The 59,738-nt window shown below is 44.9% G+C and overlaps 2 protein-coding genes across 2 annotated transcripts; both read left to right on the top strand.

Annotated features, from left to right (window-relative positions):
* The first annotated feature begins 16,470 nt into the window (after positions 1–16,470).
* LOC127006695 (uncharacterized) lies at positions 16,471–38,678 on the top strand. Its single transcript, XM_050876902.1, has 7 exons — positions 16,471–16,676; positions 19,308–19,549; positions 21,162–21,285; positions 22,638–22,961; positions 34,614–34,885; positions 36,989–37,151; positions 38,368–38,678. Exons 1-7 carry the CDS (start codon positions 16,548–16,550, stop codon positions 38,536–38,538), a joined length of 1,425 nt encoding a protein of 474 aa, XP_050732859.1. The 5' UTR covers positions 16,471–16,547; the 3' UTR covers positions 38,539–38,678.
* A 338-nt stretch (positions 38,679–39,016) lies between these two features.
* On the top strand, positions 39,017–49,303 carry LOC127006842 (uncharacterized). The gene is made up of 4 exons (XM_050877196.1): positions 39,017–39,081; positions 41,028–41,214; positions 45,766–45,918; positions 48,560–49,303. The coding sequence occupies exons 1-4, from the start codon at positions 39,017–39,019 to the stop codon at positions 48,701–48,703; spliced, it is 549 nt and encodes a 182-aa protein (XP_050733153.1). The 3' UTR covers positions 48,704–49,303.
* The last annotated feature ends 10,435 nt before the right edge of the window (positions 49,304–59,738 follow it).

Genomic DNA, 59,738 nt, shown 5'->3' with positions numbered 1-59,738 from the left:
GGCGTTAGAAGATTTATATTAGTTTGCGGATGAGTATCAGATTCGTTGCTCCTCGCTGCGATGTGTTACGTAAATGGAATGTTTCCTTTGTGTTTGTTGGCCATCACGATGCAAATTTATGGGTGTTCGTAAATTGGTCGGCGTGCGTGGCGATCTGGAAAAAATAAGGTTTGCAGAAAGCGTATGTACGAAAACCCGGAATATTCGGATTTAGTTCGATATATGAGAACAATTTCCGGTGTGTCTGTTTGTATGTCTCTCTGTATGTGTGTTGTAGTTATTTATTGATACAACGTTTTATTTTTTCATTATTTACTCTCATTTATTCTTTCCTATGTACAAAAACCATGCCCGGATATTTGAATTTGGTTCGATATGAGTGCAATTTTCTGTGTGTCTGTTTGTATGTCTCTGTATATGCGTGTTGTAGTTATTTATTGATACAACGTTCTATTTTTTGCATTATTTACTTTCATTTATTCTTCCCTATATACGAAAACCATGTCTGGATATTTAAAATTAGTTCAATATATGGATACAATCTCCTGTGTGTTTGTTTGTATGTCTATATGTGTGCTGTAGTAATTTAGTGATACCACGTTCCCATTTTTTCATTACTTTCATTCATTCATTCAGTCTTACCCCCCATTCCCTTTCTTCATCTATCTATCTATCTATTTATCTATCTCCCATTCGTGATTCTTATTTTTCTGTGTCTTCGTCTCTTTCAACACGTCACCTCACCACTTTTCTACGGGGATATCCATGATCCTGTTTTCCATTTATTCTCTCTCTCTCTCTCTCTCTTTCAGGCCGGGATCATATTTTTGAGTTCCGTAACACTGCCAAGACGAAACGCAGCGCAGCAAACAGCGGAGCAAACACTAAATTCTTCTTAGGGCTTAACAGTGCTCGAGTGGGGAACGCAAACTGGCGCAAACATGTGGGTGAGTAATGGTGGTGGTGGTGGTGGTGGTAGTGGTGGTGGTGGTGGTGGTGGTGGAAGCAGAGGTGATGGTGGTGGTAGTGGTGGTGGTGGTGGTGGTAGCTGTAACTGACAGGTGTTTGAAATTATAGTGTTTTTGTTGTTGGTGGTGGAGATTGTGGTGACGGTGGAGGTGGGGAATGGATTACATATGATGGTGGTGGTGTTGGATGGACTGAAGGCAGGGGTGATGGTGAGGTGGTTGGTGCTGGTGGTAGTTGTGGTGAGGTGGTTGAGATAAAACTGTTGTTGTTGTCGGTGGTGGTATTGGTGGTAATGGTGATGGTGGCGGTAATAATAGATTATACATGGTGGTGACGGTGGTGGTGGAGGAAAGCGGTCTCGTCGTTAGTGGTGGTCGTGGTGGTGGTGATGATGGTGCAGTTGTCGTTGTTTGTGGAGAGTAGTCTTGTTTTTGCTGTTGTTGGTGGTCTTTGAAGCTCCGCCTCCTTCGGATAAAACAAATCCAACAGGGAAAAACTCCAGAGTCCCCGAGGGTGTAGCACAGTTATGACGGGGTAAAGCCTGCTAAAGACGCACCCCACTGTTAAGGGCGATGGAGCGAGGCGGCACAAAGGCCAGGCCGAGGCAGGGCACGGCTCGAGGCTGGCCGGCGGAGGGGGAGCGAGCCAGGGCAGGGTTCGAGGCTGGCCGGCTGGAGGGGGAGCAAGGCCGGGCTGATAGATGCACCCCGCCGGAGGGAGCACACAAAACGGCGTCGAATAAAGCAATCAATGAAGCGATGCCATAAATCCCGGATTCCTGGATACCTGCACGGAATGGCGGCGTAATCAAGGTTTATGACGAGCCAAGTGTTCCCGCCGCGTCCTGTGTGTGTCTGTTTGTGTGTGCGTCCGTGTGGCCAAGGCAGCTGCACCGCACAACAATAAAAAAAAAAAAGAAAATCCATCAAACCCTGTGATTGATGCGCCACGGGCCGGGCTTTGCGGAGTTAGGGGCGCGGAAAGAAGAGCATGAGGAACAAAGTGAAAAGTAGAAGAAAGTCGAGGGGATGAAGGGACAGCGGAGGAAAATGTGCGGCCGGCAGCAGAGGGGAGCAGCAGGAGGCTCGCCAGGCACAGCAGGGCAGCAGCGGCGCCCTGTCACATCCACGCCGCTGCGCCCTCCTCTTTTTCATAACGTTTTTCCTCCGTGACCGGGATGCTGCTGAGGCCTGTCTTGACGCTGCTCGTGGTGGCTGGTGCTGCTGCGGCGACCCCGGCGAGGCCCTCCACCACCGCCACCAGGCACCACCACCACCACCACCACCATCAGGAGAGGGAGGATGCGGTGGACCAGACCCTCGACAAGCCGCCCATCGTCCCCCAGCAGGACATCCCCACCCCCCAGTTGGTCGCCCTCGCCCTCCTGCCGGTGGTGGTCGTCATTGTGGGCGTGTCGGTGTGTTGGTATTGTACGACCACGACCTCTTCACCGGACTCCGACCACTCGCCCCTGACAGATAGAGAACCGTCCCCTGCCACGCCGCTCTCCCCTTCCCCTCACCCTACCTCCCCCGGTCAGTCTCCCCCTCCCTCCAACCACGTCTCTCACACCTCCTCTTCCTCTTCTTCCTCCTCCTCCTCCTCCTCCTCCTCCACCGTCTCAGCCAGGGAGGTGAGAGAGTCGCAGTTCGTCCCTATCTGCACCTACCTGACACCCCGCTCCCCCGACGCCCCCAGACACTCACTGCGGGACCCCTTTCACCTGTCCATCCTGTCACGCTCCCCACAGCCATAGAGCCCCTGTCAGTGCCCGCTGCGCCCTTCGTCTGCATAAGCCACCCCCGCTACTACTTATATATCTTTCTCTTCCACTCAAACCGTCCTTCTTTTCTATGTTTTACCCCTATACCCTTATCCTTCTTCCCCTGTCCCATCCCTTGCATTATCCATCCCTCCAACCCTTTCCGTACCCTTTACCCTGTCCCCTTGCTATGCCTCCCTGTCCTTACGTACCTTTCCCCTTTTCCATCCTTACTTTTATACCCTTATTTCTCTTCTATCCTTTATCTCCCTGACCACTTATCCTTCTTCCCCTGTCATATTCCTTGCATTATCCATCCCTCCATCCCTTTCCATACCCTTGACCCTGTACTCCTAGCCCCTTTTCACCCCTTTTAAATCTTCCTAACCATTCACCCCCTTCCATTATGTTACTTTTCTGCCTCTGCTCTTTGCCTATCCCCATACCCTTCTTTCCCTTCACTATCCACCCTCCCAACACTTTCCATACCATTTACGTTGTACTCTTGGCCTCTCTCCCCCCCTTTCACCTTTCTAACCTTCACCCTCTTCCATCACGTTACTCTTCCTCCCCTTCTCCCTTATAGAACACCGTCATCATCATCCACCAGTTACATCGTCCTTCCTGCACTTGACTTTCCCGCCTCTGCCGCTCTGCCATCCCCCCTGCCCCTACCTCCTCCTTCTCCCAGTCACCTTACCCTTCTTCCCCTTCTTCAACACCATACAACACCATCATCATCGTCCACCACTTACATCTGTCCTTCCTCCACTTGACTTCCCCGACCTTGCTACCCTGCCACCCTTCCTCTGCCTTCCTCTGGTTCCCGCGGCGAGGCAGGAAGCTGTAGCGATGATGTGAGGGCTCAGGTATTCCATTTGCTTTTTTTGCCTCTTAAACTAACCTCGATATTGCGTCTTTTCCTCGAATTTGCTGTAAGACGTTTCCCGATGTGAGGTAGAGAGGAGGAGGAGGAGGAGGAGGAGGAGGCGAAAAGAGGCAACCCAAAACTGCAAAAAGGGAGAGGGAACGAGACAGGGCCAAGTGAAGGGATCAACATGGCCCTTCCTTTTCCCTTCCTACGCCAATATAACGCCTCCCTTTGACCTTCCCTCCCTCCCTCCCCTTCACCCATGTCCCCTCCTCCCCCCCGCGGTACTGTAGGGTCTGTTTTTGGCGTCCTCGCGGGTTACAGGAAGCATTTGGTCAGCTAAGTGAAGGTTTTCCCGACGAGGCAGCGTTACAAAAGGTCCCGCTAAGACTCCTCTCCTTGACTAGTTGTTTACGATGTTGTTACTCGAGGCAGTGGGTGGAGGGAAGTGCTTCTCTCTCTCTCTCTCTCTCTCTCTCTCTCTCTCTCTCTCTCTCTCTCTCTCTCTCTCTCTCTCGCTTGAATGCCGGAGGGAAAGAAGGAGCCTCTCTCTCTCTCTCTCTCTCTCTCTCTCTCTCTCTCTCTCTCTCTCTCTCTCTCTCTCTCTCTCTCGTCCCTCGCTTCTTTCATCTCCTCCTCCTCCTCCTCTTCTTCTTCTTCTTCTTCTTCTTCTTCTTCTTCTTCTTCTTCCATGCCCTCTAGTGTCCTACGTCTTCTTCCTATCTTTTTCCTCTTTCTTATCCTCTCCTTTTTTCTCTCCTCCTCCTCCTCTTCTTCCTCATTGTCCTCTCCCTGCCCTACGTCTTCTTCTGTCTTCCTCCTCTTCCTCATCCACGTCTTCCTTATTCTCGCCTTGTCTTCTGTCCTCTTTTCCTTCCTCTTCCTCCTCCTCCTCCTCCTCCTCCTCCTCCTCGTCTACCCGCCCTTGTAGCTGAAAACTTTATGGAAAAACTATACACACTTTTTCGCTATCTTTTTTTTCGCTCTCTCTTATCCGTGATTTCGTTAAAGGCGAGCGGGGAGTTGCGTTCCATCCGGGTTCACTCCGTTATAAGCTACGTGTTCGCTATAATCTCTTCCCTCTCCCTCTCTTCTCTCCTCTTCTTCCTCTCTTCGCTATTTCCTTAACTCCTAAATCCACTCCTCGCTTTCCCTTACCGTTCCCTATATCGCAATTTCCTTATTCTCTCTCTCTCTCTCTCTCTCTCTCTCTCTCTCTCTCTCTCTCTCTCTCTCTCTCTCTCTCTCTCTCTCTCTCTCTAACATATCTCTCTCTCTCCCTTTCTCGTGTATAGCAGCAGCAGAAGCGTTGGTGGTGGTGGTGGCATGGGGGGTGCGCGGCGGTGGTGGTGTGCCGGCCAGATGGTGGTGATGGTGGCGGTGGTGGAGATGGTGGTGGTGGTGGAGGGTCGACAGCTGGGCCCCGCGTCGCCTTACTCTCCTCAAGTTAGGTGAGTGCGCATTGAGACAGGTGCATGCCGGGTAGTGATTGCAGGTGATGTTGTTTTCTTTCTCTTTTATCTCCTTTTTTCTGTGCAGGTGTAGTGATTTCTCTCTCTCTCTCTCTCTCTCTTTTGAGGTGTTTTTCTCTTTCTTTTTCTTTCTTTTGCAGGTGTTTTTCTCTCTTTCTTTTTCTTTCTTCGCTGGTGTGATTTTTCTCTTTCTTTTTCTTTCTTTGCAGGTGTTTTTCTCTCTTTTTCCCACTTTTTGTTTGTCTTTGTTTCTCCTCATTTTCTTTTCCGTCTTACTTTTCTTGTGGTGCGTTTGGTCTGTTTTTCGTATTTTTGTCTTATATTTTTTTCTTTCTCGTCTCCTTCTTTGTTATATTTTTTTCTTCTATTTCCGTTATATAACTTTTTCGTCTTCTTATTTTTAGTCACTGTCTTATATATATATTTTTCTTTTTCGCCTCCTTCTTTGTTATATTTTCTTCTTTTTTCTTACATTTCCATTATATATATTTTTTTCTTTTTCTTAGACTTCTTCTTTTTCTTCTTCCTCGTCCTCCTCCTCATTTTCTTCTTCTTCTTCTTCTTCACATTTCCGGTTTATCTCTTGTTCTGCTTATACATTTGTGACCGTTTATCTTCTCTCTCTCTCTCTCTCTCTCTCTCGTCTGTTTTTCCTTCTTCCATGATTCATACTGTTTCTATTTTTGTCTCTTCGTCTGTTTCTTGTTCTTATCTCCTTCAGCTTGCTCCTTCCCCCTCCCTCTCCCCCTTTCTTTCTCCCTCCCTCCCTCCTTCCCTCATTCACTTTAGTCTGGTCTTCCTTCTTCCATGATTCATATTTTTATTTATTTCTGTGGCTCCGTGTTTTTTCTTCCCTATCTCCTCTTTCAACTTCACCCTCCCTCTCTCTCTCTCTCTCTCTCTCTCTCTCTCTCTCTCTCTCTCTCTCTCTCTCTCTCTCTCTCTCTCTCTCTCTCTCTCTATTTACTTCTCTCTCTTTCACTTTCCATCTAGTCTAGGCTTCCTCTTTTCCATGATTCATTTTGTTTCTTTTTCTGTGACCTCTCTTTCTTTTTCCCTAACTCCTCTTTTGCCTCCTTCCCCTTTGTCCTTCCTTTTACCCTCTCACTCTCCTTCTCTCCCTTTCCATTTCACTCCCTCTCCCTCCCCTCCTCTTCCTTTGGATTATTCGCTTCTCCTCCTTTGCTCTCTCTCTCTCTCTCTCTCTCTCTCCCTATAGTTTGCTCGCTAGCTTTCTCACTCTCCCTCCCTCTTTCTCCTCTCCCTTTGGCTTGCTCTTTCCCTCCCTCTCTCGTCTGCTCCCTCTCTTCCTCTCCCTCGCTCCATCTCTCTCTCCCTATAGCTTGCTCGCTCGCTCTCTCCCTCTCTCTCTCTCCCTCCTTCTCCCTGTCTCTCCCTCCCTTTGGCTTGCTCGCTTTCCCTCCTTGTTTTGCTCCCTCTCTCCCTTTCCCTCCCTCCATCTCTCTCTCCCTATAGCTTGCTCCCTCGCTCTCTCACTCTTCCTCCCTCCATCTCTCCCTCCCTCTGACTCGCTCGCTCCCTCCCTCACTATTCCTCCCTATCCCTCACGCTTTCCCTCCATCTCTCTCCCTCCCTCTGACTCGCTCGTTCCCTCCCTCACTATCCCTCCCTATCCTTCACTCTTTCCCTCCATCTCTCTCCTTTCCTCCGACTCGCTCGCTCCCTCCCTCACTATTCCTCCCTATCCCTCACTCTTTCCCTGTATCTCTCTCCCTCCCTCTGACTTGGTCGCTCGCTCCCTCCGTCGCCGCCAAATCCCTCTCTCCGCCGCTCCTCGCTGGGACAAGTTAGACTGGTAAATGGCCGCCTCGGTGAAGTTCTCTTAGGAAGCGAGGCGTGTGAGGTGATGGTCCCCCCCCCCCCTCCCCCGCCCCCCTGCGACTAATACGGAGGAATGGAGAAGTGGAGGAAGGAGGGAGGAAGAACAAGGAATAAGGGAAGAGAAAGAGGAAGAGGGATGAGGGAAGAATGGAAGAGCAGGAGGAAGATGGATGAAATATGGAGAGAGTTTGAGGACATTAAGGAAGAAGAATTAGGGAGAAATGGAGGAAGAGGAGAAGGAATGAGGGAGGAATGGAGATGGAGGAGGACTTGGGAGGATAGAAGGAGGTAATGTAGAGAGAGTGAAGAAATTACGATGGAAGAAAAGAGGAAGAAGGAAGAGATGGAGAAGGAATGGAAGAGGCCTGGAGATCAAAGACGGTATAAAGAAGGAAAGAGGAAACAGGAATGAGAGAGAAATGGATGAAGAGGGATGTGAAAGGCATAAAAACTGAGGACATTAGGCGAAAAGGAAAGGGGAAGGAGGGAAAAGAGGGAGGAAGAGTTTGAGAACATAAGTACAGAAGAAAGTGGAATGAGGAAAGAAAAGAAAGACCCACAACAGGAGATGAGGAAGGAATGTAAGGAAAGAAAGAAGACTGACAAATGGAATGATGGTAATGGAATGGAGGAGAATAGAGGAAGAAGGCTAAGAAAGGAGAAATGAGGAATAAGAGAGAGAGAGAGTTGGAACAGGAGATGAGGAAGGAATGTAAGAAGGAAAGAAAGATTGACAAATGGAATGATGGTAAAGGAATGGAAGAGAATAGAGGAAGAAGACTAAGAAAGGAGAAAAATGAAAATAAGAGAGAGTTGGAAGAGTAAATAATGATAATGAAGAACGAAATAGGGGATGGGTAGAAGGAATGTTATAGGACTAAAAGGAAGAGAACAAAAGCATACCTCTACAACTTAAATTAATCGTAGAATGAAAGAATGAGGAAGAAGAGGAATAATACGGAAATTAGTCAGATTGGAGAGACAGAGATGTGGAAGGAGGACGCCGTGAGAGATTCCCTGTGATTCAAATAGAGATAAAAAGGTGGAATATGAAGGGACTTAACGATGCTAATTTGAAAGGAGGAATTAAGTGATTATGAGAGCCGGAAAGACAGTGGTTTGAAGACACGGAGAAATGGCGGGAAAAAAAGAGAAACGGAGGGAGGAAGGAATGGAAGGATGGGAATTAAAAGAGGAAGGAAAAGAGTGAGAAAAGGAATGATAGGAGTGAGACAGAAGTATGAGGGAAGTGGAGAAAGGGAAAAATAAGGTGAGAAAAGGATGGAGGGTGAGAAACGAAAGGAGAGAACGGTAGGAGAGACGGATGAGGGAGATAGACGGATTAGAAGAGTGAAGGAAGGAAACAAGAAGAAGGGAAGAAAGGAGGGAGCGAGAGGAGAAGGACAGAAGATGAAGAGAGGGAGGAAGAAAAAATGAAGGAAAGAACGATAGGAGAAGGATAACAGAATGAGAGAGATGGTTGAGATGGATGAAAAGAGTAAAGGAAACAGAAAGAGGAAAGGAAATGAGGAAGGAACAAAGAAACACAAAAAAAATGAACAGAGGAAGGATGAAAGTGATGAAGAGAGGGAGGATGAGAGTGAGAGGACGAGGAAGAAGAAAGGAAGAATAGAAACGATGATAGAAGGATATAAGGATGAGAGAAACGTAGATGTCAAGAGAGAGAGAGAGAGAGAGAGAGAGAGAGAGAGAGAGAGAGAGAGAGAGAGAGAGAGAGAGAGAGAGAGAGAAAGTGAATGAGTAAGTAAGAGGGAGAGAGGGAGGGATGATGGAGGGAAAGAGAGATGGAGAGAGATAGAGGAGTGAGGATTTCAGTATTCGTGGATGCTGTGACGTGTGTGAAATCGTGTGCGCTCTGCTATGGGTCTGTCGTACACACACACACACACACACACACACACCTTTAAGACGTCTGCCCACTGAGTCCTTTTGTATACAAGGAAGATTAATTTGAGAGAGAGAGAGAGAGAGAGAGAGAGAGAGAGAGAGAGAGAGAGAGAGAGAGATAAAGGGGACAAACAGACTTAGCTTGCTGTCTTGCCTGATGAAGGGAGGGAGGGAGGGAGGGAAAGGAAGAAAGTAAATAGGAAGCAAGGAGAGAGAAGCAGGAAACCATGGAGAAAAGTAAGAGATTTGAGGGAAGGGAGGGAAGGAAAGAAAGTGAGAGAAGAGATTATGAAGGGAGAACCGGAAGGAGGAAAAGTAGAAAGCTAATGAAAGGAAAAAAAACGAAGGAGTAAATAAAGGAAGCGAAAGGGAGAGAGGGATGGAAAGGAAGATAGTCAGAGGGAAGGAAAGGAGGGAGGAAAAGTAGGAAGCCAATGGGAGGGGAAAAGGGGGAGGAAAAAGAGTAAATATATGAAATGTATGAGGGAGGGAGAGAAAAAAAGCAAAAGATTCAGGAGGAAGGAAGGAAACATAGAAACATGGAAACATGGAAATGCAGGCAACAGAAAGCCTACTGGCTCATTAAGAGATTGCCTGCTTTGGTGAATTAATCTGCTCGACAGCCACTTGGGGCCTGGGGAGCAGATGTAAGCTCCTCGATATTCAGTTTACTCCTGACGCAACGAAATGACGGCCGATTCGATATTTGAAGGAGTTGATGGTATTCGCATTTACTACTTCTGAGGGAAGATTGTTCCAGTGGCGGATGACTCGGTTTGAAAAGAAACTCCTTCCAATATCTGTGTTAAATCGACTCGACTGAATGGGTAAACCGTTAATTCTAGTTCTTGAATTGGTTTGCAGTTCAAATAATTTGGAGTAATTGACGTTATTGAATTTTTTCAGGTACTTGAAGACTTGAATCATATCCCCTCGTAGGCGTCTTTTCTCCAGTGGGAGGGAAATAAAGAAAGAGGGAGGAAGGGAGGGAAAAAAAGCCAATGGGAGGGAAAAGAGGGAAGAAGAGAGGGAAAAATAAGAGATGCAAGAGGGAGGGAGAGAAAGCAAAAGATTCCGGGAGAGGAAGGGAGATAAATAAAGAGGGAGGAAGGGGATGGAAGGGAAGGGGGGAAGAAAAGGAGTAAAAACAAGAGGTACGAGAGGTAGGGAGAGAAAGTAAAAGATTCAGAGAGGAAGGAAGCGAGGGAGGGAGGGAGGGAGAGCATGAGATTCAGAAGGAAGAAAGGAAGAGAAAGAAGGCAAAAGATTGAGGAGGGAGGAAGGAAGAGAGGAGGGAGGCAGGCATGAGATTCAGAAGGAAGGAAGGAAGGGAAAGAAAGCAAAAGATTCAGGAGGGAGGAAGGAAGTGAGGGAGGGAGGGAGGCAGGGAGGGAGGGAAAGAAAGAGGGAGGGAGGGAAGCAGGCAGGGAGAGCATGAGATTCAGGAGGGAGGGAGGGAGAGAGGGAGGGAGGGAGGGAGGGCGGGAGGGCAGGAGGTCGGGCGGAGGTAAGAATACAGAGGATAATACGAAGGTAAATTCCATTATGGTGTATATCTCGCGGCGTGTTTGGGAGCGAGGGAGAGGGGACAGGGGGGGGGGGGCAAGGGAGGGGAGCAGAAGGGGGCTTTGGACAACTTTACCCTTAAGGCACCTTGCGACAGGGGCTCAGGGGGGGCACAGGGGGGGCTTCAGGGGCGGCGGCGGCGGCAGCGGCGGGGCGTGCACCAGGCGGGGTGAGGACGCGACCGGCTAACATCGTTACTGCCACACTTCCCCTCCTCTCCCTTGCTCTCCCTTACTCCCTCTCTCCCTCTCTCTCTCCCTCAATTCCTCACTCACACCACCACCTCCACTCCACGGCTCTTCCTCTGTGCCTGTATTATTATTGCTGTGTGTCTGCCTGTATCTATTTCTGTCTGTCGGTCTGTATCGCGGGGTCTCTGTCTGCTTCTGTCTCTCGTAACCCAGATCCAGTACTCTCTCTCTCTCTCTCTCTCTCTCTCTCTCTCTCTCTCTCTCTCTCTCTCTCAGCAGTAATATGGTTAAGGTCAGACCATCCAGTTTAAACTCTAAGATTTATAGGAAGCGTATGTATGTAATTTCACTCTGCCGCTCTCTCTCTCTCTCTCCCACATAAAATCGTTAGTATCACAAACACACACACACACACACACACACACACACACACGGGCACACACACGCAGCCAAAAGCCTCATTGGTAAGTCAAGGGACACAGGGACACCCGGCCGCACATTCTCCTCCACACATTTTCATTATTCACTAGTTCCCCCTTAAAAATTTCGTATGAGTTTTAGTTTTTTATGATTTTCCGATGAGCGTCTATTCCTGTACCATGATCCCTTTTACCGCAGCGTGAAGGATCGCTTTGATATATCGTGATAAAGTAAGGCGAATGCGGAGAGAGAGGGAGTGACAAAAATACACCCAAAACAGGATTAACTAGCTTCTGCGCTCACAAGGGAACCGAAACCCTACTGAGAACATGGTGAAAGCCTGGCCCAAGGGATCTCTCTCTCTCTCTCTCTCTCTCTCTCTCTCTCTCTCTCTCTCTCTCTCTCTCTCTCTCTCTCTCAGGAGTAATATGGTTAAGGTCAGACCATCCAGTTTAAACTCTAAGATTTATAGGATACGTATGTATGTAATTTCACTCTGCCGCTCTCTCTCTCTCTCTCCCACATAAAATCGTTAGTATCACAAACACACACACACACACACACACACACACACACACACACACACACACACGGGCACACACACGCAGCCAAAAGCCTCATTGGTAAGTCAAGGGACACAGGGACACCCGGCCGCACATTCTCCTCCACACATTTTCATTATTCACTAGTTCCCCCTTAAAAATTTCGTATGAGTTTTAGTTTTTTATGATTTTCCGATGAGCGTCTATTCCTGTACCATGATCCCTTTTACCGCAGCGTGAAGGATCGCTTTGGTATATCGCGATAAAGTAAGGCGAATGCGGAGAGAGAGGGAGTGACAAAAATACACCCAAAACAGGATTAACTAGCTTCTGCGCTCACAAGGGAACCGAAACCCTACTGAGAACATGGTGAAAGCCTGGCCCAAGGGATCTCTCTCTCTCTCTCTCTCTCTCTCTCTCTCTCTCTCTCTCTCTCTCTCTCTCTCTCTCTCTCTCTCTCTCTCTCTCTCTCTCTCTCTCTCTCTCCTCTGTATGGTAATTCTCTCACGCCGTCACATCCCCGCCTCGCTGCCCTTCGTCCTGTCTCACTCAGCTCTCTCCCTTACATTTTCTCCCTCATTTCAAGGCTTACTGGAGGTCACACAGGCTTTTCGATTGACCTTTGACCTCTGTGCACTGAAGTCTATTTTCATCTGACTCGCCACGACTTTACTCCGGGCTGAAAATGAGACGAAGAGAAGAGTAAATCGTAATTGAGCTGGACTTCGATGCGTCATTCAATTCTCTTGCTTTTCCTTTCTGGGTTATTTTTGCTCCTCTCTTCCTGCATCCTACTCAATTTCATTCCTTTCTTCCTTTCCCTCCCTTTCTCCTTTCTTCCTTTCCCTCCCTTTCTCCTTTCTTCCTTTCCCTTTCTCCTTCCCTCCCTTCCCTGAAATCTCTAAACTTTTCTTCCTGCTTTTCTGCTTTTCTCTTTCTGCTTCCTACGTCCTTACTTTTCTTCCTTTCCCACCTTCCATTATTCCTTTTCCTTCCGTTTTTACCTTCATAACCTCTTACTCTATTTCCTTCCCTTCAATCAAATTTTTTCCTTTCTTTTCTACTTTTCTGCTTTTCAATTCCTGCTTCCTACTTATTTTTCTTCCTTTCCTGCCTTCCCTCCCTTCCTCGCTCACGCAATACAACTTTGAAGCAGAAAATGATACGGCCGCAGTGTTTCCCGAACTCGCCGCCAGAGGGAAGAGAAGTCGGGGAAGAGCTGGACCGGTTCTCGACAGCGATAAATATTATGGTGTTGGAATAATTTATAATGTCTCATACGGCGTCTGTCTCGACCTCGGAGTGTGAAGTCGGCTCAGAGTTATAATTTCTTTCTTTTCTTTTCCTTTCTTTTTTTTTGTTTTGTTATGGAGGTAGTGGCGCTAGGGTTTGAATCATTCGCCTTTTTTCTTTTCTTCTTTCATTATTTTTTTCTATGTGGATATAAGTGGCGATAGAGGATTTGATTCATTCACCTTTTCTCTTTTTTTTTTTTTTTGCTATGTAAATTTAAGTGGCGATAGAGGATTTGAGTAATTCGCCTTTTCTCTTTTTTTTATTATTATTTTTTGCTGTTTTTTCCACAAAAAGTTCTCGAACACCTGGGCACGATGGGTGTGAAAATTAATCGATCGTGGCTGGTCGCCTCTGAATGACTGGTACCCCGGATTGTGATGACGCATCTGAATCCATTACTGTATATGATACGTTTCGATCCTGTGTTGATTTGATGGTCGCAGTAAGTCATACGTACTCACGTTAGTCTCCGCGGAGACCCTAAAAGACCGGCGCAAAGTCATTATTATCCTTCACACTGAAGGCCTCAGTTATCGCCAAACAGTACGGGGGATTGGTGTGTCCATCTCTACCATATCACTATGGGCCAGCAGACATGTGGAAGGCTCCACTAGTGACACGCCTCGAAGCAGACTTTAACAGTAAAATCGGCGCAGGCGGTGCATCACTCATTATTAAATAAACACCTCCCATCCTTATATATGTTATACCTAACCAGTCTATCGCAGAAAGTGGTTTACGTATTAATTTTGGCAGATATATTAAATTTACATACTTTTACTGGCAGTTATACTCAAACTACCACCTGGAATTATCATTCCCTCATTTGAATAGGAATGACGTCAGTCACAGCATTTAAACTGACTGATAGTCCTCAAGCGGAATGGATTACAAAATTATCTTATTCACTCGGTGGTACTGAATTAGCACCAGAATGACGTAAATCAACAGACGAAAAAACACCCTTGGGACGAGGAATTATCGCCGCAACCAATGATTATGCTGCGGTTACATGAGACATATTAATTTCATTGAGATCAAGCGACTAGGCTGATCAATACTGAGCCATTGGCAACTCACTCCTTCACACAGAGCAGGTATACACAGGGCTACCACCCGTTCTACACAGCTTTTTTCGTCCGCGTATCTCAGAATGCATGGTGCTTAAAACGTTCGAGAACTTTGTGTGGAGTGTACTAAGCGGGGATAAAGTTTGATTCATTCGCCTTTCTCCTTTTCTTATTTTATTATTATTATTATTTTCTATGGAGGTTCCAGGTGGCGATAAGACTTGATTCACTCGTTTAAACACTCATCTAATTACGTGAAGAGCTGTCCATCATTTTACATCGTCGTTAGGATGAAAATCGGTTTCCTTTTTATTTTTTTTTCGATTCCGCGCGGCGAATGGAGAGCAAATGGTCATGTTTTTAGTCTTTTCGCTTTTTGAGTGCGACTTGCTCTTTGCTTTTTAAAATGTAGAACGTTTGCCGAAAAAAGAGAGCATTCACAACGTTGCAAGTATTTTCTTTTTTTGTTTTGTTTTTTGGTTAAGCGTTCAGGTCACAGCGCTCACATCTTTCAACGAACTACAGTTTTATCTATGCACTGTTTTCTTATCTTTTTTTTTAATTTACGAGCCATTTTTCATTCTTTTTTTTTCTTTTTGTTCGCTTCTCTCAAATATCCACATCTTATCCATCAATCAACGTTTTCTTTCTTTTTAAACTTTGTAACTATAATTATTATTTACCCCTTTTTGTAGTCTTCACTTCTTTCAAATATCTACAATTTTATCCATCTCTGTACTTTTTTTTTATTTCCTTTTAACGTTTCGAGATCTCTTTTTTACCCATCGAAGTAGCTTTTTTTTCTCCTTTTAAGGTTACAAGACATCTTTTATTTCCCTATTTTACAGGCTTCATTTCTTTCAAATATCCACAAGTTTATCCATCTCTACTTTTTTATTTATCTCCTTTTAAAGTTAGATCTCTTATTTTCTATCCATCCACGCACTGCTTTATTTCCTTTTTAAATTTACGAGCTATCTCTTTTTTATTTTAATTGTAGTCTTCACGTCTTTCAAATACCTACAATTATATCCGTCTCGGTAGTTTTTTTCTGTCCTTTTAAAGTTACAGGGTCACTTTTTTTTTCTTTCTCGTAGTTTTGGAGAGACAACTTTCTTTCCTCCGTTTTATTAATTAGAGGAAGAGTGTTTAAGACGTGGCGCTCACCTCCCCGTTTTTTTCTAAAGTGTCGGCTTAACTTTTCTTATAATTTCCCAAGACGGTTTTCATTACGTGATAAATTTCCTCCATTACCTCCACTTAAGTGTTTTAAGCGAGTCGCTCACTTTTTTTTTTTTTGGTCTTTTGATATTTTTAAAAGAGCTTGCTGGCTAATGCACTCTTTCCCTTTCTTATATACGTTTTATACCGAAAAAATTTTTGGTCCATTCCTATTTGCATGGCCTCCTTTTATCTTTTTTTTTTACCAAGACACGTTTGTAGTTGTTTCTTTTATCCATTTTGTGTACGAGTAAACACACACACACACACACACACACACACACACACACACACACACACACACACACACACATACACACACATGTGAAATAACATCTTTCTTTCTCTTTACAACAACAACAACAACAACAACATCTTCCTTCTCTCCCAGTTCAATTTATATATTTTTTTTCTTCACGTATATACACTTTCTGTCCGTTATCCTCTTTGCATGAAAAACAACAACAGCTCACAACTTCCATCACCAACATTTGAATCTACATCTCACTGTTTACATGTCTGATCCTCTTTCCCTACCTTAAAAAAAAAAAAAATCTTAACTGAATTTGCAGCTTTTACACACACACACATACGCTCTCATGTATCTCCTGTCCTCTGCGTAAAGGGCATGTCGTATCACTTTCTTCACTCCTGTTTGAATTTGCATTTTAATTTACGCTACACGCACATTCACTGTTGTCTGTTATATCTTCTGAGTAAAAAAAAAAAAAATTATGCCATATAACTATCTTTCCTCACTTGTTATATCTTCATTTGATATTACATTTGCTTTTAAGTCTGTTTTATCCTCTGTGTATATATTCAAAACGAAAGAACATGTTATATATATTTTTCTTCACTTCTATTTGAATTCGGATCTTCATTTGCAATCACGTACGCTCTCATGTATCTTTCATCCTCGGCGTATAAACACATGCCATACATATTCCTTCACTTCTATATGAAACTACATCTTCATACGCACGCACACATACGCTTCCAAGTCTGTTTCATCCTCTTGGCGTCTATAAACCATCTCCTTCACTCCCACGTGTTGTGACATCTTCGTTTACATATATACATCATTTTGACTTCTTTTTCGTCCTTGCTCCAACAATCTTTTCCACTCATATATCAACTTGTTTTTTCATCTTTACGCACAAAACAAGCAAACACACATATCTTTTTCCACTTCCCTATTACCCTTTTTTACATCTTTCAGCACACACACACACACACACACACACACACACACACACACACACACACACACACACACACACACACACACACACACACACATCTTTTCCCACTTCTATTAGAATTCACATCCTGTTTACACTCACACACAGAGCCTGGCAACAGCCAATCATTACCCGGCAAACTACATTCGGGGCTTGTGATTGGCAGGCGGGGCATGGCGGCCGTGGCGAGGACGCTGCTGCAGAGGGAGCTGGAGGGCTGCTTCCTCACGCTGATTGGCGGAGGACCCGAGGCGACTCAACTTCTCGCCCAATTAGCTGTCGACCTTCACATCGCGTACCAGGTAATTGTGTCTAACGAAGCGAGTGAGCGTGACCCCCCTCCATTCCCCCGCTCACCTCGTCTCTTTGCGTGTCCCCCCATGACCTTTCAACTTGACTCCCCTTATGCCTTCTTGACCCCTCACTCACCCCTCCCACCTAACGAGTCCTCTTGGTCCCCCTAGCCCCCTTGACCCTTGATATTGTTCCCTAACGTCCTTCCTTTGTAGTCGCCTGTTGTCCTATGTCCCATTAGCTCTTAACGCAACGCCTAGTTAGTCCCCTTTCCCCCTCACCCCTCACATAACCCCCTAGTGATTCCCCCTTCTCATGTCCCAATTCATCCCTCATATAATCCCCTAGAAACCCCCCTTCCCCCCCTGTGTCCACTTTTAGCCCTTCACGTAACCCTAAAGTGTCCTCCCTTCCCCTTTACACTAACACAGCCCCCTAGAAAACTTTCCTCCCCCTTACTATGTCCCACTTGAGAGCTCACGTACCCTCAAGCGTCCCCCCTTCCCCCTTACTCTCTATCAGTCCTTTAGATAATGCCTCTTCATCTCTTTCCTCTTACTTCTAACCTTCTTACTCTTTTACGCCTCGATACCCTCCCCCCTAGAAAACGCCCCTATATCTCTCTCCTCTTACCCTTTAACTCTCTTACTTTTTAACGCCTGTCTCCCTCTTCCCTGCGTCTCCTCGCCTCTTAATACTGCATAGCCTTGACACGCGTTATTCATGCTCAACAGCTGCCCTTCGCCTCGGCAACAGACCCTCCTCGAATTCACGCTCCCGACTCCTTTAATCTGTAACCAGACTAATTGCTATTAACTTCTGCTCACTTCGACTTATCCATAATTCACAGACGGCAAGTAATACGTTTAGGAGGAGATGCGATGCGTGGACGGACTGGCCTCTCGCAGACTCCTGATGTTCGTAGTTCTGTGTGTTATTGTTTTTTTTTATGCTCTTGGGTTCTTCTGTCTTTCCCAATAAAATGGTTGTCTGGATTTTGGTAGACTTCTTTTGCTCTTATGTTCTTGTTCTCGTCACGATCGTAAGTTGAGGGAGCTCTTCAAGACTATTCTCGTCGTCTTTACATATCCCAAGAAGGAAGTCAACCAGATCTTTCCAAACTTTATAATGCTCTCCTTCTCTATATCTCTTATTCTCCCTTCCTACGTATACCCTACACTCTCTGTCCCTATTCTCCCTTTTCCCTTTACTCTCTCTGTCTCTTACTTTCCCTTCCTCTATTTACCCTACTCTCTCTGTCCCTATTCTCTCTTTTCCCTTTACTTTACTCTCTCTGTCTCTTATTTTCCCTTCCTCTATTTACCCTACTCTCTCTGTCCCTATTCTCCCTTTTCCCTTTACTTTACTCTCTCTGTCTCTTATTTTCCCTTCCTCTATTTACCCTACTCTCTCTGTCCCTATTCTCTCTTTTCCCTTTACTTTACTCTCTCTGTCTCTTATTTTCCCTTCCTCTATTTACCCTACTCTGTCCCTATTCTCCCTTTTCCCTTTACTCTCTCTGTCTCTCTTATTTTCCCTTCCTCTATTTACCCTACTCTCTGTCCCTATTCTCCCTTTTCCCTTTACTCTCTCTGTCTCTTATTTTCCCTTCCTCTATTTACCCTACTCTCTCTGTCCATATTCTCCCTTTTCCCTTTACTTTACTCTCTCTGTCTCTATTTTTACGTATCTCCTAATAAGAAGTTAAGTAGACTCCTCAAGACTTATCATGTTCCTGTACTCATTTCAGGCAAGAGATCGATTGAGACTTATTTTCTTACGCATCCCAGGTAAGATGGTAATTAGGTTCTTGCAGACTTCTTAGGTTCTTGTGGGCTGGAATTTGACTAAGTTCTTGAAGACCCTTTACGTTCTTACGCATCAGCAGGTAAGAGGATGATTGGGGTCATTTTTTTAACCATTTCGTTGGCCATGAACATACATTTAACAATAATACTATGTTCTGGCTCTTTTACTTTCCCTCTCTCACTTTCTCTGCGGATTACGTATATTCTGCGAGGAGAAAGATACGATATAATATACGAGGCTACTGGAGAAAGAGGAACATGATTAATATATTGCTCTTCGTAGGATTTGTGGGTATTTCCATGGGTGGCTTTATGACTCTGGTGGTAGTTTAAGAAAGCCTGTGTACCATAAACGTGAAAAAAACACTCATGAGAACCCAATCAATCTCTTTTTCGACCTTTGGAAATAGTTGAAATGAGAGGCGGACGCGTCTAAAAATACTGACCTTTTTTTTTACAACAAAGGAGACAGCTCAAGGGCACACAAAAAAGGAAACAATAATAAAAAAAAAGCTCGCTACTCGCTGCTCCTAAAAAGAATCCAAAGAGGTGGCCGAAAGAGGGGTTAGGGCCATATTTTTAAACATTTCAGGGCCCAAGAACACGTAATTTACTAGTCTTTCGTGGGAGTTTAGGGCCTTTCCAGGGGTACTTTCATGACCCTGGTGGTAGTCTGAGCCTTCTTCTGTACCGTGAACCTAAGGGAACACTCATTAGAACTCGATTAACCTCCTTTTTGACCTTTGGAAATAGTTGGTGTGAGGGGCGGGAGCATCTGACAATACCAATCTGAGACTCTTCATGTTCGTATATTCTCTCGAGTCTCCTCAGGTAAGTTCGTACAACCTGGACGCACGCCGCCCCCCGAACATCATGTGGACACAGAGCCCCTGCGACGCCTTCCTGGTGGTGGAGGGCGGCGCGGCGGGGACCCTCGAGTACCTCCAGAACGACGCCCTCCCCTGGAACTACCGCGGCAGGTACGTCTTCTTCGGCGACTCCTGCCCGCGAGACCTCCAACACCTGGCCGCCACGAGGAAGATGAGCAAGACGGAGCACGTCATTTTTGTGTGGTGAGAAGAAGTTGTTTTGTGTCTTGCTTTTTTTTTTATCGAGCTTTTTTTTCTTATTCCTTATTTTTTTATTGTTTTTTTTATGTTTGTGTGTCTTTGTCCGTTCTTTTGGTTCTTGCTTTTTTTTTTATCGAGCTCCTTTTTTTCTTATTCCTTATTTTTTTATTGTTTTTTTATGTTTGTGTGTCTTTGTCCGTCCTTTTGGTTCTTGCTTTCTTGTTTTTTTTTTCGACTTCCTTTTCCCTGTTCTTAATTATCTGCTTTCCTTATTATTCATTTATCTGTTCATGCGTTTCTTTCACCATTCATCTGCGTCTTGCTTTCTCATTTCCTCGACGTCCTTATTCCCTTTTATTATAATTTTTCTCTTACTGCTTTTGTTTATCTGTTTCCGTGTCTATTTCTAGGTCTTTTTGTATCTTTAACTTAATTTCCCTTTATTTCGCTGTCTATCTGCCTGTTGCTTTGTCTGTCTATGTCTGTCTTTCTCTTTATCTTGTTTTTGTTTATCTGTTTCGGTGTCTATTTCTAGGTCTTTTTGTATCTTTAACTTAATTTCCCTCTATTTCGCTGTCTATCTGCCTATTGCTTTGTCTGTGTATGTCTGTCTTTCTCTTTATCTCGCTCTCCCCTAATCACCCGGTCCTCTCACCCTCTCTTCGTTTTCTTCCTCTTCGTGATTCCCAGTTTCTCATTCATTTGTTTTCAATCAGTTCCTTTCTCCTTCCCTTTCTCTTGAGCCGGGTGACGCGGGGTGAAGGGGCGACTCCTGATTTGGTTGTACACAGATTGAAGCCTTGGTCCTCTCTCCCTTCCCTTCTTCCCTCTCCTTCTCTCTGTCCCTTATTCTCCCTTCTTCCCTTCTTCCCTCTCCTTCTCTCTGTCCCTTATTCTCCCTTCTTCCCTTCTTCCCTCTCCTTCTCTCTGTCTCTTATTTTCCCTTCTCCCCTTTACCATATCTCCCTGTCTCTTATTCTTCCTTCTTCACTTAACCACATTCTCTGTCTTTTATTCTCCCTTCTTCCCTTTATATGCCCTCTCTCTCTGTCTCTTATTCTCCCTTCTTCCCTTTATATGCCTTCTCTCTCTGTCTCTTCTTCCTTCTTCAATTAACTGCACTCTGTCTCTTATTCTCCCTTCTTACCTTTATCTGTCCTCTCTCTCTGTCTCCTATTCTCCCTTCTTCCCTTTACCTTATTCTGTCTCTTATTCTCCCTTCTGCCCTTTATCTACTCTCTCTCTCTCTGTCTAATTCTCCCTTCTTCGCTCTATCCTACTCTCTTTGTCTCTTATTCTCCCTTATTCCCTTTATCCTACTCTCTGTCTCTAATTCTCCCTTCCTCCCTTTACCTATCCCTGTTTCGCTCCTGTCACCCATACAAGATACACCCACAACCCCCTACACCCACCCATCTACACCCACGTCCTCCCTCGTTCCTGCAAGCTGACCCATCATTTTTAACTCCCTCCGTCACTCCCATTCCCCGTTTCCACCTCTACCTGTCAATATCCTCACCTGCTACACCTGTCCCCCGCCACGCTCACCTGCCCGTCACGACCTATCTGTCAATTACTCACTCGCCTGTCTAACGCTTCGCTCCGCGCCGGGCAGCGGGGGGCGCGGGGCCGGCCTGGAGGTGTGGACCCACTGGCTATATTCCCCGAGGCCGTGGAGGCTAATCGGGTATGCCTCCCACAACGGCCTGACCAGACTGTCGCCCTTCTTCCCGCCCAAGGTAAGAACGGCAGGAGAAGGAGAAGAGGATGAAGATGGGGAAGAGGAAGAGGGCAAGGAGTGGGAGTAGAGTACAGAAAAGTGAGGAAGAAAAGTAGAATGTAGGGAGGCAAAAGAGAACAGTAGGAGGAGAAAGATGGGGAAAAGAACAAGGAGTAGGAGTAGGGAATAGAATAGGGAGGAAAGAAAATATAATTATGATGTAGGAAGCTACGAGAGAACAAGTAGTGGGTGAAGGAGGGGTGAAGAAGACGAAGAAGAAGGTAAAGTGAAGGAAGGAGAGGATGAAGGTGTGAAAGATTAGATGAAAAAGTAAAGAAAGAGTAGATTTAGAAGGGGTGAAAGAGGCCTAGAAGGACGTAGAGTGGAGGAGGAGGAGAAGGAAAGAGAGAAGGAGGAAGAGGAGTTAAATTAGGATACAGAAAATAAAAGAAGAGTAGTAGAATGTAGAGAAGAGGAGGAGGAGAGGGAGGATTTGATGGTACGAATAAAGGAGAGGAAGAAGGGAAGGAGTATGCGAAGTGAGAGAGGAAAGAGGGCCATAGAAGAGGGAGAAGGGAAAAGAATATATGAGGAAGGGAATGGGATACAAAAGTAAATATTAATATAGGTACATAGAAGGAACAGATTACATGTGAAGGAGAGGGGGAGAGAAGGACGAGAATACGGAGGAGGAGGAGGAGGAGGAGAGGGAGAGGAGGAGGAGGAGGAGGAGGAGGAGGTAAGTGGATAACAGCATTCCTAGTATTCTATGACGAAGTTATCTGCCACGTTAACGCTAAAAGATCTCATTTACAAGTGAAGGGAAGGACAGAATAGCGGAGGAGGAGGAGGAGGAGGAGGAGGTGGTAAAGGTGGAGGAGGAGGAGGAGGAGGAAGGGGAGAAACATAAGGGAAAACATGAATAGGGTAAAAAGACAGAGATGGAATGAGATGGGGAGGGGAGAAGTGAGAGGGAGAGAGAGCGAGAGAGGAAGGAAAGGGCGGCAAACGGAAGGAAAGGAGGAAGGAAAACGACCATAAACACGGAGATATAAACATAGAGGAGGACATAGAGGAAGAGGGGGCGATGAAGGAAGGGGAAAGCAACAGTAGGAGGAAGAGAGGGGACGGAGAACACCCACACCCACACACGGTCACAGGAGGAGGAGGAGGAGGAGGAGGAGCAGGAGGAGTAGGAGAAGGAGGAGGAGAAATACCATCTTCATGACTCATACTTTTCCTGCCCCAAAATTCTTAACACTAAAACATGTTACTTTTTGGCCCTTTGTCACACCCCAAACCCTCGTTCCTCACACTTGCTGTCCTAATTCCCCTCCTCCTCCTCCTCCTCCTCCTCCTCTCGTCCCCCAGCTGGCAGACCTCCAGGGCTTTCCTCTCGTGGTCAAGACCTTCGCCTTTGCTCCTTCTGTGTTCGGGACAGTGGCGAAGGAGGAAACAGAAGGACCAAAAGGAGAAAAAGGAAAATCACAACAAGAAGAAGAAGAAAAGGCCGAAGAAGGAGGAGGCAAAGGGCGTGAAGGAGGGCGTGTGTTTCTTCCCGTAGGAGGCCAAGACGTGTCCTTCATCCTCCTGCTGGCGAAACACCTCAACTTCACCGTCCAGTGGCGCCACCCCGGCCCTGAGCTGTGGGGCACCCTGCAGGATGACGGCACCTACACGGGCGTGGTGGGCCAGGTGGGTGACGGAGGGGGTGAAGGAGGGGTGAAGGGGGCGCAAAAAGGATGCAAAGTGAAAGAAGGAGAGGCTGAAGGAGAGAAGAATATGATGAAAGTGTAATATAAGTAGGGGTGAAGGAGAAGAAGGAGGAAGAGTGAAAGGAGTGGGTGAAGAAAGTGTGAAAGATGGGGTGAAAGAGATGAATATAGAGTGGGTGAAGGAGGGGTGAAGAAGACGAAGAAGGAGGTAAAGTGAAGGAAGGAGAGGATGGAGGTGTGAAGAATGAGACAAAATTGGAGTGAAGGAAGGAGAAGGTGAAGAAGGTGAGAAGAATGGGGTAAAAGAGTAGCTGAAGAGGTAGGTGAAGGAGAGGGTGAAGGAGAAAGTGGTAGAGGAGGAGGAGGAGGAGGAGGAGGTCAGGAGTGAGAGAAAGACAGGTTAGTGAGTGAAAGGAAGAAAAGAGGAGGTGGTGAAGGAGGAGGAGGGAGGAGGTGGAGGAGGAGGTAAAGGAGCGGAAATTGAAGTGGATGAAGGAAGGGATGGAGGGAATAGCGTAGTAAACGAGGATGAAGAGAGGAGGAAACGCAAGAGAGATGAAGGAGAGGCGAAGGAAAGTGGGGAGAAGGAGAGTACGGAGGAGGAGGAGAAATGTGCAAGAAGGGAGAGGATGGAATGGAGGAGCAGGAAGAAAGTGGAAGAGGAGGAGGAAGAGGAGGAGGAGGAAGAGGAAGAAGAAAGGGGGTAGGGTGGGGGGGAAAGATGCGCTACTGCAGGTGAAGGATGGACAGGTAAGTTAATTACGTTGAAGGATGAGGAGGAGGAGGAGGAGGAGGAGGAGGAGGAGGAGGAGGAGGAGGAGGAGGAGGAGGAGATTAGGAGAGAGAGAGAGAGAGAGAGAGAGAGAGAGAGAGAGAGAGAGAGAGAGAGAGAGAGAGAGAGAGAGAGAAAACGAAAACGAAAGAAAACGAAAACGAGAACAAGAGAACGAGAGAACGACAAGGAAAACGAGAGAGCGAGACAGAGAGAAGCCTAACAATCTAAATTCTCACAAGATTTCGCTCCGGCGCCTTATTAGAATGTGGGAAGCTTATTTCTGCGCCGCTCATTGGCTGATTCATATTCAATGGGAGGGAGGCGGCGCTGATTGGCTGGCGAGTGTATGTGAGCGTTAATTTGCATTCCGATTGGCTGATGGGAAACGCTCGCCTCCCAAACACGAGAATTCATAACCGTGAGACTCGAATGTATCACGGGATCTGAATGCATACGAAGGGAATGGGGAAGTGAGGGTGAGGGAAGGGAGGAAATGGGAGGGAAGGGAGGCAGATGGGGGGGAAGGAGGGAAGATTAATGGGAGGGAGGGGGAGGGAGAGATTGAAGGGGAATGGAAGGGGGAAGGGTTGAAGGGGGTAGGGAAGGATAATGGGAGGGAGGGGGAGGGGGAGATTGAAGGGGAAAGGAAGGGGGAAGTGAGGGTGGGGGAAGGGAGGCAATGGGGGGGAGGGAGGTGGATGAGGGGAAGGAGGGAAGGATAATGGGGGGAAGGGGGAGGGAAGGGGGAAGGGTTGAAGGGGGAAAACGGAGTAGGGAGGGTTTAAGAAAGAGTGTTTGTCTGTATTATTATTGTCGTGGTGGTGGTGGTGGTGATGATTGATGATGGTGAAGATGGTGATGGTGGTGATGATAGTGATGGCAACAGAGATGAAAATGATGTTTATAGGCACACCGCAACCACCATCACCACCACCACCACCATCACCAAGATTAACTTTCAATAATAACAACATCAACGACAACGATAACATAAACAACACAATAATAACAAGAATAACAGTAAATGGGAATAAGAACAACAACAACAACAACAACAACAACAACAACAACAACAACAACAACAACAACAATGGCATCAGCACTTCAGAAAAACCCAAAACAAGAAAAATCAATCAAAAGTTCCCGATTTCTTGACGACCAACATAAAAAAAAATTGACAGGGCGGAAAAGAGGAAGGGAAAGAAAAAAAAAGAAAGGAAAAAAGGGTGAGCTGGGAAAATAATGTTGAGTGAAAAGACGCAAAAAGAATGGGATAGTGAAGAGAATAGAGCAGAGGAAGGGAAGAAGAGGAGGGGAAGGGAGGGGGAGATGCAGGAGATATGACAGAAATGAGGGAGAAGGAAAGAATTAAATATGAACGAGATTATAAAGAGAGGGAGGAGGAGGGAGGGAAAGGGGATGAAGACGGGCAGAATGACGGAAAGAGGAGAAAGAGAGGAGGGAAGGAAGAAAGGAATAGAGGAGAAAGGGAAGGATCAAAGGCAGAAATAAGAAAGAAAAAAAGTATTATGGGCGAAAACAACAGGGAAAAGAGAGAAAGAGGAGAGGCAGAGGAGAGGCAGAGGAGAGGCAGAGGAGAGTAAAAAGAGGAGGGACGAAAACAGAAGGGAAGAAAGAGGGAGAGGAGAGGAAGAAGAGGAGGAGAGGTGAGGAATACAAAACAGGAATAATTGGAAAACAAAGAAAGATGGACGAGAAAAGAAGGGAGGAGAGAAGAAAACGAGGGGAAGAGAAGGGAAAAGAGGAAAGAAGAGGAAAAATATGTGACAAGAATAACTGGAAAAGAATGAAAGATGAACAAAAACAGGAAGGAGGAGAGAGGAAAAGGAAATGAAGAGAATGGGAAGAAGATGAGAAAATATCTGAAATGTAGGATAAGTAACTGGAAAATAAGAATGAAAGATGAACAGAAATAAAGGAAGAGGGAAAGAAGAAGAGAGAAGGAGAGGGGAGAAGAGGAGGAGAGAGGAAAAGGAAATGAAGAGAATGGGAAGATGAGAAAAGATCTGGAACGTAAGATAAATAACTGGAAAATAAGAATGAAAGATGAACAGAAATAAAGGAAGAGGGAAAGAAGAAGAGAGAAGGAGAGGGAAGAAGAGGAGGAGAGAGGAAAAGGAGATGAGGAGAATGGGAAGAAGATGAGAAAAGATCTGGAACGTAAGATAAATAACTGGAAAATAAGAATGAAAGATGAACAGAAATAAAGGAAGAGGGAAAGAAGAGAGAAGGAGAGGGAAGAAGAGGAGGAGAGAGGAAAAGGAGATGAGGAGAATGGGAAGAAGATGAGAAAAGATCTGGAACGTAATATAAATAACTGGAAAATAAGAATGAAAGATGAACAGAGGGAAAGGAAGAGGGAGGGAAGAAGAGAGAAGAAGAGGGGAGAAGTGGAGGAGAGAGGAAAAGGAGATGAGGAGAATGGAAAGAAGATGAGAAAAGATCTGGAACGTAAGATAAATAACTGGAAAATAAGAATGAATGATGAACAGAGGGAAAGGAAGAGGGAGGGAAGAAGAGAGAAGAAGAGAGAAGAAGAGGGAAGAAGAGGAGGAGAGAGGAAAAGGGGAGGAAGAGAAGAGAGAGAGGAGGAAATAGGAGAAACGTAAAAGGGATAATTGGAAAAGAAAGAATGAGATATGGACGAAAACAGATTGGAGGAGAGAGGAAGAGGCGAGTAAGGGGAGGGGAAGATGAGGAGCAAAGAGGAGGAAAGAGGAGAAATATACGACAGGGAATGACTAGGAAAAAAAGAAAGGAAGACGGACGAAAACAGAGAGGAGGAGAGAAGGTCAAAGGAGAGGAAGTGGAAACGAATGAATGAATTGTAGACGGAAACAGATTGGGAAAGAGAGGAAAAGGAGAGGAAGAAAAGAGAAAGAGGAGGAGAAGAAGAGGAAGAAAGAGAAAATATATAAGACAGGAAATATAGGAAAAGAGAGAATGAATTATGGACAAAAACAAGGAGGAGGAGGAGGGAGAGGCAAAGGAGAGGAAGATGAGCAAGAGAAGGAGGAGGAGAAGAGGAGTAAAGAGCAGGAATATACGACTGGAATAATTAGATAAGAAAGAAATATGGACGAAAACAAAGACGAGGAGAAAGAAAAAGGAAAATAAGAGGAGGGAAGAGGAGGAGGAGGGGAAGGAGAGGAGGAGGAAGGGGGGAAGGGATCATTAAGCCTTATCAAAGACCCTCCATTCATTTTTCCTTTGTTATTTTTCTTCCCCAAAACAAACTCACTAAAGCCACGAACCATAGGAGATAAATTTCACTGTGAGACCTTTATCATTACTATTGTTATTATTATTATCGTTATTTAATATTTCTGGCGCGTTTGAAAATAATATCTCTACCATTTTTTCGCTCTTAGTCAGGTAATATTTTTTTTCTCGTTTTTTTTTTTTTTGACCCGGTAACCTTCACTTTCATATTTTTCCCCTTTTTTCAATTTCAACGTCATGATATTATTTTCATTCCGGATTGTGCCTCTAAATTTATAGCCTTTGTTTTTTTCTCTTTTGTGTTCAGTCGAATGTGATTTTGTTCCTGCTCTCCATGCTTTTTTTTTTAACGCATTTCAGTTTTTCACTAATTTTTTTTTCATCGTATTTCTCTGTCTCTCCTTTTTCATTTTTTATTCAATTAGCGCCGCGGGTGGATTAGCGGATGTTCTGACGAGTTTTATAACGCGCTTGTGAACTAATACAACTAATGGAAACAGTTTTTTTGTGCTACTACTGATAACTGCTTTTTTTATTACTACTGTTGTTATCCCTTGTCCTCGTCCTTGTTCTTCTCCTTCTTCTCCTCGTCCTCCCTCTCTTTCTCCTACAACAACAACAACAACAACAACAACAACAACACTAATAACAACAACAACTACTACTACTACTACTATTAATCCTCCTCCTCCTCCTCCTACTACTACTACTACTACTATCATTACTACTACCATCTTTGTCATCAATCTAGTTAACACACAACCTGCCCTAACCCAACCTCCAAAGCTGAATGTTAGTTAGTGCTGCGGATGTTTGCCGAACGCTTGCCATTAATACACATAAATAACACGCGTTTAAAATTTTATAATCCTTCAATCAATGCAACTTGGATCAACATTTACCGCTTTCCGTCCGCCTCATGTGAGAGAAAATACGCTGAATAATACACAGAGGCGAGCTAGCTAAGTATTAAGTCTGCATATCACGGCCGGCATTAGTGCGTGTCTGCGCTTGAATATTTACACGCGCTGGAAAGTCGAGGCAATAAGTGCAGGAACGGCCCGAAAAATGATGCTGCGAACAGAGGATCTGGAGCAAAATCAAGGCAGGTGAGTCTCTCTTGCTCTGGATCACGCGGCCGAGGGAGAGGCAGCGAGATGGACGAACAGAAAGCCAAATATGGGTAGATGCATACGTTAGCTGGTAGATGAGCAATACACACACACACACACACACACACACACACACACACACACACACCTCTACCCCCCCCCCCAACATGGATACGGCACAAATATAACATAAAAAAAAACACCAAAAATAGACCCCCAAAAACCACTGAAACAGAAAAATGCAAAATAAACGATCGTAAATAAAAGGCAGCAAAGGAAACAATATACTGATAACAAAAAGAAAAAATAATGATTCATACAGACATACAAACACACGACAGACAGACAGGTAGACAGACGGCAATACAGAGCGACTGACAGATTACGAGGAAGAAAAAAGGTAATTGAGACCAGGCAGACAGGTAATTAATAACAACAAAAACAACAACACACACACACACACACACACACACACACACACACACACACACAAACACATGACCTCTTCACCATTGTCGGGAGTTATTAGCCGGCCAGGTGAATCGAGCTAATTACTTCCGAGAACGTGCAGGTAAGAGACCGAGCGGACACAAAAACGGAGCCTCATTTTTGTGCCGCCGCGGGAAATAATGATCGCAAAGAAACACGCGCATAAGTCGAAGCTTCGTAATCTGTTCCGAAGCAGCGCCGACTGAAGCGGAACAAAGCAGCGTCGAGATTAAAGCGAGTCGCAGCGCTAGAATGAGGATTATTATTATTATTATTATTATTATTATTATTATTATTATTATTATTATTATTATAGAGGCACAATATTCCACGTACATCAAATAATAAGTCGAAATTGAAGACGAAATTCCTATCATTCTTGAAATTTCGAGTGCGTCATAGAGCTGGAATTAGGATTTTATTATTATTATTATTATCATTATCATTATTGTCAATTAGGGAGACATTATTCCACGTACATACATCAAATAATAAGTCGAAATTGAAGACGAAATTCCTATCATTCTTAAAATTTCGAGTGCGTCATAGAGCTGGAATTAGGATTTTATTATTATTATTATTATTATTATTATTATTATTATTATTATTATTATTATTATTATTATTATTATTATTATTATCATTATCATTATTGCCATTTAGAGAGACAATTCCACGTACATCAAAGAATTAGTCAAAATTCAAGACGAAATTTCTAGCATTCTTGAAATTTCGGGTGTCACAGAGCTGGAGTCGTTTTATTTTTATTATTATTATCGTTATTATTATTACTATCATCAATAACATTTCCATTTTGAGACAGTGTTCCACGTACAACAAGGAATAAGCCAAAATTCAAGACGAAATTTCTATCCTTCTTGAAATATTTCTTGAGTCATAACTGAAGTGAAGGTTTAATTTTTCTTATTATTAATATCATTATCGTCATATCTAGAGGCAGAGCATTCCACGTAAAGCGAAGAAAAGTTAAAATTCAATACGAGAGTGAAGGTTTTATTTGTATTATCATTATTATCAACATATCTAGAGAAGCGAGTAGCGGGCTTTTTTATTATTGTTTCCTTTTTTTGTGCCCTTGAGCTGTCTCCTTTGTTGTAAAAAAAAAAAAAAAATCCTCGTACGGCAAAAATAGGTCAAAATTCCACACAAAACTTTCCATCATTATAGAAATTTCGCGTCACATAGCTGGAGTAAAGGTTGTGTTTTCATCATCATCCACATCATTACTATTATCAACCACAGGCTCAGTATTCCACGTAATGCCAAGAATAAGTCAAAATCCCACACAAAACTTTCCATCATTCTAGAAATTTCGCGTCCATGGTCAGAATAAATGTTGTGTTTTCAGGATCATCAACATCATTACTATTATCAACCACAGGCTCAGTATTCCACGTAATGCCAAGAATAAGTCAAAATCCCACACGAAACTTTGTCCATCGCCTTTTAACATTTCGCTCATCGCAGACTCTTTTCAGGCGAATCAAACGTTGGGAAAAGGAGACGAAACAAAAGCGGAATGCAAAAGGATAAGAAAAAGAAAAGGAAGAGGCGAAACAAAGAGAGATTCAAAGGATAAGAAGAAAAAAAAATACAAGCAAAGGCAAACTTGAAAAGAGAGAAAAGGATGTACTAATGATAAACAAACATGACTAGACGAACAAGAACCTGCATAATAACCTTTTCGCTTTCATCCCCAACATAAAATAATTACATATAAAAAATAAAACGAGAGAAAAAAAAAACACGCAGGAGCTGTACATTATAAGCCAACCTAATGTGTTTTTTCGTGTAGTTAAATATATTACTCGCGTGCTCGGCGCTGGAAATAATGTGGAAGGGGGAGATAATTTACCACCAAGAAATGAGGAAAAGTTCAAAAAAATGGGGTACGGTAATCCAGGGGTGACTTTAAGAGGGGTGTGTGAGGAGGGAAGAAAGTGCTGTGTGTGTGCTGTGAGTGCTGAGTGAGGTATAGAGGTGCTGTTAAGGTGCTGTGTAGGTGCTGAGTGTGCTGTAGACGTGCTGTGATGGTGCTGAGTGTGGTGTGTTAATGCTAAAAGTGCTGTGAATGATATATGATGAGAGTGCTGTGTTGATACTGAGTGCTGTGAAAGATATGAGTGTGCTGATGTGCTGTGTAAATGTTATGAGTACTGTGAATGATATGAAAGTGCTGTTTTGGTGCTGTTTTGGTGATGTGAGGGTGCTGAACGTGCTGTGTTAGTGCTGTTTTGATGCTGTTTTGGTGTTGTGAGGGTGCTGAAGGTGCTGTGTTAGTGCTATTTTGGTGCTGTTTTTGGTGTTGTGAGGGTGCTGAACGTGCTGTGTTAGTGCTATTTTGGTGCTGTTTTGGTGTTGTGAGGGTGCTGAACGTGCTGTGTTAGTGCTATTTTGGTGCTGTTTTGGTGTTGTGAGGGTGCTGAACGTGCTGTGTTAGTGCTGTTTTGGTGCTGTTTTGGTGTTGTGAGGGTGCTGAACGTGCTGTGTTAGTGCTGTTTTGGTGCTGTTTTGGTGTTGTGAGGGTGCTGAAGGTGCTGTGTTAGTTCTGTGAGTGCTGTGAAAAGGTGTTGAGAGTGCTGTGTTAGTGTTTTGAGTGCTGTGAATATGTGGATGCTGTGTTGATGTGAATGCTGTTAACAAAGGTGCTGTGCTGACGCTGTGTTGATGCTATTTCGGTGCTGTTCTGGTCTCTTAGTGCCGTGGCAATGCTGCGTGAGTGCTGTGGTAATGCTGCGTGAGTGCTGTGGTAATGCTGCGTGAGTGCTGTGGTAATGCTGCGTGAGTGCTGTGGTAATGCTGCGTGAGTGCTGTGGTAATGCTGCGTGAGTGCTGTGGTAATGCTGCGTGAGTGCTGTGGTAATGCTGCGTGAGTGCTGTGGTAATGCTGCGTAGACCGTTCTTGCGTTGCACTTCGGGTGACTAACTTTGGCGCGTAACTGCAAATGTCCCATGACAGGAAATTATGTGAATAGTATCTTGACCCCATTCTCTCTCTCTCTCTCTCTCTCTCTCTCTCTCTCTCTCTCTCTCTCTCTCTCTCTCTCTCTCTCTCTCTCTCTCTCTCTCTCTCTCTCTCTCTCTCTCTCTCTCTCTCTCTCTCTCTCTCTCTCTCTCTCTCTCTCTCTCTCTCTCTCAAGTTAGTTAAGTTCTAAGTTCCATGGAGACTTAGCAAGAGGTTCGTGTCCCTTCGCCTTTTATGTCGCGCCCCGAAGTGTCGTGCCATTAAACTTGCAGTAGAGCGAGTGTGTTCTTGCCTAATTGTGTTTTTTTTACATGATTGAGCCGAGGGCGCCGTGTCCCGTCTTTTACAGCTGGTTTATCGTAATTTTTTGAGTGTGTGTGTGTGTGTGTGTGTGTGTGTGTGTGTGTGTGTGTGTGTGTGTGTGTGTGTGTGTGTGTGTGTGTGTGTGTGTGTGTGTGTGTGTGTGTGTGTGTGTGTGTGTGTGTGTGTGTGTGTGTGTGTGTGTGTGTGTGTGTGTGTGCCATGAAAAGTTTGCTAAAGGATGAAACGCTATAAAGAGAAACAGACAGCTAGGCAGACGGACACACACACACAGACACACACACACACACACACACACACACACACACACACACACACACACACACACACACACACACACACACAACACACACACACATTAAATAGGCATTCCTTTTGAAAGCTAGTCACTCGGTTGGACATTCCGGTCTCCTTCATTTCTTACGAGTTTTACCTGGCGAGACGAACAGATGACTTATGCAAAAGAAGGAGACGGAGGAGGAGAAGGAGGGGTAGGACGAGGACGGTGCAAGGATGAGGATGATGATGCTGAAGATAATGATGAGGAGGATGAGGAAAAAAAAGGAGGAGGAAGGACTAGAATCACATGAACCAAAAGAAAAAAAGGAGGAGAACGAGGAGCATAGCGGTGATGAGGTACATATGGACTGAAGCGGAGAAGGAGGAGGAGGTGAATGAGAAGAGGCGTAAGAGGAGGAGGTTGGTAAATAGCTTATGAGTGAAGTGGCGGACGAGTTAGAGGTGACGGCAGCTGTGGAATCAGGAGTGACAGAAGGGAAGAGTAGGACAGGAAGGAGAAACGACGGGGATTGAGCGAAAAGAGAATAAAACAGACCGACAGTAACGCCACCTCAAAAAAAAATCATAGGAGAAAAAAGGATAACAGGAGGAAAGAGTGGAACGGGAAGGAGAAAAAAGGAGGATTCGGGAAAAAAAACAGAAAACAGAAAAACAGAAAACAGTAACCCAGCCACAGAAACCCGTTGAAATAAAAGGCTGACAGGAAGGAAAGAGTGTAACAGAAATAATGGAGGTGGATCGAAAAGCAAACAAACAGAAAAACAGATAGAAAACAGACAACTCGTAGAAGAAAAAGGATGACAGGAGGGAAGAGCGAAACAGAAGGAGAATAGAGGAGGATTGAGAGAAAAAACAGAGAAACAGACAGACGGACAGACAGACAGCCTCTCCCGCCACACACTCGTACAAGAAAAAAAGCCTTGAATATTTCCTGCCTCGAAGGTATACATTCTAGAGCAACGAAAATATTTGTTCTTTTCCGTCTATCTATCTCCTCAGGGAACGAAGTAGATAGTGAGTGAGGTTGTTATTAGCTCATCCCTGCGTCCCTTCATACAGGTAAACTCATTAGTCAACCCTTGAAACCAGGTAATTATTAATGAAATGAGACAATCAACAACCACACACACACACACACACACACACACACACACACACACACACACACACACACTTGCCCCAACCTCCCTACACATATATATCCATTCATACACAGCCACCCAAACATCCATTCAGCCAACCAGACACATGCAGACAAATACTCACCACCCAGGACCCGAAGACTGAGCGACGTGCAGACAGACGAGGAGGCAGAGAGACCGAGAGACGGGGATACGGGGGGGAGGGGGGGGGATTCCTCCACACACCCACATCTGTCTGGCGGCTCCGCTATGATGCCACAAGAGAATTATGGTTCCGTTTCACCGTGACGGAACCATTTCGGGCCCGGGCGAGGCGACGCGTGGCTGACACAGTGCTGAAAAATTTACGGGAAAGAGTGAGAGAGGGAGAGGGAGAGAGAGGAAGAAAGAAGGCAAAGGTAGGGGGGTAGCGAGGGAGGGAGGTAGGGTGCTAGAGATGGGGAAGGGAGGTGGTATAGGTAAGGGGATGAGATTGGGAAGTAGAGAGGCATGAAGGGAGGAGTAGGAGGAGAAGGAGGAATGGTAGAAAAGAATGAGAGTAGGATGGATGGAGGGAAGGAGGGAGGGAGATGAGGAGAGGCTGAGCGATGCAGGGATAGGGTGAAGGGATGAGATGGGTGAGATGGATGCGAGAGAGAGAGAGAGAGAGAGAGAGAGAGAGAGAGAGAGAGAGAGAGAGAGAGAAATATGAGAATATGTACATGGAAATAGAACGAACCAGAGGAAGCAATACACGAAAGAGAAGGATGAAGGAAAAAGAAAAAGATGACAGACAGGAAGGAGAGCAAGGGAGATAATGGAAGAGGCGGAGACGACACACACACACACACACACACACACACACACACACACACACACACACACACACACACACACACACATACGCACACAAAAAAATAGAAACACATCAGGATTCTCAGCTTCAAACACTTCCTGCTCTTCTTCCTCCAACTCCTTCTCCTCCTCTTCTTCCTCCTCCTCCTCCTTCACCACATTTCTACATCGCACTTCTTCTCTCCCCCTTCACATCTACCTCCTCCTCTTCCTCTTCCTTTACTTACTCATCCTCTTCCTCCTCTTCTTTCTCCTCTCTCTCCTCCTTCACCTTCTTCATCTATTCATCATTCTCCACCTTTCTACTTTTATCTCCCATTCCTCTTCACCCTCTTCCTCTTCCTCCACGTATTCAGCACTTTCCACCTCTTCTGTCTCCTCTTCCTCCTCCTCCTCCTCCTACTCCTCTTCCTTCTACCCACACACGCAGGTCGGAAGCGGTGACGGGGAGCTGGGCGTCGCTAACATATTCCTTGACATTCTACGGACCCGCTACGCCACGTTTACATACCCCTACACCTATGAGATCGCCTGCTTCATCACGCCGGCGCCCCAGGAACTCCCCCCGTGGATCTCCCTCGGGTCCCCTTTCTCCGTCGAGGTGTGGGCGGCCCTGGTGGCTACGTTACTCGGCGCCAGTCTCCTCGGCCCCCTCCTGGCCCGCATCCTCGACCTGCCGAAGGATATGCCGATGTTTTACAGGTGGGGTTGTGTTGCGTGTTTGTTTTTTGCTTGGTTTTGTAGGGGATGATTTTGTGTTTAAGTTTGTTTGTGTGTTTGTTTGTTAGTTAGTTTGTCTGTTTGTCCGCTCCTTCTCCTTCATCTCTTCCTCTTCCTCCTCTTCCTTCACCTACTCATCATTCATCCCCTTTCACCTCTTCTACCTCATCCGTTTCTCTCTCTTCCTTCACCTCCTCTACCTCCTTCTCTACTCTTCCTCCGCTCTGTTTGTTTGACTGCGTTTGTGTCTGTCTGTTTCTGTTTGTCTGCATCTGTCGAAATTTTCCATGTGTTCTTTTGTTTTGTTTTGTTTGGGTCGTTTCTGTGTTTGTTTATTTGTTTCTTGATTTGTCTGATTGTTTGAGTGTGTGTGTGTGTCTTTGTATGTCTGTTTGTCTGTCTATCTGTCTTTGTCGAACTTTTGCACCAGTGAATCGGTACAATATTTCTTTCTTTACTACTCTCTCTCTCTCTCTCTCTCTCTCTCTCTCTCTCTCTCTCTCTCTCTCTCTCTCTCTCTCTCTCTCTCTCTCTCTCTCTCCTGCCCCGTTGCTGCATAAATAATATTCTCTTTCTTTTATATATTTCCTTTTTCTTTTAATGCGTCGCTGTTCTGTTTTGTCGTCGTCAGTGTTTGCATACGACATTATTTTGGGGGAATTTATTACACGCGCGTTTGTTTCTGTGTATCTTTCCTCTCCCTGCTATTAAATCTGGGTCACTTTTTTCCTCCTTTAACTCTTCCGGCATTTACGTTTTATCCTTTTGCCTGCAAGCATACAAAGACAGACATTATACAGCGTTTTTCTCACTCGTATTAAATCTGCGTCGTATTTTATTTAACTCTGCGGGATTTTTTTTCTTGTACCCACGAGTTTACACAGACACAGACATTATATAGTATTTTAAACCTCCTTTTTTTTTTTTATTTCTTATTCATCCCCAAACGCTTGAGTCTCCCATTAAAACTTTGCGAAAACTTACGATCATGGAGATAAATCTACGTTCCTTAACACCCACCAACACACGTATTCTCTTTCCTCCCAATTTCACTTCGTCCTCCTCCTCCTCCTCCTCCTCCTCCTCTTCCTCCCTTTCACTCTTCCCCTTTGTTTTGTCTCTCTTTTATTCCCTCGCCTCCTGTTGTTCCCTGTTTTTACCACCCTCTGCCCTTTCCCCTCTCCCGTCTTCTTCATCTTTTACTTTCTCCTCCTCGCATTTTGTTCCTCTTCAAACTGCCAAATCCACGCACTTTTCCTCTTTGACTGCTTTCCCCTCCGTCCCCCTTCCTCCTCCTCGCTCTTCTCCCCCTTCTCCTCCTCTCGCTCTTCCACTGGCTTCATCTTTTTTTGTTTTCTAGGTATTTCACTTCTCCCTATTTTCGTCCTTGCTCTACTATTCTTGCTTTCTTTGTCTTCCTTTAAAATCATCTCCTCTACTTTTTCCTCTTCTCTAACTTCACATTTTCCCTAATTATCGATTTATCCTCATTCCCCGATTTTACCGTTTTCCCAATATTCACTCTTTTTTTCCTCATATTTTTTTTCGTCTACGCTTTTTTCTTGCATAAAATTAATTTGCTTAAAATCCCTCTGTTACGACCTCCTCAATTTCATCCCCATCATCATCAGCTTCCTTTCCTTCTCCTTTTCCTCTACGACTGAAGCCCTTCTCTCATGATATCCTCGTTTTCATCTTCCTCCTCTTCTTATACTGCTTTTATTCCTCCACCACCTTCTTCTCCTCCTCTTCTTCCACTTTCTGTTCTATCTCCCCCCGCCTGGTCTTCCCTTCTACATCACCACCACAACCTCCCCTCCTTACACCATCACCTCCTCCCATTCCCACTACCTCCTCCTCCTCCATCTCTTCCTCCTCCTCCTCTTCTCTCTACTTCTTCAATATCACTACCATCACAACCACCCTTCCCTTCCTCCTCCTTCTCATTCTCTTACTTGTCCACTCCCCCCTCCTCGTCCTCGTCTTTCTCCCGTTCATGGTCTTCCCTTCTCCTACGTCACCACCATCACAACCACCCCTCCCTCTGCCTTCCATCCTCCTCCTCCTCTTCCTTCGTCTCGTCAGCTGGGGCAGGTGGTTCGCATACACAGTTGGCACCTTCACCTGTCAGAGCCAAAAGGTGCCACTCACAGACCGGCTCCGCTTGGCCTCCATCTCGCTGCAGCTCATGGGTTTCGTGGCGGCCATCAGTTTCAGCGGCAACCTCACGGCCTTCCTGACGACGAGGGTGAGTGATGGTGATGGTGGTGATGGTGATGGGGATGATGGGTAAGGGGTGGTGGTGGTGGTGGAGATAAGAGAGTGACAAAGGTGAAAAATAGTGATGGTGATGGTGATGGTTGACTTGGTAGTAATGAAGATAAGAGAATGTCGAGAGTGAGTGATGATGATGATGGTAGTGATGGGGATAGTGGATAAGGGGTGATAGTATTCGTGGTGGTACTGGAGATAACACAGTCGAGGTTGGGTGATGGTGATGATAGTGGTGATGATGGAGATGATGATGTGGATGATGATGGTAGTACAGAAAATAATGGTGGGAAGAGGGGATGGTATAGGATGGTACAATACAGGTGGTAGTGGAATAAAAGAGGCAAGGTTGTGAATGGTGATGGTGATAATGGTGATGAAAATTGGTGATGATAATGGTGATGAAAAGTGATGATGATACGTGAAATAGCATTGAAGATAAGGAAAGATGGAAAAAGTTGATGGTGATGGTGGTGACGGTAACAGATGACAGAAGGGTGGTGAAGGGTGGTGGCATTAGTAGTGGTGATGGGTGAGGTGATCGAAAATGGATGATGATGATGGTGGTGATAGTGACAGATGGCAGAAGGGTGGTGAGGTGGTGTTAGTGATGATAGGAGAGGTGATCGAAAATGGAGATGGTGATGATGATGATGATGGTGATGATGATGATGATGATGGTGATTGATGACAGATGGAGAGAGGGTGCCAAGGGATGCTCGCGGTGGTGATGGCAACAAAACACACAAACACACAAACACGAACACAAAAACGAACACAAGCACTGAATAAAACTAAACAAACAAACGAAAAACGAACGGAACACACAAACACACACACACACACACACACACACACACACACACACACACACACACACACACACACACACAGCCAAGCCAACTCTCAGAACGAAGAATTTTAAGACCAAGAGAAAAAAAGGGAGTCCTGGATCTAACTCTCTCTCTCTCTCTCTCTCTCTCTCTCTCTCTCTCTCTCTCTCTCTCTCTCTCTCGACCCTCCCTGATCCATCCAACTCTCTCCACCTTTCACTTTTCCTCTCTTTTCTTCTTTTATTTCCTTTATTCTTTTCCTTTCTACTGTCGTCCACTTCCTAACCCCCCGTCTCCCTCTCCCTCTCTCTCTCTCTCTCTCTCTCTCTCTCTCTCTCTCTCTCTCTCTCTCTCATACAGAACGTGGAGGCTGCCGTCAGAAGTCTAAGTCAGTTGGATGGGAGCGGCCTGGCGGTGGTTGGGTTTAGTAACTATTGGTTGAACTTCTTCCTCGCCTCTCAGAACACTCACTTGCTGTCCCTCGCCCGCAAGTACCGAGCAGTTGCTGACACCCTGCCGGTCTTTAGGTAAGGGTTAGGGTTAGGGTCAAGCGAGGCGCGGAAGGAAGGGAAGCAAGGTGAAGAGACGGTAAAGAGAAGGAAGGGTACAGGGAGAGGAGGTGAGAAAGAGAAGGGAAGGGAGGGTGGAGGATTGAAGGGTAAGGGGAAGGGAAAGAAGGGATTGGTTATCGTTATGGAAGGTGGAAATGAGGGTTGGGGTGATGGGTGTGTGTTTCAGGGGGGAGGAAATCTGTTTGTGTTTGTTTGTTTGTTTGTGTGATTGTGCGTTTGTTTGTGTTTGTGGGTGTGTTTGTTTATGTGTATGTGTGTTTCTGTTTGCCTGATCATATTAATATCAAAAGCAGTCCATAAAACAAAAAAATAAAGTCATGTATCAAATAATATAAAATATACAATTGACCACATTACATATTGACACCATTAGTGAACTTTATTTATCTATTATTTATTTACTGTTTATTAATTTATTTACGCTTTTACCTTATATGATGCGTACTGTCCCCCTGAAAGCTCCAAAGCCAACAAGTATCACGGTTTCAGGTTACGTAAGCGTGTAAACCCAGCTCATATATTTCCCCTTACACACATCCGCCACAACAGACTGCCATTCACAAGCCCTCGCATCCATCACCATCTCTCTACATACGTCTCCTCGCACATTCCTTCACTATACCTGTCCACCTGTCATCATCCGGGGTCTGAGCTCCGCGCCACCATCACTCAAGCTTATTTTTCACCCCCGCCATTCTTTTCCTCCTCGCCCTTTTTCATATGTCCACAGCAGCTGAGCACACTTCCTTTATCCATTTGTTACCCGATACCTCTCCTCCATGCCTCGCCCGCTCCTCCTCTCCTATGGCCTCGAGTCGTGTTGTTCAGTATCTTCGGGTTACCTTTTTCTCACCCTTGACCTTTCCTCTTCCTCCTACTCCTTCTCCTCCTACACAAGCGTTAACATCTATATTCAGACTGACAGCAGGATACCTTGGGTTTTATATAAGTTATCTAGGCTTCTGTATATATGTCCATTTGTCAGATTAATGTCTTCAATGCGGTTAAAATTATTAGAACTTGAATCTTTTTTTATGTTTTCTATTTTTTTTTTCGTGGTAGGTTTTAAAAAAGTCATATAGGTTTCCGTATATACATTTGTTTGATTAATTTGTTCTATGCTGTTAATTTTCTCAGAAGTTCAGTCTTTTTGTCTTTTTCCGTCTTTTCGTAGTGGTTTTAAATAAATCAGCAAGTCCTCCGTATCTCTGTTTTACAAATTTACTCTCTTCTGTTAAATTTCCCGGAACTTTGACATTTTTCTCTTTTTCCATCATATTTTTTTCCGTCTTTTCATCTTTTCTGTCATTTCGTTTAATAGATCCTCCATTTTTTCATCGTTTCATCTTTTAATTTTTCATATTCTTCCATCTTTTTCTTTCCTGCTAGAACATCCATCTTTTCAGTCATGATAAATATAAACTACGCCGCTTCTTTCCTCGAACTCAGATTTTTTACCCATCAGAATATTGTTGTTAAGAGATTATCTTTTTTAATCTCTTCCAGCATTTTTTTTTAACACACTAAGTCGCCACAAGGCCATGTCGTCTGCTGCATCAGGAAACGCTTTGGGCTTAACAATGAAAAAAAAAAAAGGAAAGTGATACAGAAATATATATTCAAGAGAAACTAGGACTCGACCATCACCATCACAGTTACCATTATCACCACCAAATTCCTGAAAAAACAACCATTATCACCACCAAATTCCTGAAAAAACAACCATTATCACCAAATTCCTGAAAAAACAACCATTATCACCACCAAATTCCTGAAAAAACAACCATTATCACCACCAAATTCCTGAAAAAACAACCATTATCACCACCAAATTCCTGAAAAAACAACCATTATCACCACCAAATTCCTGAAAAAACAACCATTATCACCAAATTCCTGAAAAAAACAACCATTATCACCACCAAATTCCTGAAAAAACAACCAATATCACCAAATTCCTGAAAAAACAACCATTATCACCACCAAATTCCTGAAAAAAACAACCATTATCACCACCAAATTCCTGAAAAAACAACCATTATCACCACCAAATTCCTGAAAAAACAACTCCCACAAAACCATCAGTGTCAATACCAGTCATCCTCACCACCACCACTACCACCACCACCACTTCTCTAAAACAACCCCCACAAAACCATCAGAGTCAATACCACAACCACCATCACTAACACCATCACCACTACCCTTTCCTCAAAAAACACTTATACAAACACCACCACAGTAACCATCACCCCACATAACCCCTTCCTCTTAAACCACCACCACAAAAACTCATCACCACCACCACCACTATCATCATCACCGCCACAAAAATCCTCCAAAATAAACACACCATTACCCCAACCATTACCACTTCCGCTAAAACCACCACCACAAAAAGTCATCACCACCACTTCTAACCCTCACCCCCACCACCACCACTAACAGAGAGGTGGCCGAGGCGAGGTCATCCGTGCTGGTGGAGAACCGGAACCACCTTCAGTACATCCAGAGCCAGTCATACACTACGCGGCGGGGGGACACGCCGCTCAGGATCCAGGAGGAGTGTCTGGCCACCTTCGGAGTGAGTGCCGCGCTTAATAGGCACTCGCCCCTGGCACCCTACATTAATAAGGTAGGGAGGGCGGCGGTCAAGCGTGAGTGGGAGAAATAGATAGATAGACAGAGAGATACACAGATAGGGAGAGAGAAAGGAATGGGGGCGATGAAGCTACTGTGTGTGTGGGATAGAGGTATATAGATAGATGGATAGATAGACAGATAGATAGATAGATAGAGAGAGAGAGAGAGAGAGAGAGAGAGAGAGAGAAAATTATAAAGAGTTGAAGGCCTTTTACCTCTTTTTTCCTTCCTCATTAAAAAAGTAACTTCCCTCCTCACCCTACTTTCCTTTGTCACCCTTTCCTTTATTCTTCTCCTCCTCCTCCTCCTCTTCCTCCACCACCTCCTCCTCCTCCTCCGCCTCCCTTGCAGCCTGACAAAAGAGCAAACACACTAAAACAAGACACACAAGGAGGTATACACAGAACCTTTGCAAGCCCAGGGAAAGCCTCACGCCCTGCCTGCCACACCTGCACAAACACTTCCCGCACACCTGGCGCCTCCGCTCGCCATGCCTGCACATCACCTGAGACTCACCTGACAATACCTGGGACCTGACAGTCTACCACCAAACGCTTTTAACTGCTTCTAGCTTTTGATAACCTAACCTAACCTAACCCAACCTAACCTAACCTAACCTACTTTCACATTAAACGCCTTTAATTGGTTCTAACTTTTCATAACCTATCTATACCTAACCGAACCTGTACCTTAATACTTTCCAACCAATTCCAACTCTTCATAACCTAACCTAACCTAATATCACCTGTGATAAAATATTTTCCCACCTAACACCTTTAAATGATTCCAACTTTCATAACCTAACCTAACCCAGCCCAACATTGCCTGTGATTAAATACTTTCCCCGAAACACTTCTAACTCATTGTAATTTTTCGTAATAACACTGATGAAATTAAATAAACTGAGACTTAGATATTTAGCAAAGTGATATCAGGTGAATAGTAAAGGTGCAGAGGAGAGAAGAGGGGAAAGGAGAGCGAAGGGAGGGAGAAAGAGTAAGAGGGAGTAATAACTTATACGGGGAAAGTTTCATAACAGGAATTATTACACAGTAAACAAACACTTACACATACTTAGAAAGGTGATATTTGGAGCTTATTAGAGACACAGGTGAGAAAAACGGAGGGAGGGAGAGAGGGAGAGGGGAGGAAGGAGATAAACTATATAGTGCTGTATATGTGAAACTTATCAAAACAACAATTACAAACGAAACAAACGAAGACAAATACTTATAAAGGCAATATCAGGGTCTTTATACGATATATGCTGTGGAAAGAAGGGAAGGAAGGGCGGGGGGAGAGGGAGAGGAGAGGAAAAGGGGGGACTACTAATATGTTCATGAAACTTTTTATAACGACAATTACAAACAAAACAGACTTACAAACACTTAAAAAGGTGATATTTGAAGCTTACGAATGACCCTGTGGTGAGAAGAAGGGAAGGAAAGGCGGAGGGAGGGATGGAGGGAGAAGGGAGAGAGATTATCACCTACTGTATATGTATGAAACTATACAATTACAAACGAACACACTGAGACTTACAAACACTTAAAAAAGGTAATATTTGGAGCTTCATACAAAAGATGCTGAGGTGAGGAGAGGGGGAAGAAGGCGAAGGGAGGGGGGAGGTAGGGAGAGAGAGAGAGAGGGAGAGAGCGGGAGTGAGGGAAAAGGGAGGGAAAGGGGGAAACTAATACTAAAATCGCGAAAGTTTGGAAATGTAATACTTAAGGGCAGACACTTAGAAAACTTATACCCGCGGCCTCGACACTAGATAACTCTCAACTTGGACTCGAGGACCGACCTTCGGGACTCCAAAGTTGGGGAACTGCCAGGTACCTCGACCACTCTCCCTCTCACTCTCTCTCCTACACTCCCCTTCCTTCACGCCCTCCTCCTTGCGATCCTAATACTGCCCTCCTTCCCTCCCTTTTCTACTAATACCTTTACCTTTACCTCTCTATGACTTCGAGTTCTCTTCACATTGCTTCCTATCTCTATTTCTATTTCTTTTTATCTACTTTTTCTGCTTTTCTGTTTCTTTCTATTTCTTTTCCTTTTTATTTCTCTCACTTCTCCTCCAGACCTTTTCGGGGTTTAACTTCTTTCTTATGACTTTTCTTTGTCTCCTCACTCCTTTTATGACTTTTCAATACTTTCAAAACTTCTCTTTACCTTTCCTGTGCTCCTCAATTTCTTTTCCATAATGTTTCTCTGACTTACACTTCTTCCACGGCTTTGCATTCTTCTTTCTGACTTTACTTTACCCTCCCACTCCACGCACTCTATATCATTAATTCCTTCTATATGTCTTTTTATATCTCCACCTCTTCCCTTCGAGTATCCCTTCCTTAACTCGCGTCCTTCTAAAACCTCAGTAGCTTTTTATTATTATTCTCCTTTCCTGTCTTAACGCTTCTCGTGAGCTTTTATTCCCAATGTTCTTTTCTATGAGACTTTCTTCCTGTTCCTATAACCTCCATATTCGTTGCACTCTTTCTTTCCCTTTCCAGCTCTCCCATATTCCTTTCTAACCCTCTAAGTCCTTCCTACAAGTCTACCCTTTCACCTTTTCACCTCTTCCCACCACCTCCGTATCCTCACACCTATCCTCCCTTCCTCCACACCCCGCCTTCCGCTCTCTCCTATTCATGTCCAACGCTCCTCCCACGTGTTCCTTATGCACCCCGCGTTCCCTGGTATCCTACACGTCTGCCTACTATATCCTACTCCCTTCCTGCGGCTTCCTTCTCGGGCTTTCCTACAACCATGGCTCTCCTCACTGCAGTATAGGAGAGGTGGAGTGTAATTAATGGCCCTTCTGGACTACCTTTCCCTATTTAGTGTTACCTGTGTTGTATGTTACCTGTGTTGTGTGTTACCTGTATTGTGTGTTACCTGTATTGTGTGATACCTGTATTTTGTGTTACCTGTGTTGTGTGTTACCTGTGTTTTGTGTTACCTGTGTTGTGTGTTACCTGTGTTGTGTGTTACCTGTGTTGTGTGTTACCTGTGTTTTGTGTTACCTGTGTTGTGTGTTACCTGTATTGTGTGATACCTGTATTTTGTGTTACCTGTGCTGTGTTCCTGTGTTGTGTGTTACCTGGATTTTGTGTCACCTGTATTGTGTGTTACCTGTATTTTGGGTTACCTGTATTGTGTGTTACCTGTATTGTGTATTACCTGTATCTTGTGTTCTATTTAGCGTTACCTATATTACCCATTACCTATTTAGAGTTACCTGTATTATCTATCACCTATTTAGTGTTACCTCTATTACCTGTTACTTATTTAGTGTTACCTGTATTTTATTTAGTGTTACCTGTATTACCCATTACCTGATTAGTGTTACCTGTATTTTATTTAGTGTTACCTGTATTACCCATTACCTGATTAGTGTTACCTGTATTTTATTTAGTGTTACCTGTATTACCCATTACCTATTTAGTGTTACCAGTATATTATTGCCTCAGATTTGATAGATTTATACGTTTGTACCTGTGATATTTTGTTCTACCTGTGTCTAATTAATGGTTCCTCCGTATCACCTTTTTCCCATTATCTATTATTTCACGTTACCTGTATTTGGGTGCCTCAGATTTCATTGGTTTATATATTTGTTACCTGTGTGATATTTTGTTAGCCTTACATGTTCGCTCGTTTTAATTGAATTTTCTGTCACTGTGTGTGTTTGTTTGTGTTTGCCTGTTTGTGTGTGTGTCTCTGCCTTTGTGTTTCTATGTCTGTCTGTCTGTTTGTTTCTCTCTCGTCTCTCTCTCTCTCTCTCTCTCTCGTCTCTCTCTCTCTCTCTCTCTCTCTCTCTCTCTCTCTCTCTCTCTCTCTCTCTCTCTCTCTCTCTCTCTCTCTCTCTCTCCCCCGCTTTCATTTCCTCCTCGTTTACATCTTTCTCTCTTTCCCTCTCCCGCCGCTTAGTGCCGCCCTCCCTCATCTCCCATTCTATTCTCAGAGCATCCCCTTTTATTTTACCTTCTCAATTCCTTGCTTCACCTTCCCTCACCCTCGGACTCACCCTTCCTCACCCTCTCGGCTCCACCCTCCAAGCCCTATTATTCCACTCTCCTCTTTTTCCACCCTGCCTCACCTTGTACCTACCTTGCCATCCAGCCATGTTGTAATAGCGTGTACTACACCTGTCTGCCTCTGTTTACCTTGTCACACCTTCTTGCCTGCCTCGCCCTGCCTCCTCACACCCTACCAGCCCTATCTTGTACTGTGTAGAATAACATGTCCAACACATATCTGCCTCTTCTACCTTGCCAGACCTTCTCACCTGCCTCCCCGTTGTCCTGCCTCTTCCCTACACAAGTACCCTGCCTCACCCTGCCTCACCACATCCACTAAATAAATCCTTCCTCCCTGCTGTCCTGCCTCTTCCCTACACATGTACCCTGTCCTACCATCCCTTGTTCTCCCTTGCTGTCCTGATTTACCTTACAACACTTTTCTTGACCCCCATCTTACCTTATATCACCCTCACCCAGCCGCCCGACCCTACCTTACCTTACACAGCCTTCCGTTACAGGCAATCCACTACATGCAGGCTGGCGGGCTGAATGACAAGTTCTTCGAGGATGTGCTGCTCTATGACCTGGACAGCGCCAACCCGCACCACAACGAGGGGCAGGAGACCTGGCTGGACTTGCACGACAGCGACGCCGTGCTCTCCGGGGCGCGGGTACGACGCCTGTGTGGGCGACAGCGAGGGATTGATTATGAGTTGTTTGTGGGCGCGGGTTTTATCGGCTATTTATTTCTTTGTTTGTTTTAATGGAGTGGTTGTTGATTTTTTGTTTGCGTTCGCTTGTTTATTGGGGAGGCGGTGGCTGAGTAGCCAGCGTGCGGGCGCGGTGTTCTGGAGGACCCGAGTTCACTTCTCACCCGCCGCTACAAGCTGACAATTGTCAGTCATTGCCGAATGGCATAAAAATACCCACATGCTGTCCTAAAGACCACCACTCAACACGGACTGTAGTGAAACTCTCTAAAGAGAAGCAAAGATGAGTTCCAGAGGGACACTTGCCTACGCCACTAATGGGCTGGGGCCGATCAACGGGCCTTATAAAGAAAGCCTACGGCGCTAAAGGCCGAACGTAAAAAAATATGTTTACTGTTTACTTGTTTGTTTATATACTGAGTAACTGAGTTATGTAGTTATTCATATATGAGTGCGTGTGGTGCCGGTGCATTACGGGCGTCGCGAGCAGAGAGAAAAGTTGGCGACGGATAACTTTTGTCGTCCATTGTCACCCTTTGTGGCGCTGATACGCGACGTCGCACTTTTCCGCCGCCGCCGTCGCCGCCAGCCCAGCGGCGGCGGCGGCGGCGGCGGCGGCGACGTTTGATCCACCTGCCGCCGCCACAAAAACGGCGTTGCTTTGCTTGTTGAAAAATCCAATTTGGTGCGTTCTGAAAGCGATCGGCTTTAAGCACAGATTTGTTATTGTCACTGCGAAAGCCACGATTCTTTTTTACTATTATATACATGACTGAGCGCGGACTACAAATGATGTATGTGTGTGTTTGTTTGTAATCTGTCATGTGTGTAGGCGTGAATATTCATTTATTTATCGACTAAATTTGCTTTACCAGGACGAACCGTTGGCTGAAGAAAAACTAAAAATTAAAAGTCGTTCTCCAGAATGTTTCTCTCACATTAAGTTCCTCGTGAGTTCGGGAGATTAATTATTATCATGCAGCTTTGGGGAAGACGAACTGGGCTCCTCGGGTGGCCTGCACACACACACACACACACACACACACACACACACACACACACACACACACACACACACACACACACACATATACACACACGTACCCTCCCCCGCACCCACGCACACACAGACACACACATGCATACCCTCCCCTCCCTCCACACGCAAACACACATATACCCCCCCCCACACACACACACACTCAGCGGCCCATTTATACACAAAAGCAAGGGAGCCTCAGTGGCGGCTTTTATCATCCCCGAAATTGAAAGCGGCGAGGAGCCTCTCAATATGCAGGACTCCAAGACTGTCCGGGTCCTTGTGCCCGCGGGGGAGCCAGGCCGGGGAGGACACACAGAATGAGGGGGATTGCTAAGAGGGGAAGGGTAGGTGGGGGGACACAGGTAATGGGTAGGGGAGGTAAGGGGGAGGAAAGGGAGAGGAGGAGAGAACACATGAGGAGATAGGGGAGGTAAAGGGGAGTGGATTGCTAAAGTGGAGGGGGAGAGGAGGGGACCCACAGGGGGAGGTAGGGGAGGTAAAAGGGAGGAGGAAGGACAGGAGGAGGGAAGGACATACTGGGGAGGGAGGGGAAGTAAGGGAAAGGAGAAGGAAGGGACGCAAAGAGGGGAGGTAAGGGGGAGGAGAGGGAGAAGAGGAATGGACACAAACGCGGTAGGCAGGGAAGGTTAAGGGGAGTGGAGGGAAAAGAAGAAGGGACACAGATGGGGAGAATGGGAGGGGGGGTCGTGGGTTGAGGTCGTCGTGAATGGAAAGCAAGAGAGCCGAAAGTAATCCCATATCAATACAAAGGATTCGAAGTGGGGCCCGCGCTAAAGCCTGATCCAGCTTTAAAATGATTCCAGATAAACCTTTGTTCACCTGCATGCGACTACGCGCCACCGAACCTTAACTTCCAGGTGTGACGCCATCAACGCTCACCTGCCCTTTAATTAGTGTGTTCCGCTAGGTGTTCAGGAAGCCAATCAGTGCCCACCTGTATTTCCCTCACCTGCTTCCCTCTGTCTCTCTCCCTCTCTCTCTCTCTCCCTCTCTCTCACTCTCTCTCTCTCCCCTTCCACCGTTCCCTCCTCATTTCATCTCCACCTCATCTGAAGCTTCACTTTCTCTTACCTCATTTCCTATTCTATTCTCTTTCGAGGCTTTCTCTCAGTCTCTCTGTGTCTCTGTTCTCTTCCTGTTTCTTTCATCTTTTGTTTTATCTTTTTTTTTGTAGTTTTTCTACCCTTTCCGGTGTATCTTTCCTTCCTGTATTCATTCTATGTTCTCTGTCAATGCTTATATCTATCTCTGTCTTCATTCTCTTTTTGTTTCATCTTTTGCTTTATCTGTTCTTTATTACACCCGTTCCTGTCTCTACTTCCTCCTCTGTTCCTTCTATGTACTGTCTACCTATCTATTTTTCTACCTATCTATCTACCTATCTATCTATCTATCCCTCAAATGCAATGTTTCACCTTCTCTCCCTTTCCCTCCCTTTCACTTTTCCTCTCCACTCCACCAAGCTTACCTGTCCACCTTTATCCCTCTCTCGCTCTCTCCAGGTAGCTTCGTCTCACCTGTGCCCCCTCTCCCCCTTAGGTACTGTCGCTGGAACACCTGTTGGGCGCCCTGCTGCTTCTGGGCGTTGGTTACCTGCTGGCGGGGGTGACTCTGGGGGTGGAGAAGTGCTGCCTCCCCTCCGTCACCCCTCGTCACCCCTCCTCTGACTCAACCGCTCGATAACCCTGATTCACCCGTTTGGAACACTGACTCACCGATTTACTGACTCGAATCTAGATGAAGGGTGAAGACATGCTAAATCTCTCCCATTTGACTCATCCGATTTGAAGAGACTCACCCATTCACTGACTCAGACTTATTCACTTACGTATTCCCTAACTTATTCCCTGACTCATACTAAACTAAGGGATGGATAAAAGTTGAATCTCCCCCTCTTTACTTATCACATGACTCATTCGCTTTGACTCACTCACATCGAAAGCCTGACCCACCCATTCCCTGACTCAACCTGAACTGAAATGTGGAGAAAAGTGGCATCATCCCCCTACACTTACCACTTGACTCTTCCACTATACTGACTCACCACATCGAAAGTCTGACTCACCCATTCCTTGACTCAAACTTAACTGGAGGGTGGAAAAAATGTTGCAACTCGCCCCCTTCTCTCATCTTTCAACCCCCTGACTCACTCCCCTACACCTGGAACAGATTCATTGGCTCTTAATAAAGCTGACTGATTCGCACCTGTAGCCTTCATTAATTAACCTGATTCTGACACGGTAATTACGTCAGAGCTTCGATTTTGACATTATTACGTTACAGGCGACTGATTTTCATTTATTTATTTCTCTCGCCGGCTTATTCACTGTACTGCTTCGTCTTCCTGTTGCGCCACGTTCGTTCCATTTGTACAATACTTAACTAATCCGCTTCTGCCGCATTACCCAGCCACTTCAATAAGACCGCTTCATTCCTATCCACATCCTGGCTAAATACTTTTCACCCAGTCTTTATCTATTTTATCTAACGCTTTCCTATCACTCGATGTATTCACTTCACTTTCCATAGGTAGCTTTATGACACTGGTGGCAGTTTGACGAAGCTTCTGTACGTGAATAAATACTTCTGAGATCGCGATAAGATTAATCTTATTATGTACAATCTCTCAAAGGCCACTATAGCTGCCACTAGCTGAGGATTCTTCACAATGTCACCGTCGATAAAGTCAGTGAAGCTCATGTTGTTGGCGTTGCTGCTGCAGGGGTAGATTGGTTAGTGTACGGGCAGGTGGACCCACTCCTCATTCACATCCCTGTGGGGACACCCAGCAGGTGGTCACAATTAATTGCTGTATACCGTTGCGAAGTCGAACAGGAAACGAGAGCCGGTCGAGCAGCAGTCGAGCAGCATTCTTTATCCATTGCAATAATCGTGCGTACGTCGCAGGTGCTCACGATGTGCTCACGATGAATCCCTGCATGAATTTGCGATAATTGCAGTAAGCTGCGATACCCACTCGATCTTTCCTCGCTTCGCCTGCAGTGATAGCAAAGGTCTACGACTAAGCGAGCGGAGATTGAGCACACGTCGTAATGGATCGCAAGATCTTTCTTGTCGCAACAAATCACACTTCTCGGGTGGTGACCGAGCTGAGACTCCAACATTTTCGGTATCGCTGTTAGTTGCAGAGGCAAAATCGCAGATGTGCGATCCCAGCATTAGTAAACTATCCTGACCAAGTAAATTATTCATACAGTACGCCATAAAATAGGGATGTGCTTTAGAATAAAAACCTGATGTGTTATCAAAACATGGATGCCATATTTGAAATCAGCACCTCAAAATTAGCTAAAACACAACCACAAAACCTAAGTCAGCAAAAAGTGTGTTGACCACTGATATAATCAATAAAGGACAGCATCTCTCTCTCTCTCTCTCTCTCTCTCTCTCTCTCTCTCTCTCTCTCTCTCTCTCTCTCTCTCTCTCTCTCTCTCTCTCTCTCTCTCTCTCTCTCTCATCATCATCACTATCAGCCTGTAACATTCCCCTGCAGCAGTCCTCGGCCTCAAACAAACGTTTCCACTCGTTCTTGTCTTGTGCCTCTAATTCAGCCTCTCCTACACGTTCCTCATTCTTCTCTGTATCACCACGCTAAAAAGCCCTTCTCTTCAGTGCTTTTATAATCATTAATTTCTCTCTGTCACTCTTTTAATCGATCTGAGGTCCTTTCTCCTATATATGTCTTGATAATTGCATTTTTTTAAGTTTCTTTGTTATGTCATCTAATTATCTCTTTTCTCTCATCTATTTGCAGTTCTTTTTTTATCTGATCCAGTGACTCCTGGAAATAATCTCTCCATTCCTCTCTGGGCACTTCGCAGTTTCCATTCCTAAAGCACTGCTGATTATGTTTTGCTTCAAGCACATTGGTGGAGAGCCTCTCGATATATTACCTTGTTTTAAAAATATAGGGAGTCATCGCGAGTGGTCCAAGGACCATCACAAATGAACCCCGGGAAGCAGCATGAGCCAAGCAAGTCATCCTTTTCCATTTTTTTTGTGTGTGTTTATATCCTTTTCTGGATGTTCTGTGATGGTTTGGATGAGCAGCCCCGCCCGCCCACAGAAAAGACTCGCCCATATTTTTTATGATGTTGGTGTTCAGGGATAAAGGTGAATGATGTCCTTTTCTTTTAATATTTGATTTTTAATATATTTTTAAAATTTTATGTAATTATATTGTTGTTATTTATTTATTTATTTAATTTAATTTACTTTAATCAAATTTTTCTTTTGCTTGGTGTTTTCTTTTTCTTTTCATTATTTTCATTTTTTCTCTAATTTTCTTGGCGTTTTTTTATATCATCCTTTTTTATATTCCTTGGTCTGGATGAGCCTCTTTCACCCCAGAAAAGACTCACCCATGATTTTGGATGTTAGTCAGGGTCGAAAGGTGGATGATTTGTCTTTATTTTTCTTTTTATCGATGTGATTCCATATTATCATTTTTTTGGTGTTCTTTATCTATAGTTTCCTTCTTTTATTCTTTTTTCTAAATTTCACCTTTAATCTTGTGTTGTTTTTGTTCTATCCTCTTTCCTTGGTCTTCTCTCGTATCGCCTTTTCTTGGTGCGGTGTGCTGGTACTCATGAGCCTCCTTCACCCCAGAAAAGACCCACTCATACCAACATACAACACCACACGCCTTAATGCTAGATATTTTTGCCATTTTGCCCCTGTGATTTTTTTGTTCATTTTTGTAGTTGATGAGATGACACGGCAGTTTCCTTTTATCGATGTTGTGCTTCTATATTATCATTTTTTGGTGGTCTTTTTCTACATCTTCCTTCTTCTTTTATTCTCTTTCTTTATGATTATTTTTCTGGTATTGTTTCTATTTCATCCTCTTTTTCTTTGTGTTCTCTTCAATCACCTTTTCTTGGTGCTGTGTGCGGGTACTCATGAGTCTCCTTCACCCCAGAAAAGACTCACTCGTCCCAGCATACAACACCAAACGCCTTCTTCTTTTATTATGTTGCTATTATCATTGCTTTTCTGGTGTTGTTTCTATTTTATCCTCTTTTTCTTGGTGTTCTCTTCAATCGTTTTCCTTGGTGCTGTGTGCTGGTACTCATGAATCTCCTTCACCCCAGAAAAGACCCACTCATACCAACACACAACACCACACGCCTTAATGCTAGATTTTTGCCTTTTCTGATTTTCTCTGTTGTTTTTGTAGAGATGACACGACTGCCTTCAGTACCTTCCTTCTACAACGTGTAACAAACGTGTCATTACCTGGATCGTCTGGTTATTGAGGTGGTCAGTACTGCCTTGCTGGCCCCACCCCCCACCCCTGGACCCTCGGGATCTCCAGCACCGCCATGAACGCCCCGGGGGAGCCGAGGCGCTCTGCCGGGACTCCTGGGCCATGCGACGCTCGCCAGGAAGACCTTGGGCCTCCTGACGCTCCCCAGCCCCGGCGAGGCGAGGAGGGTTGGAGCAAGACTTGTCTCTTAAAACCACCAGACGGGAATATTAAGTTAATCGAAAACACCGTGAAGGCGCCGATCACGGAGTTTGTCGGATCGGGGATGGCAGAACGAAGGGCCGAATGAACGTGACGATCTAAGAAATGACCTTGGAATGGTTTCCGGGGCAGAATCCGTTTCCCTCTTTGGAGACAGCTGATGTGAGAGGCGGAAGTATCTGGGATTACCGACCTGTTTCCTTTCACCTACTCCCCCCTCCACTCGCTCTCCCTTTTCCTTTTTATTCCACTATGCTTTCATTCCGGCCAGTTACCCCTCACATACTCCCTCTCCATTCCCTCGCACCTTCCCTCTCTATTCCACTTGTCCACTATTTATTTATTTACTTGTTTTTTTAACGTCCGGCCTATGGCGCCTACCCAAAGCACACACATTTACCTGTTACCCTCGCCTATGCCCTCTCCACTCCCTCTCGCTTTTCCTCTCGATTCAACCTGGCTTGCATAACGACCTGTTCCCCCTCACATACTCCCCCCCCCCCTCCACCCCCTCTCAATTTTTTAAACCTGGCTCACCGGCCCATCTGTCTCCCTCTCGCTATCTACGTCCCTGGTTTATATATGCATGTAGTCGTATATACGCATTGCCGCACCGGGAGTTGCTATCGGTCATCTGGGAAGCCTCAGAGTCAAGGCTAACAATTAATTCTGCTTCAGCCCTCGCCGCGCTAATTGAGGGAGTGCGCTTCTAAACACCAGTATAGCGGGCGACGCGTATATAGAAAGTTCTCTCTAGCATTCCTAACTTAACTCATAGCCTTCACTTACCATTTTTTTTACAGCAAGGGAAGCAGCTCAAGGCCAAAAACAAAAAAAACAAAAAAAAAAAGTCCATTAGTTTTGTTTTATCTTCGTTCATTCACTTCTATGACTCATCCTTTCCTGCATGTCAAAAGTTCTGTCACCCACTTTCGTTTCTTTTACTCTTCTAATAGCTATCGTTGTTATTTAAATCCCTTACTCTTACATATAACTCTTTCGCTCACATAGTCCTCACTCACACACTCCTAGTATTCTTCTATTTCTTAACGTCATGCAATCATCCTTTTCAGTTTCCTGCTCCTTCCTATTCATACATACTCGTACTTTAATTCTTCTTTACTCTTATTTCTATGTATACCTATAATTCACACATACACTTATATAGTCCTCATTCACTAATTTCTTTCATTAAAATCCCCCACTTTCGATACTCATCTATTTCTATATCTGTTTTTGTCATCCCTTTCACTATCATCCTTTTAATCATTTATATCCACCCACCCACGAGTCACCTGTCCTCGCTCATCTGACCTGCCTGACATTTCACCTGCACTCATGTAAATATACCTTTTATTGCCCACTCGTCACCTTGCGTCACACTGCCCCGACCTTGATTCATCCACTTCATCAGCAAATGCATGCAGGTGGGTGGCGTGACACTCTCTCTCTCTAAAATGCATCGGAAAATATCCTTTGCCTCTCCCTCTTTCTCTTCCTCTTCCCTGATTCGGTGTTTGTGACGGAACGAAAAGACAAAAGTGAACGGCCAATTATCCATCTCTCTCTCTCTCTCTCTCTCTCTCTCTCTCTCTGGAAATCCGATCTTTGATATTCCACTTTTTCAAAACGTGCACGCCAACACACACACACACACACACACACACACACACACACACGTACGCAAGCGCTTATTGCACATAAACAAAACGAAAAACACATACACACACACGCACAGATGCAGCGTATGTATGTGTATATGTTTGTGTGTGTGTGTGTGTGTGTGAAAGCGAGCCAGATAAAATTAAAACGTACCTCGCCAAAAGAATACTGATCATTAACCAACCCACCTACCTCTCTATCTATCTAACTATCTATCTATCTGCCAATCCCTCTATCTACCACTCCCAGCCCTTCCGTCTATCAATCCTCCTATTGTCCATAAACTCCAATGGTAAAAGTGCACATGAATTTCAACCCTACAACACAAAGGATCAATCTCCGTAATACCTTTTTCCTTGCCCTTTCACTTCTAAACACACGCACACACACACACACACACACACACACACACACACACACACACACACACACACACACACACATGTACACGTATGAATATATGCATCCGAGTAAATATGTATGTATGTATGTATGTATGTATGTATGTATGAATGCATGCAAACAAACACATTGGGCTCCGTTGTATATATTTCCCTGATGTATACTTCCAATAAGAGGGGAATGAGGGGGGGTGGGGGAAGGGGGTTGGTGGGGGGAGGAGGGGGGAGAGAGAAGGGAAGGGAGGAGAGGAAGGATAGGGAGGAAGGGGGAAAAGGAAGTGGGAAGAGATGGGAGGGGGAGATTGAGGAAGAGAGGAGATGGGACGAAGGGAAGTAGGAAGAGAAGGGAGGGGGGAGAGGGAAGGAAGGGAGGAAAGGAAATGAGGAGAGTAGGGAGGGAGAAGGGGGAGGGAAGGGGAGAGGGAAGGGAGGGAAAAGGAGAGGAGTAGGGAAGGGAAAAAGGGAAGTAGGAGAGTGAGGAGGGAGAGAAAAAGGGAGAGAGGGAGGGAATGGGGTGATAGTATGGGAAGGGGAGAGAGAGAGAGAGAGAGAGAGAGAGAGAGAGAGAGAGAGAGAGAGAGAGAGAGAGAGAGAGAGAGAGAGAGAGAGAGAGAGAGAGAGAGAGAGAGAGAGAGAGAGAGAGAGAGAGAGAGAGAGAGAGAGAGAGAGAGAGAGAGAGAGAGAGAGAGAGAGAGAGAAATAGGAAACCAGTAGGACCAAAAAAAAATAATGCAGATCAGGTCACTCCACAAATATGCTCATGTAGGTTTTCCATGGAGCCGCACACGTGTAAGTACCGACACGTGTACGTATACCGAGGTGTGACGAGGGGGGGAGGGGGGAGGAGGGGAGAGAGATAGAGGGAAGGAGGGAGATAAAGGGAGAGGACACAGAGTACTAAAAACAAAAACAAAATATTATTCTTTACTTACTCTCGCTTTCATCTTGGTGACGCAGATTCTCCCTCACGCTATGTTTTATGGGGACAGGTAAGGCAGGTGAACAGGTAAATAAAGCATACCTGAGTTAGGGCGTCATTAGCTTACGTACGAACAGAGGTGAGGAAAGAGGTGAGAGGGGACACACACACACACACACACACACACACACACACACACACACACACACACACACACACACACACACACACACAGACACACTCTCGTAGTCCCAAAAAAGTCCATGAATAAATTTTTGGCGCCTTCAAACTCCGGAATCTACGACCACTCGGCTTATTCCAGTGTTCATAAAAGCTTAAATTTGGTCCGTATCGCAGGTGTGTTTCATTTCGAGAGAGAGAGAGAGAGAGAGAGAGAGAGAGAGAGAGAGAGAGAGAGAGAGAGAGAGAGAGAGAGAGAGAGAGAGAGAGAGAGAGAGAGAGAGAAACATATTGTCAAACAGGGAAACTAGGACACGCTTCCCCCTTTTAACAACCAACTAATATGCCTTTTAACTCTCTCTCTCTCTCTCTCTCTCTCTCTCTCTCTCTCTCTCAAAACTTCAAAACGTAACTATCTGTGTTTATCTTTGGAGGCATTAGTTAATTCTCGCTTCTCTCTCGGTTACCTGCACAGGGAGAGAGTTGTGTTCCCCGCCTTTGTGATGTGTGTGTGTGTGTGTGTGTGTGTGTGTGTGTGTGTGTGTAATCAGCAGTTGAGTGTTTGGTGTATTAACGTCGCAATTAGTATGTGTGGTGTAAGGAATGGATTGGGAATAGTCGGGAATAGCTTCTCATTTGTGTGCGGTTAGGTATACTGAATGAGTGTGTGGCGGGGTGGTGGTGGTGGTGTGGTGGTGGTGTATCAGTGGTAAGTGTGTTTGTGTGTTTGTCTGTTAGGTTGTCTGTGTGTTAGGGGAAATGGTGTGTCGCAAATTGATGTGTGTGTGTGTGTGTGTGTGTGTGTGTGTGTGTGTGTGTGTGTTTCATGTTGCCTGTATAATGTGATATGATGAACGTGTTTTCCCTCGTGTGCGAAGATAATGATGCGTTTTTTTATTCGTTCGTTCGTTCAGTTTTGCGTCAGGAGGTGAGCCATGTTCCATCCGAATAAAAAAAAAGTAAAACCGTCATGTTAAATGCAACCTCGTTTAGTATCACGCTGTCAGTAACGCTTTCACTAAATTTGTTTCAGTTACGTGTATCATAATTATCCGTTATAAAAAATTCAGGTCATAAAAGATGCAATGGTGAATAAGTGAAGATTTGGTTGATGTAGTTCAGTTTCGCTTTTTAATAACTTAAATTCTTACTTTTTGCCTCTGGACAAAAATAACGCAAAATATATATACGAATGGTGGAGTTGGGAAAGTGGAGGTGATGGTGGTGGTGGTGGGGGTGTTAGGGGTAATGGTGGTGATAGTGGTGGTGAAGAGCAAATAAAAGGTGCTATGTGTGTGTGTGTGTGTGTGTGTGTGTGTGTGTGTGTGGTGAGGGATCCAGGTCGGCGCGGAATGTTGTAATACTTCCAATTAACATTCTGGAGGGAGGAAAGTGTGAGTAAGTATGAGGCGATGCGGGTGAGTCAGACCGGATGAGTCACGTGGGGGGGAAGGGGAGGGAAAAGCGAGGGTGGTAGCGGTGGTGGTGGTGGTGGGGAAGGATTGAGAGCTGGATGAGAGAAGGGGAAGTGAGAGAGAGAGCAGAAGAAGAAGAGAGAGAAGGGAACAGAAAGGGAAGAGGGAAAGAGTGAAAGGGGTTAGCAGAAGCTGGATAAGAGTGGAGTGTGAAGAGAGTGAAAAGAGTGAGAAGAAAGCGAGAGAGAAAGAGGGAAAAGAAAGGGAAGAGGGAGAGAGAAAGAAAGAAGTGGAAGCCGGATAAGAGATAAGAGGGGGAAGAGAGAGAGGGAAGGGGGAGGAATGAGGAAGAGAGGGAAAGGGATGAGAGAACGAGTTTTTAAGGACGAGGGGAGGGAGGGACGGGAAGAAAGGGAAGGGGAAGGATAATGAGAGGAAATGAAGGAGGGGAGAGGAGGAAAGAGGGAGGAAAGCACAGAATCAGATGGAGAGGGGGACGGAAAGTAGAAAAGGAAAAGTGAAGAAGTAGTAGTAGTAGTAGTAGTAGTAGTAGTAGTAGTAGTAGTAGTGGTGGTGGTGGTGGTGGTAGTGGAGGTCAAGGGTGGTGGTGAGAGTAATGGTGGTGATGGTGGTGATGACGGATGGTGATGACAATGGATGGTAACCTCAGACAGCGACCACCACCTCCACCATCATCACTATCACCACCTCTATCACCATCACCATCACCGCCGAGTCCATCACCGCCATCATCACCACAGCAATCAACCAGTCCTTCACCATCACCGCCATCACAATCAACACCAATAATTACAGAGGATACAACAATCGCTACACCATTTTTGGAAACCCTAGAAAAATATGGCAAAAAAAAAAGAAGAGAAATAAACCACAACCATCAACAGCAACAGCGAATAAAACCTTTTACCGAAGCAGATCACGACTTTTTTTTATCTTATTTTCCTCCGCGCCATGATCCCATCCTGATCGGTGCCAGTGTTGTGTCTGAACCTTTTCCACTCTGTTTTGTTTTGCTCTATTTGTTCATTGGTATATTTTCTTTCCACCTCTTTCTTAGTTTCCCTTTCTTTCCACTGTTTTTTTCTTTCTTTCCATTGCTTTCATTCTCTTTACTTGCTTTCCTATAAACTCCTCTTCGCTTCTCATCAAATTATAAACCACCAAAACCTGCCTTCCTTTGCACAATCCATCCATTTCTTTCTTAGTTTCCTTTTCTTTCCACTGTCTTTCTTTTTTTCCATTGCTTTCATTATCTTTACTTGCTTTCCTATTATACTCCTCTTCGCTTCTCATCACATGTATAAACCATCTAAATCTGCCTTCCTTTGCACACTCCATCCATCTCTTTCTTAGTTTCCCTTTCTTTCTTTCCATTACTTCTCTTTCTTTCCACATCTTCCATTATCTTTACTTGTTTTTCCAATATACTTCTCTTCGCTTCTCATCACAAGTCTGAACCATCAAAATCTGCCTTCCTCTGCGCGATCCATCCACCTCTTCCTCGGTCTTCCTTTCTCCCCCTTCCACCTTGCAATTCAATCCTCGTTACTTGCTCTCCTACATCCTCCACTTCGCTTCTCATTTCGTGTCATACCATTTCTATATCTCTCGTGCTTTCCTTCCTTTGCACAATCTATCAGGCTCTCTCTCGGTTTCGCTCTCTTCCCTCAATGCCTAGTACTTCCTTTCTCTTTACTTGCCCTCCTGTATCTTCCTATATCTTCCTCTTCTCTTAGTATCACGTATTCGTACCATCGCAGTCTTCTCTCTCATGTCTTCTTTTACACAACCCATGCACCTCCTCCCTTAGTCTCCCTTCCCTTTCTTCCTCTCACGGCCAGTACTTCAAATCTCATTACTTGCCTTCCTTTATACTCCTCCTCTCTCCTCTTCTCATTACGTGTCCATACCATCTAAGTTTTGCTTCTTGCGCTCTCTTCGACGCTCAAATAATACTCCACAAAAAACAAAAGTATAAACCTTTTCCGCAGTTAAAAAAATCCATTGAAACACAACACACACAACTAAACCAAGAGGAAGAAACATCAGAAACTAAACCACCTCAGCTAAAAAGTCATTAAAGAGAGAAGAAACACACATTCCCACCACCACCACCACCGCCACTAACAACGCCAGCAACACCTAACAATAACAACCTCGCAATTCGCTTGTTATCTCCGCCGACCAATAAGCGGCCGCGCCCAAACTTCTGGATCCTTAACTTACAAAAATTGACACTTGCCATCCTCACTCAGAAATTTCGGACCAAACTTTCTGCCGGGCGCGAAAATCAGAAAACTTTATATATTAAGTGTGTGTGCGTGCGCGTTCCCCTCTGTGTGTGTGTGTGTGTGTGTGTGTGTGTGTGTGTGTGTGTGGATGTGTGGGTGTAATTAAAGTGGAGGAGGAGAGTGAGTGACAGAGATATAAGAGAAGCTGGTCAGAGGTGCCAAATATTCCATTATCCCGAAGTAATTTCACATAGACGAGAGAGGAAGGGAGAGCGGCAGAGGGAGGGGGGGAGGGGCAGGGAGAGACAGGGCAGTGGAGGCAAGGGAAGGGAAGGAGGGATGGGGACGCAAAGGAAGAGAAGGAAAGGAGTGATGGAGGTAAAGGAAGGGAAGGAAGG

Source organism: Eriocheir sinensis, chromosome 33, assembly GCF_024679095.1.
Source record: "Eriocheir sinensis breed Jianghai 21 chromosome 33, ASM2467909v1, whole genome shotgun sequence".
Classification (NCBI taxonomy): domain Eukaryota; kingdom Metazoa; phylum Arthropoda; class Malacostraca; order Decapoda; family Varunidae; genus Eriocheir; species Eriocheir sinensis.
The sequence above is the reverse complement of the archived record's forward strand: the minus strand, read 5'-3'. Positions and strand labels throughout refer to the sequence as shown.

Coding starts and splice junctions, on each gene's coding strand:
- LOC127006695 (XM_050876902.1), top strand. CDS start 16,548: ATGGCGGCCGTGGCGAGGACGCTGCTGCAGAGGGAGCTGGAGGGCTGC. Junction 16,677..19,307: donor ACCTTCACATCGCGTACCAG/GTAATTGTGTCT, acceptor GAGTCTCCTCAG/GTAAGTTCGTACAACCTGGA. Junction 22,962..34,613: donor ACACGGGCGTGGTGGGCCAG/GTGGGTGACGGA, acceptor CCACACACGCAG/GTCGGAAGCGGTGACGGGGA.
- LOC127006842 (XM_050877196.1), top strand. CDS start 39,017: ATGCGTACTGTCCCCCTGAAAGCTCCAAAGCCAACAAGTATCACGGTT. Junction 41,215..45,765: donor TGGCACCCTACATTAATAAG/GTAGGGAGGGCG, acceptor CTTCCGTTACAG/GCAATCCACTACATGCAGGC. Junction 45,919..48,559: donor CCGTGCTCTCCGGGGCGCGG/GTACGACGCCTG, acceptor TCTCCCCCTTAG/GTACTGTCGCTGGAACACCT.